This window comes from Lichenostomus cassidix, chromosome 1, assembly GCF_008360975.1.
Source record: "Lichenostomus cassidix isolate B80296 chromosome 1, HeHo_3.0, whole genome shotgun sequence".
In the NCBI taxonomy this organism is placed as follows: domain Eukaryota; kingdom Metazoa; phylum Chordata; class Aves; order Passeriformes; family Meliphagidae; genus Lichenostomus; species Lichenostomus cassidix.
Genome location: NC_139479.1, coordinates 34,529,734 through 34,601,611, shown reverse-complemented (window position 1 = coordinate 34,601,611; position 71,878 = coordinate 34,529,734). Strand labels below are relative to the sequence as shown.

General features: G+C 38.2%; 3 protein-coding genes across 11 annotated transcripts; 2 read left to right on the top strand and 1 right to left on the bottom strand.

Moving 5' to 3' along the window:
• Positions 1–34,199: 34,199 nt before the first annotated feature.
• Positions 34,200–38,433, bottom strand: LIG4 (DNA ligase 4). 2 transcript variants are annotated; one of them, XM_085056529.1, is made up of 2 exons: positions 38,285–38,433; positions 34,200–37,802 (listed from the first exon to the last, which is right to left on the bottom strand). In XM_085056529.1, the coding sequence occupies exon 2, from the start codon at positions 37,786–37,788 to the stop codon at positions 35,053–35,055; it is 2,736 nt and encodes a 911-aa protein (XP_084912655.1). In that variant the 5' UTR covers positions 37,789–37,802; positions 38,285–38,433; the 3' UTR covers positions 34,200–35,052. The 2 variants fall into 2 exon arrangements, with proteins under 2 accessions (XP_084912655.1, XP_084912665.1); XM_085056539.1 differs by lacking the exon at positions 38,285–38,433 and adding an exon at positions 37,883–38,231.
• Positions 38,434–38,449: 16 nt separating this feature from the next.
• On the top strand, positions 38,450–47,352 carry ABHD13 (abhydrolase domain containing 13). 5 transcript variants are annotated; one of them, XM_085056556.1, is made up of 4 exons: positions 38,455–38,587; positions 39,201–39,348; positions 40,956–40,988; positions 44,126–47,352. In XM_085056556.1, exon 4 carries the CDS (start codon positions 44,162–44,164, stop codon positions 45,173–45,175), a length of 1,014 nt encoding a protein of 337 aa, XP_084912682.1. In that variant the 5' UTR covers positions 38,455–38,587; positions 39,201–39,348; positions 40,956–40,988; positions 44,126–44,161; the 3' UTR covers positions 45,176–47,352. The 5 variants fall into 5 exon arrangements, with proteins under 5 accessions (XP_084912672.1, XP_084912682.1, XP_084912693.1 ...); XM_085056567.1 differs by lacking the exon at positions 39,201–39,348 and having other exon boundaries at positions 38,468–38,587; XM_085056546.1 differs by lacking the exons at positions 39,201–39,348; positions 40,956–40,988 and having other exon boundaries at positions 38,450–38,587.
• Positions 38,469–70,360, top strand: TNFSF13B (TNF superfamily member 13b). 4 transcript variants are annotated; one of them, XM_085056604.1, is made up of 7 exons: positions 38,469–38,587; positions 58,303–58,715; positions 58,799–58,904; positions 66,354–66,410; positions 66,747–66,859; positions 66,958–67,108; positions 68,785–70,360. In XM_085056604.1, the coding sequence occupies exons 2-7, from the start codon at positions 58,389–58,391 to the stop codon at positions 68,895–68,897; spliced, it is 867 nt and encodes a 288-aa protein (XP_084912730.1). In that variant the 5' UTR covers positions 38,469–38,587; positions 58,303–58,388; the 3' UTR covers positions 68,898–70,360. The 4 variants fall into 4 exon arrangements, with proteins under 4 accessions (XP_084912730.1, XP_084912746.1, XP_084912738.1 ...); XM_085056620.1 differs by lacking the exon at positions 38,469–38,587 and adding an exon at positions 51,793–51,847 and having other exon boundaries at positions 58,537–58,715; XM_085056612.1 differs by lacking the exon at positions 38,469–38,587 and adding an exon at positions 52,839–53,162.
• Positions 70,361–71,878: the final 1,518 nt, after the last annotated feature.

Genomic DNA, 71,878 nt, shown 5'->3' with positions numbered 1-71,878 from the left:
AAGCAGCTTTTTTCTTTTGAAGAACTGGAGTAGAAATTATGCCATCTACAAAAAAAGCTGATGCTTTGGTTTTCAGTCCAAGGTTAACAACAGCAATATGAGAATATTCCCACCCAAAAGGTGGTAGAGGAGTCTCCACTGATCAATGGGTACATAGTATTTCATTGGACATGAAGCCAATGTATCATTACACAAAAATATTTCTTTCCTCATTGCTCAGCCTGTACTTCTTACCTTGATTTGACTTCCCCTAATTTAAATAACATTTCATATCTTCAAAGCGCTGTACATGCATTAACTAATTTCACTCATTAAAATTTGACACTACTGTCTGATGATAAATTCCCTAATGCAGTGGATTTGAAAACTTTCTTTTAAGCTTGCCTTGATAAGCTTCTTCAATATATAGCTGTAAACTGTCTTTTGATGTCTGCTCTGTAACCCTTCATTGGTTATATGTTTCCAGCTGGTTATAAGCTACACGGTCTTTAAGGTCTCTTCCAATCCAAATCATTCTGTGATTTCATATCACTGCTGGGATCACTTCTACATTTTTCCACTTTTCAAAGGCAGATCTGAATGCTTCAGTCCAAGGGTAAATAAAACTGGTGAGTGACTGCAAGGAGGGGATATTAGGACCCTGTGTCCTGAACAGCGTGAGGCCATAGGTCAGTCTGCATGTTTCCTAAATAAATCCTGGAACATAAGAGAGCTTCCAAATATTGCAAAAAAAGGAGATTATAACCTGTTTGCAAAAGGAGATCAGTGGAGATGGCAGGCCATAGGCCTTAATACTTTTGATCTTCCCCAATTTTAAAAATACAATTTAGATAAAATCATCCACTGAAAAGATCCATGGGTGGGAAAAGGGTGCACAGTAATGACCTCAGAGTAAGTCTGCAAGGGTTCTGATAGTGTTTCAAATCTTGAAATTTCCTGTTCCAAAGAGCATTATGTGGTTCATTATATGTACAGGTCTCTTCAGTAACATCAAGGCTGTTTTGCTTTGCTTTCTGACATACCAGGCTGCAAACACTGAAAGTGTAAATCCCTCTTCTGAGCAGTAACACCCATTAAGCATTGATAATACGATCTGCACTGTAGAAACCTGACAGAGTGATAGCCTAAGTAATCATTAGTCGTAAACAATAATGTGCATAATAACAGTGAATCATCAGACAGAAAACAGAGCACTATTTAGTTCTAAAGATGAATTAGGACGATTTGCTTTGTGCATTAAATGAATTTCCCTGCAGTACTTCAGACTGCTTTGTTTTCATACCTTCAGCTGCATCTGCTCCTCCTGAGAGCTGCTGTAGTCACTTTACCGAGCTCCTGTTTTATAAACAGAGAAGTCATCTCTCTTACCCTGCCCTTACCAGCTTGTCTCAGCATATGCTGCTAGCTTTCACAGTTGACAGACACTCTGACAACTGGCAGTCTGTCTGTCAAGAAGATCCTAAAAGATGAAAGTGTTGACTAGAAAGTTCAGCTCAGGATCATCTCCATGGCTTTAGGAGAATGTTTGCCGCAGAGATATTATAGCAGAATGCTGATAAAATCATCAACTTTGCTTTCCTGTGAACATGAAATCTACTTTAAAGTGGTAATATTTACTTTATGAAATGCTTAATTACCAGAAAATTGGATATTTTAAAAACCTATCTCTCTCTTCCTTTCTCTGGGCCAAGTACAGTCCTCACAAAAAACAAATAACCACCTCTCACTGTGCTGTGAGAAGTGGGCGCTTTGCCTCAAGGTGACCCTCCTAGATTTAACTCCCTCTCCCTCCTCTCCCAGTTTGGACATTTCGCCAGGTTGCTGTCACCTTCCTCTTGCTTCTTCTCACCTTTCAGAACATTGTCTACTTTCCTTCTGCCTGGCTTATGTCAGGTGAGGAGCTGATCCAACACCATCACACCAGGCAACTGGCGCCGGGCCGAGCAATATTGTCCCTTTGCTGCTGGCAGCCGAGAGCAGGAGGAGGGGAGGTGGTGACCTGCCTTGTGGCACTGACAGCAGGGGAGGGATGCCAGTGGCAGGGCTGGGATGGTGCCAGCACCCTTGCTGGGACAGCTCTGGGTCTGCATTGCGAAGCCTCTGCAGGAATAGGGCAACTTCACTGATATCCCCGACAAGCACTTACATTTTATTCTCCCAAGTGTAGTCCTTGAGTTTAGGAGCCAATGGAGCAGCTTTGTGCTGCTGTCACTGCTTCTAATTAGCAGCTGTAATAAGGCTTCATCCTGATTCCTTCTCCCTGGCTTCTGAAATGACCTTGTGGCCTCCCAGGTGAATGGGCTTTCCTTTCTGATAAGCCAGCAGCAAGAGAAAATCTACAGCATCTGATGGAATAGGAACCAGACTGCCTTATAACAAAATAGAAGTGCAGAATATTATGCAAAATGTTAATCCCAGAAAAATTAAGAGTTAATACAAATAGATGATGGGAATACTATGCAATCCTCTCCCTAATTTGTGGTTTATTTAAGTTAATAATTTCAGGCAAATTTTGATGAAGAAGAATCAGCTTTATAATGCTGTATACTACCCTCTTTTTTCTGAATATAGATTTGCTTAAATAGACCATTTGTCTTGGATAGCTAGCTGAAGGACTTTTGATACAGTCACCTTGTAAGGCTGCAAACTGACAATGCTACACAACTTGTCCCAAGCTGCAGTGCACATATCTCCAGATGACACTCTAATTCACCCCTTGAGACTCTGTGCAGTCAGATTTTGGGAATTTTTCACAGTAGGTTTTCTTCTTTCTTTCTCAGTGTGTTGATTCACAGAGTCCTACCATTCACTTCAGTGTTTTATGTGATAAATCTCGAAGATAATTTAAATTAGCGCAAACCCTCCGAGACATGCCAATCAATTCCAAATGCCATCTGTCACAGTACACTCAAAGTGGGGGAGAGAAGAAAGCACCCACTGGTTCAGTTCCTCCACACTAACCAGCAGGTGCCTGACTGTCTGTCAGCAGCCTTGTGTCTTCCTGCTTTCTGAAGCTTAATAGGACAAGCAATTGTCCTGATTAATCCTGGAGTCCAAAGCAGACTTTGCAAAAATTACATCCAAAGCTAACATTACCCTTTCTCTTCTCAGAGCAGTCAGAGCAGCAAAAATCTCTTAATTTTCCCTACCAAATTTAGAGGGTAATTGTCTTCTTATCTCTCCTTTCTTTACAATTAAATACATAAATATATCTGCCTTGCAGTTTGTATATACACAGTTCCTTTTCAACCTGAGAGCATCAAAGCTTCTCATTTTGCTGTAAGAGTGAGATCTGCTGCCCAGAGCATCATTTACTTTTCCCCTTCAATGTTTCCAATACATAAGAGCTCAAGAAAAACAAGCAGAAAAATGGTTTGTGGTTTACTCTCTCCATGTTTATTTTAGTTTTGTTGGGACAAGTAAGAAGGGCGACTGGGTTTTTGTTTTTTTGGTGGGGAAAGTGATGCATATATATAACAATAATGGGTTAAATACTGCCACACTTTGTTTTACCTCCATTCTCTCATCTGTCAAGACATTATCTGTAACCTGGATACTTGTGCCATCACCAGCTCCAAACACATCAAGAGCACATCAGTTAGCAGAGATGGACAGTGCCTCACCTCATCCCCCCCATCTGTAAACCAGACTGCATTTAGTGGGCGACTGCACAGAACATTTTCTTCTTGTTCTTCCCTATCTGCTGTTATCCACAGCCACAGTAGGGCTAACACTGCAGCTGGTTCTTCAGCAAGAGGTGTTTTACTTAAATTTTACAAATCCTTCCCCCAGCATGTCTTTGGTCTCTTAGTGGACCCAACCAGCAAGGCATTTTTCTGTTATTTCCTGCTATTATTAAAGGACAAACAACATATGAAACTCTTTTCATTTTTATCCCCAACTCTCCCCAGCCAGCCGTCTTTATTCAGTCACTCAAATGATCTGTGAATTTATTACCTTCGTTCTCACATGGAATAGGAACTTCAAAATCTCTTCCATCTTCTCTGAAGCTTTGATGAGTGCTAATGATGAAAGAGGAATCCAGGCTGCTGGGATTTTGGCAACAGCTTAGAGCACTGAAATGTCCTCCCTGTGCCTGAGAGGGTTGTTCAGAGTGGGTGAATTGCTTGATCTCTTTTTTCTCATAGGACCTTTAATCTAGGTGCTGGGAGGTTATGTCCTCTGCCTCTGAAAGCAGGCACAGGGAATAAAACTGTCTTCTTCCAAAGTCTTACCTCTTTGCTAGAAAAAACAAAATTACCACTGCAGTGCTGTCAGCTAAAGTCAGAGCTTCACTATGCAAGCAGAAAAGGAAGAACTAGGTCTAGTCCTAAACAGTTGCACAAACAAATAAGACAAAGGAATGCTTGAGGAAAGGGTTATTAGAACCCTGAGAGTCTAACCATCCCTCCTTCTAAGTTTTTATGGATATTTTGTGCCTGTTGTCAACCAGATAGTGTTTTCAAATATAAATATAAAAGACTGTTATGCTGGAAATCAGGATAGCTACAGGTCATTAAACAACATATGTTGAAATGCACTGATGCCATGAAGCACCCACTTAGGGGATGATGTACAAGATACAAACTAATTTTGTATTTGATAAACAGAATGTATGTTGAGAGTGGGCAGGTTGAAAATAGCATATTTTTTTATAGTAGTTGTTTTTTCCTAAACAAATAATATCTACCTTCACTAGAGAAGCAAAATATACAGACTTTAAGGAATTATTTGAAGAATTTAATTGGTAGAATTTAATTAGACAATAATAAACTATCTTATTTTAACTATATTAAATGACATAGATAAGCTTTTCTGCCTTGTAAACCTGTAGCTTCACTCAATTTGAATTAAGTAGTATTAATTAATTAATATAATCTCACTTAAATTCGGTAGGTTTCAAAAAAATTTATACAGAACTTACACAGACACTTATTGCTATTATCACTTCTGGAGGATTGTTTGAGAAAAAATCCTAATGACAATAGAAGTAGTGAGGAAGTCAGGAGTACAGTTTGCAATTCCACATTAGGTATGAGTTTCATTATGGTTTTTACTCACTCCATACGCTAAATAAATTAACCTCAATTTCTTTTCTTCTCCAGATGAATCTCAGATGAAAAGATGGAATCCAAGTTGCTTGTTCTTAGCCTTTTGTTTTAATTTTCCTTACACAATCACAAAATTAAAATTAGCAATTATCTTGTGGAGTCATAATACATTTGCATTGATTTTTGTTAACAGGCACCTTCCATTTCATGGAGGTGTCCACCTCCACCCTTCCCATCTCATTTGAACTAGTCATCACATTCTTCAGCAAAGTGCTTTCTGAGGGAAGGAGCACGTATACATGTCCCCTTCCCCTGAGTCTGCAAGTTCCTGCACAACATTCATTCTCAACAAGAAAAGTGCTGGAACAATCAGATACAAACATTTGACAAACTGACAAATTTTTAGTATAGCCCTTCTTACAGAGACACTGCCTTTTCTTCAATTATTTAAAATTCATTTTCTTCATGTTCTTTTGTTGCATCATGTTGTTTGTAACATCACTTGACTTCTTCTGCAGAATTCCTTTGTAATGTCTGAGAGGTCTAAAAAGGCTAACATCTATCAGCCACATATCAGGTTGACTGATTCCTTCCCTGGTCTGCTATGAGCATCCTGCTTCCCTGCTCCTGGGCTGCACAGCAAGCTTCTCAACTCCAATCAACTCCAAAAGCTACCTGTGCCTAGTGGTGCTCAGAAACTCCACAAGCATGATGTAAAATATATTATCTGTAATCATGTAAATTTGTACAGTCAGGGAGTTGATTTTTATTTGCTTGGCAGGAGAATCCACAGGCTTGCGACACTCCAAAGCTTTTAAATTGCTAGGTACGACTGCTGTGACATTTCAATTCAGCTGTGTTCATCCCAAATGATAGAACGACCATCTCTGACCTTTCACATGCACGTATATGCATAAAGCTCGACAGTAAGTAAATGTTTGAAATCTCTCTGAGCACCAAAGGCAGCTTCTCCCTTGCATGTATATGTGCAAAGATTTAGAAAGTTTTCATTAATATTCTGCTAAAATAAGCCTGTGAAATTTTATTGTTAGCAGTAGCACTCAGCCTCAGAGAAATAATAGGTGAAAGACAATATGTGGCATGCATTCACATCAAACCTTGACAGAAAAGTAAAGCATTATCTAGGGCTGTGCTCCTCACAAAAGTTCACTCCCCTCACCTCCAAGCAGAGCTGCCAGGCTGATGTGGAGCTTTGTCATTTGTGCCCCACTCCTCAGCTGCATTATGCTGGCAAATGTCAGGCAGAGACCTGCATCCATACTGTGCCACTCCATTACTGCTTTCTTCATTCAGCCAGAGAGCCCAAAGCGCATTCCCCAGAAAAGGAAAGTGCTAGCTGTCAGAAAAAAATTTATGAAAGCATAAGGGCATATGGCATGCAGCAAATGAACTGTTTTAGTGTGGTTCCTAAGTAATCTCTTGCAAACACAGATCCTCAGAGGTTCTGCCTGTTGATCAAAGCTTGTTCCTCTACCAAACTGCAGCATGTAAATAACAACTCATTTCCTCTTTCAGGCAGAAGTTGAAGGGCACCTTTGAGAGCTTTATCTATTAATGTACATAAATTTTCTGCTCACAGCCCCTCATTGGATTTGATATAACAAAAAACTGACCAAAAATGCTGCCTTTCATGCTGCCCTCCATAACAAGAGCATCCTTTTCTTAAATGTGAGGAATTGACTTCCTAAAGGAATAAAATAAATGACATTATAACCCTTCTCTGAGAAGTGTCTGGTCCAAATCTCTTGGCAATATGTCACACTGCTAAGCTGAGCACCAAATCTGCAGCCTCCTCTCTGTGTGTGAATGGGGACATGATCTTTGAATCATGAAGAGAAGTGCCATCACAAACCCCCTTGCATCTCTCTAAAAGTCAATGAATTTCAATAAAGACTTTGTCAGCAACTACATTTTTGATTTATACCACTGTTACTTGTCCTAGAACCCAGGCTTATGCATGAAGTGCAATGCATGCCAAGGGGAATCCCAATTATTTGCTCTTTAATCACAAGAGAATAAAGCAGACAATGGCTCTCTTTGCCTGTGATATATTTTGACATAGCTTTCCAAAAATCTTTCCCATTATAGAATGACTAAAATCCTAGATTTCAAGATATTCCTACAGTATAAAGTTGACAAAAAAAACCCCATGAATGACCTCAGAACACCCAAAAGCCCAAAGTTTCAGATAAAACAGGCTTGGGAGTGATCCCTAAAGGTGTTCCACAACTGTGAAATCATTAACTTTCTGGTTAGTAAAATTGCCTCCAAATTAGATATTTTTTTCTTGTGAAAAAATAAAATATTACAGCACAACATGCATTGGCCTTGAGGAATATTCATTTTCTGACATAAAAATCCTTTTGAAAATAAATTTCAGACAATATCACCACAAGAGAGCTCCTCAGACCAGAATCAAAATAGCAAGTGAATTACAGCTCACCAGAACTTTCAGCTACAATAAAATTTGTGCACTGCAACAGTACTTTGGAAAATCAGGACATAACCATCTAGGCATATGTTTTTGTCATCTGTATTTCCTATTTAACATGAAAACACATGCATTTTCATCTAATTACCATTTGGAATTTAGGATTATTCTCTTTATTTTAGCTGTTGAATTGAAAAAGAGACTGAACATTCAGCCGTTTGTCTGCCAGAAGCAGGTACAAAAGGAACTCAAAGATCTCATTTTAAAATATGAAGGGGCCTTAGGTTGGCCCTTCAGATTGTTTTGCTAAGGTGGTGTATCTCCTCTTCCACTTCTCCTTGCCAAGGTTTCTATTCATGGCAGTGGGCTCCTAATGAAGGAGGAACCTCTTCAATAGTGACATTTCAGAACAGCTGCAAGGAACTGTAAAAGCTCTAGAGAGCATCACAAAGGCTCCCTGAAAAAGTCTAAACCCACAGAGTCCACTTTCTGTCACCATTTTTACTAAAACTAAAAACTAAAGAGAAGAAAGGATGGCTGGCTACCCTCCTGTAGCACTGAAACTCAGCAACTTCAGGCAAACGTGAAAGAAAAAAATATTGTAAGGGCATTAAGGCTGTTTTGGAACCCCAAAGGAAGAAGAAAGTGAATCCATCCTCCAAAATCTTAGAAATTATATGGTTAAACACAAACTTTAACTTTTCATTTTAACTCATCCATTTGTAGGGACTAGACTAATTAAACCATCTTGAACTGAACATATAAGAGAACTATTAAATGTAGCGTGTTTAAGGCAGTCAGACTTCTTTTAGGTAGAATAACCCTATGTAGATGAAGTTAGGATCAAATCAATTCCATTGAATTAATGGAATAAGCAAGAAACTGCTCATATCAGTCTGAAATATCATCTTCTACAGAACTAAAGAGACAGCATCAAAAAACCCACAAAGAAACAAACAAAAAACCACCAAAAAATTCCCTCCAAACCCATAAAGCACAACTTGACCCTCTCAAGACAGAAATTAAAAAAGAAATTATAAAAAGTAGCTTTAAGGGTGGATTGAAAGGAAAAAGAAAGTAACAAATTAATCACTGTTAGTATAATAATAATAATAATAAAAATAACAATAATAATTTGTATTATTTTATTTGAAAAGGGTCTTACAGTTGATGATAGCTTTGAAAAGGTGTATGCTTTTCCTATTTTTTAGACAATTTTTGTCAACATACTGTTTTTTGTGAATTCTGTCTACCTGCCGTGAGACTACTGCACCCAGGTTTGACCACACTAGGCCATACTTTTTCTACCTGGACATGAGAGCAAAAGTTCTGTTTACTTGAAGTTGCATGAAAGGTCATGGTTGCATTCTGACTATTTGTTCCCACAGTGGAAAATAAAACCTTTATAAATGTAACCAGGTAGCTAAAGCAGTTACTGGGACAGCAGGAAAGTTTGTGGGCATTTGAAGGTGGAAAGCACTAGTAACTAGCTTGGAGGTCAGCAGATTGTCATGGAAGAGCTGCTTAATTATATCTATGACCACCCCGCTAAACCATGGCCTGAACATGGTATGCTCTGAAACAAAACAGGAACATAAAGGTTTCTATAAGGAAAACATATATATAAGCCATATTTATTCCTCTGTAGCAGATTTCACACCTTAAAATATTTCGCCATGGGACTACATAAAAATTGCTGGGATAAAGGAATAAAGGGCCAGGAATAAAATTTACAGGGCTGAACTTACATGGTATAGCTGAGCTGTTTTCTTTAATGCAATAATATTACAAAATTAAATATCTGTCTACTTTTTAATTTAGTATTTTTTAATTCTGTTTTTATTTGTTTCAATATAGCTTATTATTTTTTCTCACAATTAGGGCAAATTCTAATGATGATTAATAGCCACATAATACTAACCTAAGATAAAGGTGGATTTGATTTAGTAATAAGTGTTCTTATTACTTTCACTTATATTTAGGTAGAGATATTACTAATACTAGAACATTATATATTACAATAGCTAGATGTGTAAGTAATTGTGTCATCTATTTTTCATCTGATTTTCAACTGAGGCATTTCTTTTATCTTCAGTGCTCATCTGAAGGGCATGTTGATCTTGAAAGCAGTTTATTGCATTAAGTTGAAAAACAACTGCTTTAATGGAGAGGAAACAGGGTCAGAAACTTGTAAAAAAGTGTGTGTGTGTTCCTGGTTCCTGTTCTTCAAATGTGTTGAAAACTATTATTATTCTTTAAATAAGATACCCACTAATATAAGGTAGTCTTTTACATGATGTTAAATTAATATGCTTGATTAACTGCCTCTGAAATGAAGCTAGCAAACCAACATACACCTGTACGAGTTAAACTAAATTTGACATTTTTATTTGCCTCAAATACTACTGACTAATATTGCATAAATATTAAGCCATGGTACAAGGACAACAGCTCAGCTTCTTTCCCTGTCATACAGACTTAGAACCAGATCAGTCTTTCAAGTATCCTCGATAACCTATAAACAATTCTTCTTCACAATTGTCATTGCACCCAAAGGTGAAAGATAAATTATTATTTCTACCAGGGCAGGAATGGTAGCAAGATTTTTCGAAATGATGTTATGAACATTCCTCACTTGATTGGGAATGATTGAGAGATTGGTTGATTCAAAGTGACTTCTTGTGTTGAATTTTATGCGACGGATAATTCTGTGACTGCAGTAAGACAGTGCTGACAGAATAACAACTGCAGATATTTCAATATACGTACAACAATGCGCAGTTAAGTTGTGATCAATGTATCTGTTTATTTATTGGCGAGAATACATTTTTACTAGATATGATTAGTGTCTAATCTACCTCCCCCAGTATAGTATACATAGATAAAACTTCGGGAGCAAGCTCGAGAGAAGGAAAAAAAATAGACTGATGGATGTGCATTACATTAAAATTTTTGAGAATTTCAAGATGAACCCAAAAGAAAAATATTGAATGCAAGCATGAACAAAATACCCTTGTGAAAACTCAGTTTCTTTACACTATTTCCTCGTGTTTGAATCAAAGTGCAGGCACTGCTGGTCTGGATGGCTTGGGAAGAAATTCACACCTTGTGATTAACTCAGGGAAGGCAATTTACAAAACCAGTTGATCCACTTGACTGACATTGACATTCATCTAAAACAAAGGCCACTCTCCATCCCCTTTGTGTTGAGATAAATTCAGTTTTCTTTATAACAGCTGCACTCACTCCCCATATTTTTTTTTTTTCAGTTCCATCCATATCTTGCCTTTCAACCTATGTAAACTGTCCACAACCTGTCAAAAGTAGATGAACAGCACCATCACACTTTTCTGTGTGTAAATTTGTAGTGTGTTAAGTCTGGCCAGATGCCAGGCACCCACCAAAGATGCTCACTCACTCCCCTCCATAAACTGGACAGAGGAGAGAAAATTTAACAAAGGGTTCATAAGTTGAGACAAGGACATGGAGAAATCACTTATAAAATAATGTCACAGGCAAAACAGGCTCAACTGTTTTGCACAGGTCTTTCCCATGAGAACTTTCTCCTGTGTTTTATAAACAAAGATAAAGTTTGGACGTTATTAAAAACAGTGTCTCGAGATTTGGACAGTTCAGGCCTGGCCAGTCAGGCCTAGGGGGAGGTTTCTGACTGACCAATCTGGGTGACCTCTGAAAAGTCTATATAGGTTGGATTCAAAATAATAAATCTCTCTTTTCTATGCCACACTGAGAATCTGGGTCTTCTTCTCTGCTAGTGGCTCAACAGCGACATACATTGAGTTTATTACTAACAAAATCAGAGCAGGATAATGAGAAGTAAAATAAGCCCTTAAAAACACCATCCCTCCACCCCTCCCTCTTTCCCAACTCTATCTTTTACCTCAATGGTGCAAGGAGGCAGGGAATGGGGGTTATGGTCAGTTCATCAGACTCCAGCAAGTTACTTTCCTTCAGTTTTAGAACTTTCCAGGATATTTTTATTTAGAAACATGTTTTGATCAGTGGTCACCAGAACAGGCGTACTTTGCACTTATTAGTGGGATAGAAAGAACTGATAAGAACAGGCATTTGGGACTTTACCAGGGAGTTTTGTATACTCTTCCATATTTTTTTTTCCAAGGTGAGAAGAAGCTGTTTTACATTTCTTATAAGATGCATTTGTTATTCATGTTTAGAGGACTAAAGATCAACAAATGTGCTAAAACTTTTGGAGATCAGGCCCACCCCCAGCATGTTTTTCTTGGGTTACAGTGCTATATCTTCTCCCACTTGATATCTACTGTGGGGAATGCCCTTTTGAAAATGGGTATCTATTTTGAGAGAATAGCCATGGTTACAAAAAAGGCCCTAAATTTTGCATTCAGCAAAGCAAAATGGTCTTCTTTCAAGAGGAGAGATGTGCAGTGACTTTCCTCCTGCAACACCACATAATCTTGTGGTTCAAACACTTTAAAAACATGACAGCAGGTGCTTTAATATGTGTCATACTATGGAGAGCATGTAGATCAAGTTACTCACTTGCAAATTCACATGCAACTATGCAAATTGTGCTAAAAAGGAGATTTCCTCCTCTTCTGTCTACATTTAAACAAAGGCTCAGCTTTATGAAATGGGGAAAGTTACTGTGAAGTTCTGAATCAGGGGCATAGGCTTTTGTGTAGGAAGTACTGTGTAGGAAGTACTGAACCCTTTTACAGAAATCCTTGGCTCTTTTATACAAAGAACAAGTGCCTTGCTCAGACACCTGAAAGCACTTTTCTCTCCTCCTGCTTTGAAAGCCCAGGCATCTCACCTTGACTTTGCACATTAAGGCAAAGAGCCTTGCATTCAGTACGTTGCCACATCTGTGTCACAGGCCCAAAACATGACTGTGTCTATGCAGATCCAGGTCCTGATAATTTTTCCCTCAGACAGCTTCCATGCTTCTCTCTCTGTGACATTACAATCTTCACTGCCCAACTGAACTCCTACAGTTTCTTTGACTCTCTACAGGCTATTTTTTCCTCTCCGCTTAATTCAATATCTCTAACATTTGTCTTATACTCCCTGCTTTTAATTTTGAGGCACTTGGTGCTAAGAGATAAGCCTGTGGCAGATGTAATTATCCAGCAGCACATTAGTCACTTGTTACTGCCACCTACCTGCCTCTTTCGTACTAGTGTTTCAGCTGGGAAGGGAGAGATTGGAAAGCTTTTCATCTTCCTTATTATTTCTTCATAAAAAATAGCTGTGTGGAAGCTAGACACAAAAATCAGAGGTTTAAACCTGAGATGTATCAGTCCTACAAATCAATAGATTTGGATAGCAGAACCTACCTAATGCTTTACCTCTATTGCTGGTGTCACCATGCTGACTTTTTAAACTGTAAACAACAAATATAGCCATCTAGTTTAGCCTTAGGCTTTTACTATTTACTGCAGGCCTGTGCCTTCAGCTAGACCCAGACACATCTTTCAGTAAACCAAAGTTTAAAAAAGCTTAGAAAGCTGGGGTATAACTGAAGTATAAACTTTACTGTTTAGTTTTTGTAATATTTTTGCTTCAGTTTCCTAGTTTCAATTTGCAGTCTTTGCAGCTCTTTAGCAGGCTTTTTATCACACTGCTGTACCTGAAACTCACCGTGAATTTGGACAAATAGATGATGCATCTGAGAACCACTAGCTCTCTTCCATCCAGGGTAATGAAGTGGATTAGGACAGATGGGTAAGCAAGCAGGTGAACCACCCTAGAGCATAAGGTTGTTTGGCAACACTGTACAGAGGCTACCAAACACCCCTGTGTAGAGTCTAGTTCACAATAATCACTGAATTACTGGCTGGACATGAAATTACTCTCACAGTTGCTTCCTTGCATCAAGCTTCTGATTTCAAACAGGGTTTCTGCTTCAGATACAGTACTGCATATGCGTTGGCTCCATTTTCCCCATTCTGCACCAGAAATGGAAAATTCTGTTAGCAAGACTAATGCAAAGTATTTCTGCAAAATTTTCCTCAGATATCCATGAGTTCATTCACTCTCCCTCTGAGCCAGCCATGCTGGATCTGCACTGGCTTTATGCAGCATCACTCTGGAGGCTCTGTGTCACTCTTCCCAGAGCTCTCAGTAAGGGGAATGAGGGCAGAGAGATCAGGGCAAGGTTTGCTTGCAGCAGTTCAGGAGCTTCTTCTGAATGGCACAGTTACTGAGTCAAGATCCAAACTGTGCAACTTCCAGACACTCACAGCCACATTCATATGGCACCACACTTGCGTTTAGAAGGTGAGCCCATGGAAATTGCCTCTGCACTGAGCAGGCTCACTGTCTTTGCAAGGATTAATTGAGTGATTAATCAGGAGTTGGATAAATGACCCACAGATAATTCATGGTTGATTAAAGTTTCTTTTATCTGTCTGTGCTCCTGGATTGAAATTTTGTGTGATGCACAAGCCAAGAGTGTTTCTGCTAAATTCCTAGTGGGTATTTGCAATCAAGATACCTTCACACAGCTTGGTACAAATGTTAACTTTTGCTCAAGGGAGTATGGAAATGATGAGGTTATTGTAGGTCAGTATAAAATGAAAGGATGTCAGAGTAACAGCCCTGCTTCAGCCAAAGCTGACACTAAAGTTTTTAAGATGCTGTTCATTGAAGGGAAATCTTGCTCTTTTGGGGATTGCAATTTGCAGAGGTATGGACTTGTTTGGTTTTAAAAATGAGCCTCCAAGGTGGAAAAAGACAAAAAAGCTTCTCCACTTTGCAATGGAAACACATTGTCTGAGGAAAAATATTTCAGTTGTGCAAAACCAATGGCAGGAAAAGATAGACATGGCTTATAAAGAACCAGTGCTCTCAGGTGCCCTTGCAGCTCTTTATTATTTCACTCCCGGACATTAACTCAACCAGAGATGATATGGGTCCTACCTTTGCCTTGTTTGAGCAGAACTGAGAGCCAAAAAATTATTTTGAGAACTATCAAAACCTTAATTAGAAGTTTCTGTGAGAAGAAAAATTGCTTTTCTAAATTAACTGCTGGTTTTATGTACTTGCAAATAGCTGTACAGACTCCAAGAAGACGGCTCAGTTAAAGACCATGCTGTGCTAAACTAATATCACAAGGGAAACAACCTTTAGACATATTGTATTAATGTAGTAAATGAGGGCAAAAAGGCCTTTAGAGACTGAAAAATAACCTATAAAAATTCACAAAAGAATTCAGGTTCACAGCTGTGCCTATGAGCTGCTCGACAAATATGTTTACTGCTTTATCACTCTTGTAGGCATTTGAAATACCATGGTAACTATAATTTTATGGATAAACTTGCCCTAAATATCTGCTGCAGGCTTCACCCAGAATCAGCAGCAGCCCGGAAACTGGTAGACATCTTGCTGATTCTAATTACCCATTAATTATACTGCCCCTTTTCCTACCTCTAGAATCCAATCTGAAAGATGCTGTCAAAATTCACCTACCCAAAAAGTAGCTGTGCAAGGGGAGCTGCAGCTAATCACAGCATCTCACACTCAGTATGAGAATCCATGTTCATACTCATAAAAAACTGCCTCTGACAATAGAAGCAGGCATCTCACGCCCTGTTTTTCATATGTTGTCCCCATGACAGGAATTCATGGCCTTCATGTGGGAGATTCTCTCCCAAGGGCATAGGGACAGAAGAATGCAAATCTGTCTGAAGTTGGTGTATTCTGGATGCAAAGGGAAAATGAAGACAAATGAGGAATCCATCCTGAAACACCCCAAATGGTATATTTTCTACATGAGATCTGCACAGTTTCCTTTGTAAATCACCTCATCTTACTGGCTATATGTGTCATGTATACATATATATTGGGCCAGGGGTATTGCTGTAGGAACATCTAGTCTCTAGTCCCAGTGATTCTGGGATTAGACACAACTGATCTTAGGGCATGGTTGAGGCACAACTCCACATGTACAGAAACAGCAGCCTTGGGCCTCTAGTAGACTCTGCAGTAGAGACTGGAAATTCAACTCACCCCAGTCTTAGGTAGCAACTAAAAGAGGATTATCAGAATTACAAATTTGCTTTTACCCACTTAAATTCTATTTAGATTTGTTTCAAAGTACTTCATATCTGTCTTCATATGAAAGGCTTCATATTAAAAGACTGTGGGATTTGTGCATGAAGACCACTCTGTAAGAGTTATGTGATTTGAGTTATTTTTGGTAATATGTCTATAACTTGTCCATAAATGTCCCACAAGAAGTTAGTGCTGTAGTTTTGTGGCAGAGAAACAGGAAGGTTTGAAAATAAAGAAGTAATAAATACTCAATTTTCTAATCTACAAGCTTTTAATGCATTTACAGCAGTCGATTTCTTGCCCATTCTACTCATGTTCTTATTAACTAAGCTGCACTCCCTCTTGGAAGTAAATATTTTATTTTAATAGCACATACTACCACCTGCTGTAAGCAACTGAAATTGCCTTTGCAATTTCAGAGCTTTTAAAGCTGCATAAGGCAGCCAGTCTTAGATTTAAAATGCAGTTAGATTGTTGGCATCTCTTTCTGATGCTAATTTAATTATCTCTTCATCCAAATATTTTTTAACCCTAAAAGTTTCTCAGTTATATATGATTTGTAGTATCTGGGGTTCGCCAGTCTCTAAGATGCATGGAAATTTAGGAAACAGGTCTATTGTAGATATGAAACTGATAAATTATTTCAGGAATATTTATGAAGAATAACCATTTCTAAATACAGAAAATTTAGTAAAGAAGCTAGCAATTGCTCCAAGGTGAGCAGAATTTTTATAATAAATCAAGCCATGTGGGATCAAAAATTCAGAATACAAATTATTAATTTTTTTTTTACCCAGCTGCCCATTTGACTCAAAGAAAAGCTAATAAATGTTCAGGAAATCAAGATGTCTCTTTATGACTTGCTAGAATATTTTAGGGGCAAGGGATACATTCTCTATGGCTATTTGAATGTGTCTTTCTCGGTTTCTTTTTTTCCTGGTATATTTGTCCAACTCCAAACAAAAAGCTGAATTATGTGTAAACAGTACTTTCACCAAATCATCATCAGCTATAAATCCATGTCAGTACTATCAAAGCATTGGCTTAGGCTGTTTGCCACAATCTGTAAAACGGTTTCTTATGTCCATTCAAGATTTTGGAGGAGGAAAAATAAAGAGATTGAGTCTGGGGTAAAAGAGAAAGAAGGCAGAAAGAGATTTATGTTGTATCAATAATTTACATGTCTATATGTAGTTCTTATACTACATTAGAAAGTACAAGTGCAGAAGGGGGTAATAAGAAAAGCCAAACACCTTGTCCTGTAGCAAATACAGTTTTTGTTCTAGCTTCTACAGGTTGCTTTTTGTCAAAAAGACATCCTAGTCTTCCCTACTGCCAGTCATTCCAGCACATGGCTGTCTTGCAGCCTGTAGAATTTTCTCTCAGTCCACACAGGGAGCCCAAATCCACAGCAGCTGTGGGCTGCCAGGTGGTGATGCAGAGCAGTCAGCCCCATGCTGAGATGACCTTGGCTGGACACTTGTGCTGCACTGCTGTCTGGAGCTGAGGAACACTGTTCTTCTGTTCCCACGGTGTAGGGCAGTTTTGCCTGGGATGCAGCAGGAGCCACCAGAGTCACAAGGACAGCAGGAGGCAACGGCAGCTCCCTCTAGATTCCCTCCTCCTCCCATACATGGGGGCAGCCACTTTCCAACAGTGAAACTCAGCAAGGAAAACTCTTTCCTAACAGCTGGTATGTCTGGGGAAGTAGCCACATCGGCAGACTGGTGGGAAGAGATGAGCCTGTGCAAGGTACACCCAGCTCCTGGACTTGTAGCACATCTTGCACTGAGTATGATGTAGGTTGGGCAGTGGGGAAATGGCTCTCCAGCTCCATGGATAGCGTGAGCACATGCACAGGGGAAATTTGGGGATAAGTGTAGTGCTAGAGGTGGGTACTTTTCTACCTCCTCATCTCATGACCTCCACACTGCAGGACTAGAACGCCTGTTCTCTCACCAGACCATGAATTCTCTGACGTTTTACACCTGTTAGAGTGTAACTAAGGCACAACTTTGTATCTAGTCAAAGATAGAGAAAGGATTTCCCACCCCGCTGCAGCTACCTGCTCAGGCCACTGTGTGCTTTTTCACTACCTATCCATACCAATAGGAACAACCTGTATAATTCTAAATGCTATTATTAATAACAACAACAATGAAAGTAACTAATTATTCATTTTCCTTGTTACTTATTTTGGGTTTGTGCTCACTGGTCTTGTCACTTTATGTTTTCCTGACCAATACCATTTGCTCCCACTGTTTTACCCATTAACAGCACCAAAATTACTTCTCTTTCTCTTTTCTCTCTTTGTCCACATTGACATTTAGGGCAGCCCCTGGACACATTTTCTTAGAAATTTCAGGCATAATTTCAGGCATAGCCTCTCCAAAACTGAATGCCTTCCTTTTCCCCCTAATATCACTATTCTGTTTTTCTCCTTTTTTCCCCCTACTATATTTATAGACTTCAAATCTTTCAGTCATAACCATTATCTTGCTAGACATGATTGATTTCCTCATGGTTTAGTAACTCTCAAAGCTCCCTTTTTCTAACTGCTACAATGTCAAAACATTTTGCCATATGTTCGTGCATCACTTTCAAAAGCCCCATTACCTTCCTCCTTAGAGCAGAGCCTTTTTGTACGAGTACCACCTCCAGCAGCAGTACTAGCATATGCCATCCCTGGAATGGCATTGGAACACACCTCACTTGGGATTTGTCTATCCTGAACATTGTGGGAAACTGTACATGCTGCCTGGGATCCACTGCATCAGGAAATGTAAAGGTCTCTCCTTCCATCTGTTGGGGAATGGGGGAAAGGCAAGGCTATTTCAGTTTGCTTTACTTGCATATTTCCTTCAGTGCCACACTGTGAGTCATCCTTCAGTCAGAATTAGCTTAGTAAATTGGAGTAAGGAAAGACTCAAAAAAAAATACAAGCAAAGTGTCTGCTGGGGGACTCCAGCTGATTTGTGCTTTTTGTCACCCTCTGAGATAGTTCTATCAATAAGAATTTTCCGTAAGAGAAGAAATTATGGCTGAAAATTTTAGGCTACTAAATTAACCTAAGGAAATTTCTTTGTAGGATAAGATGTAATGTAGTTGCTGGCCGTGCCTCCCTTTCCTAGCCATTAATGAAAATATCTTAACTCAACTTTCTGATCTCCTTTTGGGGTAGTCTTTCCCCATTTCATTACTCATCTGTCCCTTCCCAATTTGTTGATTCTACTGGTTCCTCCTGCAGAGGGATCTGGACAGACTGGATAGATTGGCTGAGACCAACAGCATGAAATTCGAGAAGACCAGGTGTTGGGTCCTGCATGTGGGTCACAACAATCCCATGCAGGCTACAGACTGGGGCAGAGTGGCTGGAAAGTTGCCCAGCAGAAAAGGGGGTGCTGGTGCATCTGAACATGAGCCAGTGTGTGCCCCGGTGGCCAAGAAGGCCAATGGCATCCTGGCCCTGTATCAGCAACAGTGTGGCCAGCAGGACTAGAGCAGTGATTTGGCCCTTGTACTTGGCCTCACCTTGAATCCTGTGTTCAGTTTGGGGCCACTCAACTCAGGAAGGACATTGAGGTGCTGAAGCCTCCACTTCCAGAGGACAGTGAAGCTGGTGAAGGGTCAGGAGCACAAGTCCTGTGAGGAATGGCTGATGGAGCTGGAGTTGTTTAGCCTGGAAAAGAGAAGGCTCAAGAGTGACCTAAAGGAGGTTGTAGCCAGGTGGAGGTTGTCCTCTTCTCCCAGGCAACCAGTGATGGGACAAGAGGGCATAGTCTTCAACCACAACAAGGAATGTTTAAGTTGGACAATAGGAAGAAAGGTTTCACATAAAGGGTGATTAGATATTGAAATGGGCTACCCAGGGAGGCGGAGGACTCACCCTCCCTGGTGGTGTTTATGGAAAGACTGGACCTGGCACTGAGTGCCGTTGTCTGGTTGACATGGTCATATTGGGTCATAGGTTGGACTCGATCTCAGAGGTCTTTTCCAACCTAATTGATTCTGGGTTATTCTGTCCCTAAATTAAGTTCCTTCCCTTTTTCCACTCTTTCCTCCATCTTTAAAACACATGTTTTCCAATGATTTTTCTTATCTTAAACATGAAGCCTAAAACTTCTTGGTCCCTTAACACCTGTCCCATATTTTGTCTAACTTAATCTGGGAATAAATAGCATCTTGTTCCGAGAAAAAGATAGAGCCAGAAACTGCACTGTACTAGTAACAGATGCAACAATTAATTATTCAGGGTTTTTGAGCATGAAAAATAAAGATTGAGATATCTTGGTGTGAGATTCTTCTCATCTTAAAAAAAAATTAAAAAAGAATTACTGTAAAACAATGCCCCAGAAATCCCAACATGTCCTTTCAGATATGGAAGAAAATCTCACTATTTTCCATTTTAGTTATCATCTCTCTCTTACTCTAAAAAATCCCTGCCTCTCTGGAGAGACTCCATACCTCTTTAATATAATAGGCATTTCTTGTCATCTTCTTGTCACTTAATAACTATGATTGTGGAGACATGTCTTGAAGCATTTTCCTTCTCTTTCTGCTCTTTTTACATGTGTCTTATAATTTTTGAGGCATGTTTATGTAGGTGCCTCATAAATTCAATATTTTCATATTTATGGGCACATGTGTTTGATAAGACCTCAGTGATAGCATATATACTTTTAAAGCAAGTACTCCTTTCATTTTCAGGCAAGTATATATACAAGATTAGTCAAGAGAATCTCTCTTAATGACATTCTTTCCATCCAAATGTTTTTACTTTACCTTGTATTTTGCTTTGGTTTAGTCAAAACAGAGTGCCAAATAGACTGCATTTCAATTTTATTGTTGCTGTCTCTGTTCTGCTGAACTCTCGGGTTTTCTCCTAAAATACTGTCTGACAAGAAAATTGTTTCCACACTGTTTTGTACTTTCACCCACTGAATCTCTCAACCAAATCCACCAAAAATTGAATCTGCTGGGAACTAAACAAAACAGTTTGATTGCAGCTAGCGTAAAATGGTACCTTTCAGCCAAAATCAGATTCTTTTGTACCAGATTCTTTTGTAGGTTAAAGGGTTGGCTCAAAATGTCATTTGTGTATAAAGATGCCCAGAATAATCTGTGTGCATCAAACATGAAAACTAAAATTTAAATTTTAATCCAGTCCCATATATGCTTAAATACATTCCTTTTAAAAATGAATTCAAAAATATGTGAATCAGTAGAACCACTTCCATGCTTAAAATTAACCACATTTTTAAGCAGTTGGCAGGATGAAAGCACAAAAATGCTACAAGCCAAAGTACCAAATACCTTTGCCTTTTTTGATGGCCTTTGATATTTCATCTGCTATGAGGATGACATGTGAATGAAATTGTTTGCTCTTGATGCACTAACTGACATATGGGTTTTTGCCTGTGTTGATTTGACTTAGCACAAAGAGCTAAATCATTGCATTTTCAGCAATAAAAGAGCAATTTACCTTCAGGTTTTTTAAAAAGTGGAAAATGGAAAAGGTCAATTATTACTGCAGATGCACTGCTTCTTCACTGATGATATCAGAATAAGTGATGCTCTTCTCAAAAGTCAGCACTTTGATACAAACTAACATCCTTCTAATTTCAAAGACATATTTATGCAGATGTACAAAACTATAAAAAGCATGATTACCCAGATATGTTTCTCTTACCTTTCAATTTTCTTTTCCTTAAAATGTCATTTCTATAAACACGGCCATTTGGCTTTCTGCATGATATTATGGTAAAGTTAAAATTTAACCCTTGATTTATATTTCAAATGTTCTGTAACTCTTTCCACACATTAGTAATAGTCAGATGCGACTTCTCACTGAATATCTCTTGAAAGCTCTGAAAATCTGTAATCCCTCCCTTAGTATTCCTACAGACATAAGGAAACAAAATTATACACAGGTGCATACAGAAAAGGACTGCTTTTTCTATTTTGACTGTGAAGGAGGCATGACGCAGTAAGCAAGGACGTGAGTGTGCCTGAGAGGTCACCTACCTCCAGGGCTTAGGCACAAGACTCTAGGCTACCCAGAGGCATTTCCATCTAGTTAAAATCTACAGTTTTTTTGCAGGAGAACACCAGTTTAATATATGTGTACCTATATATACATATATACAAAGCCAATATGTATACACAAGGCATATATGTGTGTGTGTATATATACATAAATATGTACAGTGACAAATTAATCCATTAGCTTTGTGTTGTTTTAAGATCCAGAAGCTCTAAACTTGAATCTACATGTGAAGTATTGTTTTTGAATTCTGCATTAAGCTGGATGAAATCTATAACCAGCTCTTGAAGCAGAGCTGGCAATGCAGTGCTCCTGCACAGCTTCCACAGGTAGGGCAAGGAATGCCCATAATATATCAAGGTGTCCAGCCTCCTCACCTAGGTTTCCTCTGGAAAGCTGGCACAAGTGAGCCTGTAGCCTCTCACCCACAGGATATTTAACACAGGTCAGCCACATCCTGCATGTTGACATTTGTTATAACAACAACCAGCATCAGTTTAAAGAAGCAGTGGTTTTCATTGCATGCCAGGCTGAACCACAGCAGCAGGTTTGTTGTGAAGCGATAACTGAGTTGACTCCTTGTGGAGCAGTAGATGGAATATTATTAGCCTTCATCACCAACAATGCTCGGTGCTATGAAAAATGACATGCTGCTCTTCATATTCAGTAGCAGGAGACAAAATATTCTTTTAAGATAAATATTATTTAGATATAAATAAGATATAAATATTATCTTATTTAGATATAAAATATTAATAAAATATTCTTTTAAGATAAGGTACCAAGGAGCTTAAAATCACAGAATCACAAAACATTTTTGGCTGGAAGTTGTCTAGTCCAACCCCCTTGCAATGAGCAGGAATGTCTTCAACTAGATCAGGTTGCTCAGAGCTGAGTCCACCCTGACCTTGAATATTACCAGGGATAACTTATAAAGCTTTAGTAGCTTTTGGTAGTAATTAGAGAGGTCTTGCAGATGCTAATTGGATGTCCGAACTCTGTCTAAGGTGAGTTTGTAACAGCTAAATCCTATTTTTGCAACTTCAAAAAATGAAGATAACAAAAGGCTTTTATGACAAAGGACTTAGAAAACAAGACTGATACAAAGGTGAAAATTCTTACATCATTGGAACTACTACAAATTAGAAGGTAAAGGCCAGCCTATGCAAGCTGATATCTTTCAAACATGCATTTTCTCATTAAATGTTTCACTCCAGAGGTGCTGTAGTTCATACTCTGGTCTTGTTCAGTTCTGCACTTGGGAATGCTGACTGATGACTCAAGAACTGTGGATTGAACACTTCATTTATTTAACCTTTAGAGAGCCTAGGTAATTTCAAAAACAGAGTAATATCTTTGCTTTATTTTTGTGTTCAGGAAGTTAAAGTTATGTCGCTTCAGCAGATTTTTTCAGTTTTATGTCAGCTGAGTTTTCATGTACAAATGTATTCCCTAAGTTGAGTGATCATAAGACTTCAAATGTCAACTCAGTATTCATAAGGAATCTTTTGTCTGCATTAAGAGCCAGCTGCTGTCAGTGATATTGGGTTACAGAGCACAAGAACAGCCAGCCAAAAAAAAAAAAAAAAAAGAAATCCAAAGTCATTGCTTGATTTGATTGTTATTCACTTTTAAGTACTTTCATTCAACTCTGATTGCTGTAGAATTTGTCTGCTTTATGAGTGTCTTTAAAAGGAGACATTGATGTTTTATGCTGTCTTAAGTGCTAACAATCATCACTGCTAATGAACATGGACTCATTAATGTCTAAATCATTCACAGCACAAGGGTGTTTCTTTCCCTCTTGAGTTTGCTTTTCCTGGGACAATTAATTTTTATATTAGCTACTGCATCTGTTTCCAATACCATCCATGAATTTTAGTTTATCCTTTGGATGACAACACTAAATTTTTCACAATAAAGGTGGAATATTTTATTCAGGACAAGAATTTTTAGAACTGCCCTCTATCCATAGATATATGCATTTTTGTTTTTAATTTTTTGTTTAATTCTTTAATCTATGACTTACAGCACCTTTAACTATTCCCTAAATGAAAACTGATATTATTTTAGTGTAAAAAACATTATACTGTGAACCATGAAGACAACAGATATACCTCTTGAGCACAGGACTATTAAAACTGACTGAATAACACAATGACATTATCAAATCATGTGGGAACAAGTTAAAGAAGAAGTTATATCATCATACCTGTTTTTATATTTTGATGTTATATTTTTGATCCTGAAGAACACAGCTTTCTTTAAAAAATTCTTTTCAGTGACATATTATTGTGACCACTTCAGGAACAGCACAGCACTGGCAAAGACTTGGACTGAACCATTGCCCTAACATTTGAAAGAAAGAAACTGCAGTGTCCTGAGAAGAATGAGTACTCTGAAATTGCATTACCAACAAAAAGATAAAATTAATAGTTTTTGTGTAGGGCTGGACAGTGCATCAACTCATCATCCTGCACACTCTCTAGTAACTCTGATGAAGCACTGAAATACCACCTAAACCAGACCACAATCGAATCCGATGATTTGGGTGAGGATGCCGTTGGTGATCAAGTCACTCTCCTTGTGTTGTGGTCTTGGCAATTATGTAGTTTATGGAATTAAAAGGAACAATCTGTGGAGCAGTTTTTTGTCAGTTTCTTTACTTCTTCGTTGGCTCTTTCTGTCCAGGTAGAAATTGCCTTCTCATATGAGTACTCTCCTTTTATTTCTATTCAATTTAGATTCACTGAATATTCATAAAAAGGACGTGATAGCATTGCATTTTTAGTATCTTTCTTACTAAATCAAAATGACAAACAGCACCAGATTACAGCAGACAGTAACATAGCAGAAGTGTGCTAGGTTCTGAGAGTCTGAACAAACAACGCAAATAAAAATGATGGCATTTGCAAGAGTGTACACATCAGGATACACATCACACACTGCAGCAATGTTAAACACAGAGTTCTCCAAGTGACAGAACCAGATGAGAGTGGTTTCAAAGAGTTTTGCAGACTAGTGATTAGATACTTTAATGCCTGATAAAGTATGAGATTTTCATGTGACCAATTATTCATAGTTCCATCTTCATGTGAGCACTAAGCAGCAGGCAGGAGAGCCAGTGTCACAACCACAGAAACTTGTGTTCCCGTTGTTGTGCCTTGGGTGGCTTGACTTCAGGAGAAGATGAGAAAACTGGGTGGAGTTCTTTTGGCACCTGAAATATTTTCTTTCCAGGACAGGCACACAGACCCTTTCCCTCACAGAGGCCATTATTGCCTTTTCAGGCACCTCCCATACTGAAGCTTGGGCAGGGGAGTGGGCAGAGAGAGGGATACCATTGTTTCTTCGTGAAATTTCGATAGAACTGGCTCATTGGTTCACAAGTTATTATATATGAATAGACACATACACAGGCATTCACACTTTGATTGCTCAATGTTCATTCTTCTCAGGCACATTGATTGAAAATGTGAAAGGAGAGAGAGGGAACAAGTAAATAACCTGCTTTCTGTATAAAGAGGTCTGACTCCTAACAAGCTGCAGTTCCCTTCATTTTGCCTCTGATTTCTCACTTTATGGTTAACATAAATTCTCCTGTGGAGGAAAGAAAAGAAAGAAGCAAGTCTCTGAAAAGATAATTTTACTGCTCACAGCACTTAATGCATGCAGCTTCTCTCTGAATTCAAAATGGGGTTGTCTTGCGAGTTCCATTAAATATATATATGTTTTATGAATTTATCTCCTTCATACAATTTTTCCTCCCTCACAGGATTTCAGCTGATTGTGTTTCAAGGATCCAAAACTTACCTCTGGTAGAGAAACCTGGCTTAGACTTCTGAGGAAATTGTTAAGTTGGAAGAAAGAGCTGTGACAACATCTGCAGAGTGGAACCATTTGAGATAAGAAAGGTAAAATTGACAGTGGAGGTAGGATTATTGAAACTGGGTCTGTGAGTGGTTCAAAGATTCTGGAGTAAAAAACACCAAGGTGGAAAAGAAAAACATGTGAAGGAAGAAGAAGAAAGTCGGGGAGAGCTCAGGATGAGATGAAATCCAGACAGCAGCAAGAGCCAACCTTTGTGCTTTTACCTGACATAGGATCTTTCTTACCTGACCTCATTATTGATCCCTGGCTACCAAGGAGTCTCTGAGTGTCACATGGGAAGCAGCGAAGGCTGATCACACTAATGTTTAGCCTAGCTGTTTGTTAGGTAGCCAACACTTGTACGTGCCAAGCAATGAATAATTGCTATATACTATATAGCTGTATGTATTATGCTGTCATAGTCTCTTTGCAAATAGCTACAGGTGTCCAAAGTGTTACAAAGAGTTACATCAGCTGGGTACATCAAACAGGTAATGACTCAGCCATGCTGAGTTTCTGTGGATGCTACCAAAACCCAAACAGACCAAGAGCAATTGGTGGCAGAGCTAGGACAGGGAGAGAATTTTGAGGTATAAGTGTTCTGCACTCCCCACTGCCTGGTACAGTCTTTGAAATCTGGCTGTTGAAGGGGAAGGTCTAATTGCAACCAGTAAGATGGTAATTTGCAGCCAATTAATGATTTGGAATGGAGGGCAAGGAGGCCTAACTGCAAGAAAGGGTCAACTTGTCTGGAAGCACTATATAAATCCGGTTTTCAGACTGCACCCCTGTATCTTTTAACATTTCCTAATCAATCAGGAGCAATTTGGAAGCTGACAGGTAAGCTCTTGCCCCAAACTGAAACTGTGACCTGATATTTTGGAAATTTATCAGTGTTTTCAACCAGCAGAAGAACTGTGGTATCTGATGTCTCTCTCTATAACTGGGGACTTCATTGGAAACACAGAATTTGTACAGCCCTGGACTTCTCACTACATCCCGTGGGCCAATGGTTGGGGAATTTATATGGATTGCTGTATCAGTTCCTATCATGACTTCTCTATTATGTCAAACAAATAAACAACTTTGAGAGCCGAGACTGAAACTTCCCATGGCAAAAACTTCATTCGGGAATCAAGGTTACAAAGCCATTCTAAAATCTGGATGCTTACCAGTCCTTTTCAAAGAATAGTTTACGTTCCTCCAACTTGAGGAAGAATTCAAGCTGTGTGCCAGTCTTTCCTTAGATAACTAAATTTGGAGGAAAAAAGAAAGAAGTAAATTTCTTTCAGTTAATGAGATTTTTCTTTGCCCTTAACAGTGTGTTAAGATGTAATTATTAAAATTATTAGAGAGATGCAACTGCCTGAAGTGAGGCGCAAATGAGACCATATGCTGAAGCCAATAATATAGACTTTTATTTAACAATAATTATGAGGTAGAGAGATAGAAAGAAATAGGAAAAAGAGAAAGAATAAGAGTAAAAAGGTGCATTGTCACGCCCTGTTGGATTCTGCCACAAGACTTGATTGTTGCAATTTTGAAGTCTGTTGGTCAAAGTGATGGTCACTGTCTTGATCCATCAGGGGTGGGGGAAAGCCACAAAACAGCATCCACTGGGTTTATATGTGCTCAGGTGGGAACATCCAAATACCTTCCCTGGCACATGAAGGTATGATTACTGGAGTTTCACACTGAAGCATGTAATGTTGCGGATCATGGGATACTTCAGAAGTCTTTGATGTTTTAAGATCTTACAGCTGCCTCTCAGGTCAGGACAGCGGAGTCAACAACAAATCACCAGAAGGGGAGAATACCTTCAGGCTACTTGTGAATGTCCAGATACTTTCCCAGAGGGGAGTTTTTATACCTGAACTATCATGTAAGGGAGGACACTGGCATGATAGAAAGCACTATCCTGCCTCTTGGGATTTGCCTCTTACCATCTTTCTCCCCTATCCTGTTCAACTCCCAGCCGTAGTCTCCTGTGATGGGTGTGCACTGCCCTCTGCACCTGGGCAGTTAAGAGGTCAGTTGTTTGAGTCATTAACCAGTCTCTCACACAGTGTTTTACCCAGTTTGTGGGGTTTCTAGAGGCCCCTTTTTGTATAATGGTCCATTAGTCAGAGAACCAGGCAGTCGGATGTTCAGTCATTCAGTTTGGTACTTCACTTTTACGGACATCTCTGGGACACATTAGGACAAGTATTCTACCTCTGAATTTCTGGGGTATGAGGATGTGTTGACCACTTTACAAAGAAGAACTTCTGGGAAGAGGACCCATTTTATCTTAGAAAGTCTTCACAGAGCACTAAGCTTACAGCTGCAGTGAACAGGCTGGACACCTAAATCAATGAACTGCATGATACCATGGAAGCGAGGGAAGTTTTTGCACAAGTAATTGGACACAGGCAGACCTGATTTCTCTCTGCAGATCTCCAGAGGCTGTTTAGCAAATTTAAGCAGTTCTGCTTTGAAGCTAGATGCACATAATACTCATGGGTCACATTTAAGTTAGAAGGATATATCAGCAAAACTTATTTCTTCCTTTTGATCATCTCGAACCTGCTCACAGTACATTCATGTATGTAACACAGTCTGTTTGCCTTGTACACAGAAATTATTTCACACCATTTTCAGCACATACTGCTTAATGCTGGTGCATAAACTTTATTTGCATTTAACTAACTTCCAGGTCATCCTGAAAAACATATTAATTGAAATAACTTGTCATCCTCTTTCAGCAGCATTTAAAACCAGACCTAGCACAGCAGGGTGCAACCCCACCCAAAAAGAAGCAAGTAGTGGAAAAAAGAGAGGCAGGGGCTGGAGGTGGTGGTTGTGTGGAGGGGGAAATTAGGCTGACTAACAATGCAAAGGCTGTTCCTCCTCGAATACTGATGAGCCAAGTTATCTACACTGGCCACCTGCCTAACTATTTATTTCCTGCCAATGTTTGATTGCTTGTGCTGATCTTTGGGGAACTGTTATTGTGTGAATGCTGCTAAACGATTTTAATCTTTATTTTAATTCCTGTAAGCTTTTAATATAATTGTAAAAGATAATATGTGATTTGTGTGTTGGCTGATTGCTGAAACCTTTGTGTAATAATAAATGGGTATTGAAATTCCCTATGGAAATTCTGGAATTTAGCCAAAGGGCAGATAACTGTGGATGAAAGCTTAACTGAAGAGCAGCAAAGTGTTGCCACTGCCCTTGCTGGACATGCACCCAGAACACTTTGCTTATGTCAACATAGAACTCTTTATCTCTCCTCAGCCTGTGTAAGAGGCAGCTGGGGTGTATTTTCTTGGTCTCTGTGAACTCTTTCTGTTTTGATGTTACCTATAACTGCATGGCCAATCATCAACTTCCCATGAGCTCCAATTCCCACAATGGAGCTCAGCCCATGTCCAGCCACCTCCCCATGCTTCTTCTCTGATCCTGATCATAATCCAAGGCATAGCATGTATTTTCCATGGTCTCAAGGCTTTCTCCATGCCAGATGCTGAACTCGGGCTCAATCCTTCATCCTGACTAGGCAGATCAATGGCACAGGCCTTCCACTGCCAGCCACACTGTTGTCCATAATGCTGCTTGGTCTAAACCACATAGCATTCTCCAAAATAGTGATGAAGCACCAGCTAGAAGGGCCTGACCAGGGCTAAAGGTGCAGCTTTTACATGACCAGATTGATTTAAGAAATGAGAATTTTTGCTGTATGAATGAGAAATAGTTGCTGGTGGTTGACAATACAGTTTAAATAATGGGAACTGGGAACCACTTCTGTGGTGGGCAGCAAAATGCAAGAAATGTCCTGAGTCCTGGGAACTTCTTGTTTCTACTGACCAAGTAGAACTTTCACAGCCCATTTTCTGGGTGGGGAGGCAGAGGTCTGTGTGCAAGGCACAGTCATGCCAGTGACTGTGTGTAGGTGTGCTAGCCTGGGGCTTCTGTATGTACCAATACTGCAACACTGTCACAAATTCTTGCCTAGCTTTCCCATCCTCTTCTGGGATCTCTAAAAATATTCCTCAGCATTGCTATAGATGAAGGAATAATAAGAGGTGAGGGCAGAAGACAGCCATCATAAGCCACATCAATCTCTCTCTCAATATTTATATATATATTTGTATATATGTGTGCACACATATATATAAATATATGTAAATATATATACACTCATATAAACACACTCTATATGCGTGTGCACATTTGCACATGCTCTAGCAGGTTTTGGATACTCTGATTTACAAATCCCCCCCCCCTCCATGCAATTTCTGGAGCTCACTCGCAAGAGCTGGACAGAAAATCATGGAGTTGCAGAAGTCCAGAGCAGGGTCATGACTGACCCACAGTCTATCCCTGAGCAGCAGCCAAAACATGGGCCAAGGGTTCAGCACCCTGAAATAACCACAGAATTGTGTAAGTCAGACCAGAATTCCTCAATAAATACAACCCAGCACAAAGCATGTAGGCAAATACCATGTAATTCTAAAAGCATTTTACACTGAGAGCAAATGTAAGCATGATTTTGGAAAGGCTGAATTGGCCGTGTCTTCCAAAATACAGGTCAGGAAGGCAGGTTCTCCAAAACACATATAGCAGAATATTTCTCCTGTACCATTACTTATTAAGATGTAATAAGGTCTTATTCCTCAAGTCTCTTCCTAGAGATAAAATGTTTCTTTATATCTCCCAGTCACTAAAAAATAGTTAAATATTTCAGTCTTGAAGTTTAAATATTATCTGTACTGCACCTTAGATGCCTTTACTGAGTGTCTGCCAGGAATCTGTAGGAGATCAGTACGGAGCAGTTGTTCTGTTTATACAGATCTTCATCATCAAGCATAAGAATTTAGACATATCAATATAGAAATAAAATATTTTAGTTACCTCATAATTCAGAGAGGAAAAAAAAAAAGAGTAAAATTATGTTTTTCCTTATCGGTTTCCTTTCATTTATTAAATTTTTTAATGTTGTTAATGCATGTGACCTCACTGTCCTGGTAGCTGCTCTAGCAGTGTGTAAGGCAGTCTGCTCCAAGCACCTGCTGTGTTTCAGTTACAGAGAGATGTAATCAGCAAAACTGGCTATCCTGTTTATTTCTCCTTTCTTCATACCACCATGTTTGGAGACCTGAACAATGTGATACCTATCATCTTCATACTTACTTTTGCCTTGAATAATCTTAAATTTTTTATTACTGTAATAGCACTCAGACATTTTCTGTAAAATAAAAACTTTTAAAAAACCCAAAAAACAAAACAACAAATCAAAACCAAACAAACAACAAAACCCCCAAACCCGAGACGTATGTAACTGTGGTATAATTATATGTGAACCTGGGCAGACTGAAGCATAACAGAGAGGGATGAAAACTAACTTTAAACTGTATGCATAAAATCATTCCACTTTGGCAGCACACAGGTCTGTCATATAAAATCTACAATACACTAGGCAAAAGAGGCCAGCTCTAGGAAGAAGCTGTGGGAGACCAAGAAGAAAAAAGCAACCACAAAAACTAAGCTGAGACTAGCTGTGTTACACATCTATTGCTGTCTTTTACTTGAATACATGTATCTATGCACCGACAGGAACCCCTATCCAACTGCCTCTGACCAGACAGTTATTGCATTAACTGCAGGTGTAAGATGTGGAAGCTAAAAACATAGATTTCCGAGAACACTTTGCCTCTGGTTGCTGTTGTTCCTGCCGTAGCAAAGCCTGCTGAGGCTGTAGCATATTAGCTGCAGGAGGAATCATCCATGTGCAAGAATGCAGAGAAATCCTACCTCCTCCTTGGATGCATAGCATTTATGTTTGAAAAGTCTACCATCACAAGAAAGAGGCTGTTACTTTAGCACTCCCAAATGAAGACTGGCAATCAGATGAAAGTGGTTAAGTTACTGGAACCTGTTTTTGCTTTCACCATTGGTATAGCTACGTATCACCTCAAATTGAAAACCAGCTCTTCTGTTCTCTCAGATATGGCTAGTATTTAAACATCTATACACAGCAGAGAGTTCTTTCCACTGCTCAGGAGACTTTGAACAACCTTGATGTTCATGCTCATTGTAACTCAATTTGATTTATGCTTTGTATTTTCTTGGTTTGCTTTTTTTCCTCCAGTTTAGTGGGTAGCTTTAAAAGTCAAGCTGATAAAGAGAGCTAGCTATATTAATACATGTTGTCCTGCAAATGAAAGAAAAATTCCATTAAATTTGTAATGTATATGTCATCACTTGAAACTTTGACCATTCACAAGACAGAGTGGGAAATTCAGTTCAGACCTGATTCACAGAACAGTTGAGGCTGGATGGCACCTCTAGAGATCATCTAGTCGAATGCTACACAGTTGAAGGGTCAGGTAGAGCAAGATACATCTAATCTGATACATACAGAATATCACCAAGGATGGAGATTCCACAGCCCCTCTGAGCAACTTGTTCTGGTGTTTCAACACCCTCACAGTAAGAGTTTTCGTAATTTTAAGCAAAAGCTCCTGTTTCATTTTGTGCCCACTGCCTCTTGTCTTGTACCCCAGTTGCTGATGATAACTCTTCAAGCCTGGCATTTCAATCAGCTTTCAGTCCACTTCCCTGTCCATGCATCTAGCCCCTACATCATTAGCTATCTATGAAAATATTATAGGACAGTGTCAGAAGGCTTCCTAAAGCTGAGAAAACCATCTAGTGTTCTACTTTTGTCTATCAAGCTGGTCTTGTACTATAATAAAACACAAAATGCTAGATAAGCTATAAAAATTGAAATTAGAAACAGGACTTCTATAAAAAAAAGCAAATAACCTTCTACTTGAATCTATTTCAAAAGGCTAATTTTAACTTCATAAAAAGTGATGGTAATACCATAGTTAACTTATTCTAACTAGTACAACTCTATACAGAACCAGACTACATGAATTCATTCTATCCTGGGAAAGATTGAGAGAATGGAATGCACAATTCCTCACACCATACCCACTCATTTTATGTGTAACAATCCTCTTTTTAACTCCCGGTATCTTATTTCTGGCAACTTTAGTCCTGAAAACTGTATTTTACTTTATGTATGATACATGACACAGGAGAAAAGTGAACTCTGGTTTCATAGGTTTACATAGTTGCTCTACCTGTAACATTAACAGACGAATTAATTTAAATATATTTTGTCACTAACCCAGTGACAATTATACATGCTGAAACATTCTTATTATGTCAGTTTTCAAATACAATCACATGCTGTGAACATTAATGCTTGCAGTTTGAATTTAAATTATCCCTTATATGTTCTCTGAAGATAATCTTCCCCAAAATTACAAAGAATAAAAAGCTACATCTGTTAAAAACATCCAAAAATAATGCTAAACATATTTTTTCTAAAAGAAAGTAATTTTGAGGTTGATGCCTTTAAATTTCCTTGCTTCTAGAAAGCAACATGGAGACACATTTTACTTACACCTACAAGCTCCACCTTCGTTGTTAGGATTGTAAAATAAGTCAAACTTACAGAGAGTTCTCTCATTCCTACCCCTCACAGCAAAAAACAGTACCATAAAATGTTATAGGCCCATCTACTGTTTTGTGGTACAACAGCTGTTACCAGCTGGAGATACTTTATGCTCAGTTGAACTATGTTAAAAGGCATTTCCCTAGTCACCTTCAAATGAACACTTTTTAATCATTTTCACAACATTTTAAAACTTCAAGTCCCTCTTTTGAAAGAATTCAAACTGTGATTACATATAGATTGGAATGATTAAGTGGCTTTTGATTGTATTTTAACAGAAAGAGTGACACCAAATATTCCAAAAACCCCACAAACAAACCACAGAGCTTTTAAAAATCTCTCACCAGATTAAACTGAGAAGCCATAAACTGAATAGTACATCTTACCTCTCATTTACACTAGCTGACAGATTTTGACTGATTTCACCTGAAAAAATGGATCTTCTGCTTTTCAAGGATATTAATACAGACTTTTAAAACATAGAGATGTACTCATTCAGGAAAGAGTAACTGGAAACTGAGCAACAGGAACCACACAGTTTTTACGTGTTTACCAAACAGATGTACTACAGTAAAAAGATGACAAGCTTTCCACCATTTTTTAATTTGGTTCTGGAAAGGATTTTGCAGCCAAAATACCAGATGAATATCAAGGGGACAAAGAAGGTGAGGATTTCCATAAGAGAGAAGCAAGGCAGACAGCTTTCCTTCATTCATTCAAATCCCTGTTGTGTCAAGGGATGCAAGTGGGCTGCTCCATGAGGGGAAGCATGCTGGGGGAAAAGCAATACAGGCAGTATCCTCACCAAGAAACAGCACAGTCTCACCATACCACTCGAGAATATGGGCAAAGCAGGCCGGGTGACAGTAAATTTGCAGACAGTGGCTATTTCATTTTACCTATTGAGTACATTTCAAATAATAAGGGAGGTCCTAATACACAAAGAGGTATCAATACATTCCTTCCAATTAAGCTTGCATATGACATTTCCCAATTCTTTTTACCGGAACTTTTGTCTTGAAGAAAGAGGTTAGCTAGAAACTGGCTCTGTGTGGTCTGCCCAACTCCATTTCTGTTTGATACCAATGCTGACATAACAAGAAATGAGGCCTCTCCCCTCAAAGTTAATGCATCATTATCTAACAGCAAAATAAGAAACTAAGTTTTGTGGTTTTTAAAAGTTATTGCTTACTAAAAATAAATACCAGGCAGACTTCAAAAATAGTTTATTTAGTAATTTAAAAAATATACATTGAACTGGGTATTTGGGAATTAATGCTACATAACATAAGAAGCATTTTTAAAAGATAAACTGCTGGTTAATTTTAAAAGCCTAGTCCTGTCACACTTCACAGTAAAACTATAATGAGCACAGGAAGTTATTAAAATTTTTAAGTGATTGATTTGTATTTCATACATATATAGGTCATTATTAATTCATTGACACCTCAATAAAAAGTTTAAGTTCTATTTTACAAAAGGCATTTACACAAAGAAACATGGGATCTACACAATATCCTAAAATCAAAGTGCTTCCGAGGATGTGTGGTGCTCAATGCCAAAACCAATGTAAACAAATCAAAGCAGTCCAGATGAAGTTTATAAATTACTGAATTCTCTAGCATATGGAATACATACGAAACAAGTCCACAAAAATATGAATGTGATTGCAAATTGGTAACTAAACAATAGATAAATAGCAGAATCTCCATAAAATTGTAAATTATTGTCTCCATTTTGAACAATGGAGGCAAGCATTATTAAAGCTAAAACAAACTAGCCAGTTTCAAGCACATTTTATTTATGTAAAATATTAAATCTCTCCTGAGACCTGTTTGTGGATTAAAAGGCCTACATTATTTATCTTGTGGTGTTTTTTTTCTCCAACATAGCTTAGCATCCTCTTGCTTCCGCAACAGTAAAATTAAAAGCCTTCCCCTGATTTCAGCAATGCAGTGTTATTCTTTAACCAGAGCCAGCTTTAAACAGACATGAAAAACACACGAAGATTTAGGGCAACCTCACAAAAACCATGTCCAATCATGCCTTTGCTCCAATCTTAAAAACTGCTTTAAACTAAGTACTGATTTTCATTCTTTGCGACTCCTTCCTCCACTGAGTGTGTTACCCACAGCTCGGATACGATTTTAAACTTTTTCCCAAATGTTCTCCTGAGTGCTTTCATCTCTTCAACCCGTAAATGATCTTCTCCTACAACAACATGGGAGACACCCTCTTCAAGGCAAGAAACTACTTTTGCACCATGAAACCGGAGTTCCAAAGCTCTAATTGTTAGTGTCGTTCCAGGGATTTTGCTTTTGGGCTCATTAACAACAGCGTAACAGTCCACATAAACAATGCTTCCTCTGAATATACTGAGCTGACAACTGTTCCATGAATAACGTTCTTCTAGCTCTGCAATCAAGTCCAAAGCCATTGTCTTATTGTCTTTCATTCTTGAGAACACTTCCTTGAGCTGTGCAACATCTGTGTTTGCTGTGTAACTGTCTCCATAACAATCATACTCACGAGCAAAATGTTCTTTTGTGTCAGGAGACATATGAATCATAAAGGCTGGTTGCCAAGGCACCAGCATTTTGGTTTGAAAACATTGAAGGAGCCACTCTGCCTTCACCACATCATATTTGTTGGAAGCAATGATGTTTTTCACTCTGACATTCTCAGCTCCTACAATGACACAATAAGTGTCTGGACCCGGGTTCTGTACCACACTGCCACCACATTGGGCTATTCTGCTTTCCAGCTCAGACTTTGAGTATTTTCCTGTTCCTGTCATAACACAAAACTCAGCATCTTCAAACAAATTTGAAACCTTGTTTACACTAGAAAGATCAGGAGCTTTAAATTGCTCAGCTATTCCAATTATCTTCCTCACCTTTGGAACAGTTTTCCTTTTTTTCTCATGTGGCTCATCATACTCATCTATATGAAGGTGCTTAGATGCCAGCTTTCCTTGTGCTTTACTTCTGAGGTCTTCTAACATGTCTGAAGTCATGCACTCGTACCATTCTTTGTCCTCCCTTATCTTCTCAATTCGGGGGAATCTCAAAGTACAGTCAGTTTTGTACATATCACTGTCAACAATCTCAGCTGCCTTGATCTGAACTATGACAGAGTTGCAAGGTTCAATGTACATTTCAGGTTTCTCAGTTCCACACAAAATATTACCAGGAGGGTCCTTCCTATGGTAAGGTTTCCAATGTTTAGCCAATTTCGAGCCTAGATCATACAACTCTTTCATAGTATAGCCAGAGCCAACACGACAAATGGAGTGGAAAATGGTTGGTTTTTCATTTGGAGGGGGCGTCTCTGCAATAGCACACAGAAAATGAGACATCATTCCACCACGTGATCCCTTCCCCCAGTAACCACCAACAATTAAAAGGTCCAGTTCATCCATCAGTCCATTGACATACTCTGGCTTGATTTTTAACCATCCTTCCCCGCGTTTGTCAGGCTTGTAGGTGGACATGGGATCTTTCACCATAATCCCTTCCTCTCTGTTATCTATTGCTTCATTTAAAGCATCAATTACTTCTTTTCTTGTTCTGGCATTTCTCTTTTGGACAACGTGTATCCTGCCCTTTACTGGGGTAAATACACTACTTAAGATTTCGTATCTTTTGCTTAGTACTTCATGCCCCAACTTCTGATCATTAACCATCAAAACATCAAATACACAGAAGCAAGTCTGCAGATCAGAGTCCTCAACCATTCTTTTTATGTCAAATTTGTTTCCTTTTTGCATAAAGGTTTGTGTCGCAGGATTGTAAGCCATCATCTCACCATCAAGAATGCAATTTTGTATATTGCTCTTAAATACATTATGAATAAATGGTGTTAATGAACCTTCAAGGGGCGAAGCACCAAACTGCTGAGTATAGTCAAACCCATTTCTGGAAAAATACTTGTACACATCCCCATCTTTGTGCAACTGCATACGTTCACCATCCAGCTTAGTTTCTATGTAGAATGTCTGGTTACTCATTTGTTTCTCAATGTGCTGAATGTCTGCAATAGCAGCAAGCATTGGTTTAAAGGCAGAAAACAACATGATAGAAACATCACTAAGTGAGACAGACGGATCATGCAGTTGTCTGCAAACTTTTTCCAAATCAGTAGTAACATTGTGCAATTCAGCAGCATCAGGATGAAAAATGGAAAATATAGTTTGTTGACTAAGACCAAGCTTTAGATCCTTTACAATCATTCGGATAAGCCATTTTTGTTCCAGTGCTGTGCTCTGGGTAATTAACTGAAGAAGGCTTTTCTTTAACTGACCCTTGTTTTTAGCAGCATTATTATTGGCTATCGCATCTAAGTGTTCATTGACTTGTTCTACTGTCAGTCTGCCTTGCTTTGGGCTCCTAGGTTTTAGCACAAAGTATGCGATCATTGCAAAATCTCCAGCATCTCCACGAGAGCCCATGGGTGTTCTGTAATTCAAAAGCTTTGCAGCATCTTTTCCATCTTTTGGTAAATGAAGCAGTTCAATATAGAGCTTCGCAAGCATAATTTCTTTAATTCCATATGCCATCCTTTCTCTTTCCAACTGTGGAAGAATAAGTCGCATAGCTGGGTAAAAGGAATCTGTGACATCCTTCTCATTTTGATGAAGTGCATCATGGAATTTCCTCCAGGAATCCAGAAAATCCTTGAAATACTTGCTTTTCTCCGGACGAGATTTACACTTCTGTATTCGCTCCAGAGTAGAACACAGATCTGCAAAAGGCACGTGAGAGGCCACCGTTTTTTTAGAAGGCTGTGAAACAGTTGCAGAAGCCATGAGTCTGTTTTCCGCTGGGAAAGAAACAAAATCATATATTTATAAAAACAACACCAGCACGCTATTCTGTCTACAAAAAAAAACAAAACCACACCTCTAATTAGGATTTACGTTTTTTCTCGTTTTTCTAACTAAGATTTAACCACTATTTTAAAGATTGCCAGCTGGCACCACTGCCCTTAGTAAAGGGTCAACCTCAGCAGCGAGGCTGCGACACAGAAACGCTGTCATCACTTAGGCAGAGGACTTCAAGGCAGGAGAAAGGCACCGCGCTCCCCTCCCGCTGCTGCTGCCCAGGCGGGAGCTTTCACTGCTCGGAGCCCGATCTCCTCCTCCGCCTTCCGGGAGAACGCAGCCTGCCCCCGACACGGCCCGTCCTGCGGGCCCACTGCCGGTGCTCGTCCCGCGGAGAGGCACCGCGCCGCGCTCCCCGCAGCCCCGCACGGGACGGGACAGCCGCGACGATGGACGAACGGCCACCCCACGGGAGACTCACGGGGAGCCGGGAGTATCTCCGGAGCCGGGCTGACACCGGCCTCGGCCCGCCCCGGAAAAGCAAGGCCGGCTTGGTGACGCCGCGCTCCGCGCTCCTCCCCCGGGCCGGGGCGGAGAACGCTGGCGGAGCCCGGGGCGGGGAAAGGCGGGGAGAGAAGGGAGAACAGCGGGGCTGTGCCCTGGAAGCGGAACCGCGGCTGGGGTGACTTCCTGCTTCGGGAGGAAAAAGCGGTGGTTGAAGTTGCGCGTCGGGGTGTGCGCTGGCCCGAGGCCCCGGCGGCGGCCGCCCGGGAGGATGCGGCGGGTGGGTCTGGCGGCGCCTCGGGCCGGGCGCGGCCGCGGCACGGGAGGGGAGCGGGGCTGGCGCCGTGAGGCCGCGCCGGGGCGGGCGGGGGCGGCCGGCGGGCTTCGGGCTCGCTCTGGGGCTCGGGCTCGCTCTGGGCTTCGCGGTCTCTCCGGGGCCGAACGCGGCGCTTCCCCGGAGCGGCGGCAGGCGGGACGCTCTCCCGGGCGGTGTGCGGCTCCCGTGCCCTCGCAGCGGGACGTTGCTGCCGAGGAGCTGCTCCCTTGACAGCGCTGCTAAAAGTTCCTGCAGGTGTCTTCCTGTGAAGCCCCGGGAGATCTTTAGCTTCTTGGCAGCAATGTCTTGCTCCAGTGTTTCGTTTGTCTCTACTGCCGTATAGAACAATTCCCGCGAATGAGTGCTTGTAGAAGGTGGGGCTGGTGGTAACTGCAATGTGCTTAATGGGCCAAGTGACTGTTTTGAAAAGGCTGAACTGAGTGTTTCTCTTTAGTCAAAAAGGGAATAATTTAACAAGCTTGAAAAGCATTATGGTTTAAGAGCCTATGGTCCCTAGAAAGCTAGGGTTCGAATATAGCCAGCCTTGGTTTGTTGTTTGGGTTTTTTTTTTACGCAGTATAATCGTAATTCAAGACATTGAGCTGTGATGATAGTTTGTAACATTTGTCAGTTGGGAGGAGAAGTACCACGCGAAATAAGGGAAAACATTTTCAGTTGTGAATATGAACAACTTGATGCACAGCTGTGGATGTTGGCTGCTTGAAGTAAGTAGGACAAGTGACTCTTTGATTTTAAAACCAGAGCCCTTAAATGTGTGACTCTTCAGTTATTTTTACTGTGCTTTTTCCTTCATTAGGAGTTGCTAGTTTGCTGTTGTTTTTATTTTTTTTTTAATGAGTGTCTCTAAGATTTTACTACTAAGAAAGTGTATTTTTCTTGTCCTTCCTAGGCTTGTAGGTTTTCTTCCGGATCACTTCCCTCTCTGAAACTAACTTTTTACAGTTGAGGACTTAACAGTACTACTTACAGAAGTTTTCTGAATAAGTATGAGTAAATGCAATGCTTGTGCAACTCTTGTGTGTATCTGCAGGAGGTAGAGTCTAAGAAAAGGAAGTGAAGTAGAAACAAACAGATGTCTTTAGGTATTTCTTAATGCTTAATAAAATATCTGATTTTGTTTGTTTTGAAATCCAAAGGACTGCAGTTAAGACTTCATTTTTTCAAAGCTCTTAATAAGAAAGTAGCCATTAAACACCTGATTGTACTTCTTAGCACTAATTTAAAGTTTCTTATGCAGTAAAAGTTAGTTTTAAAGAGGTAATGTAAATCTGGTATAACTTTGTTTTTATGCACGATATATATGTTGTATTATTAAATTATTATAATTGTGTGTTTACATTGTTATAGTCTAGGACATTTTGTTGTGATTCTTGAACTTCATTATAAGACATTTTCAAGATTATCAGATGTTTCAAATATGCATTCAGCTTGATAGGAGGAGCATGAGATGTGCAGTCTCATTAGTGAAGCAGTTGTAACTTCTAGGGAGTTTGGCTCTTATCACTTCGTTTTCTTTCAAAAGCTAAGTGTATCTTTCAAGTAACAAGATAAACAGTAAATTACATATGTAATTCAAAAGCAATTTTACTCAAGATTCGTAAATGGAATTGTCTTTTGGGCAGAGATGAATCCTGGGAAATCATTACATCTAAAAGTAAATGTTTTATTATATGATTAGTGTGTGAAAAGAGTACATTTTAATATTAAAAATGTAGGCAAAGACAAAGCAACAGAACTTGTGGCAGATACAAGAGTAATTTCAGCTGCCACTCAAAATGAACAAAACATTGTTCCCCAGCACTTTAAATACACACTTGAATTTTTGTGATTTTTTTTCAGTCAATAATAACATTAACCATTTAAAAATTGTGTTAGGGCAAAGGAAAATATTGTTAAAATGCCTTGATCATAAAGAGTTTATTTTTTTCTCAAAGTTTTTGTTGTTGTGAGTTCTATCTTCAGTAGTTACCTAACTTTGGGACTTGTAGCTCATCTGATCTCAAGCTCATATGATCATCATCATAGAGGTCTGCAGTAGTTCCTAGGCTGTGGATTCAGCAATGGAGATGTATAGTTACAGGGGGGTGTGTGTGTGTATCAACATATGTGTATATCCTGATATGAAGTTGAAACTTACTTACCTAGCCTTTAACTTAGTTTAAATAATCAGTGATTATAAAATACTGTGAATGCTGTAAAAAGGCATGTGACTCCTTGTTGTAGGAAAACCTGGCTGTTTGCAAAGTTACAAGTACTTGAAATAGTGCTGCAATACAATGTTTCTTAAAAAAAAGTTTTGATTTTTTTTTAGTGAAGTGAGAATGCCCTCCAAGAACTTAAAGGGGTGAATGCTTCTTGCCGTAACTGGGACATGAGACAATTATGGGGCAAGTCCATGAGTGGCTCTTGTAGCCTAGGAACAGAAGGGGTCTTATCTAGAGAGAGGATCACGTTTGTCAAGGTGGTGAGTTTGCTCTGTTTCTCAGGTTGACCACGTCAGACATCAAAGTCTAAATACACTGTTCTCCCTTTCCTTTCCTATCCCACACTCACACTTTTTCCCTGATTATTCTGGCACCCTATTAGTCACAAAATTAGATACAGGAGAATTGCAACACATGCTCTTCATAATTCAAGACAGAGTATTTGCATCATAAGGTGTTACATTGTAAACTGTTTGAAAGGTTTATAACTTCCCATCCAGTACACCAGGAGTGGGAAATAAGGACCAAGATAATTTTGTGTGTTGTGTGCGTTGTCTTGCAGTATGTTGAGTCTCAAATCTCATACACTTCAAAGAGTGCTGACCTGATCACTCACTGAAAATTACTGTGTTAACTTACCGTTTTCTTTTTCTGTCCTTCAAGTAGAAGTTTGGTTGTGTTTGTATCCTCTCCTACTGTTCAATATAAGGTTTGGAAGGTCTATTGCTTTTTACGCTCCATAGAAAACGTGGATTGTAGCTTTATTGAGAATGAGCTTGTATTGATTTGGCTCAGAGTGTCTTCTAGGCCTGTGTGCTTGGGAAGCTGTCCTTCTCTGCTCTAGTGATTTTTTTTAATCTGTATTGGAAGGTGGGGAAGAACCTAGTAGAAACTTATATGTTAGTTCTCAAACTAACAAATCTTTCAATAGGATATGAAGGCCTGGAAATGAAAGGAACTAATGAAATTTCATGTAGCTGGAAAGAAACTAAAAGTAATGTAATTGTTTGGTATTACAAAGTAGTCAGCTTTATTTATATATGCAGCCAGTGTTAAACGTTTGTGGCTGTGTAGTTTTTGCCCTTCTTGCTGACTACTTACTGCATGTTGGGCTTTAGTTGTAGGATGTACTGGCTTTGCAACTCCAATAGCAAAGTATTTATATATATATACATACACATATATACACATACATATACATATGTATATATATCAGAAGTAATCTCACAGCAGCAGCATCTCAGTAGTATAGCATTTTGATAATATTAGCCTGCTGAAATAAAAATAGAAGTGGTGCACAAATGAAACTAACATGGCTTATAAGATCAGCTGTTGGTATCAGTCTCCAAATAATTATCCTTAGTGTATGTGGGATAGCCATTTGCAAAATGGTTAAATCATCACTGTGAGATTTTTATTGGTTTTTTGTCTCTTAGTAGTTGTGTTTAACACTAGGTCTCTAACTATTGTGAATCTCTTGTTGGGAAAGGATTTTTGGAGTTTCTTTCATTTTGTAAGAAAGTCAGCAAAATGTTGAATTGCGTATGCAAGGAGAACAGTTTACTGTCTCATTATTAATGTTCTTCTAGTCTTCAAATGGAATGCAGGAAATGTTTATTAACTTCTTTAGGAAGTTCTCTTGGAAATTGAAGTGCTACTTTATATGTCTCCTAATCACTGTGAGTTCTTTTCTAGATAAAAGGATCACAAGAATTAAATTTTCATATAGACAGTATTTGTGCATACTTGGATGTGGATAATAAACATGAAGTTATAAATAATGGAAGAGATTTAAGTTAGGATAACTGCTCTTTTAGACTACTTTATATTTTACCAGTTTTAGGTATTTGGAGTAGATGCACCGTATAAAAGCGTAATATCACATTGGTTTTGATTAATACATGAATCATAAGATGTAACAGATTTATTTTTGTTTCTGATTTATTTCTAATTTTTGCATAACATTGTTAGAGATGCAGCTTTTCCTGGTCAGATTGGATGTTCCTATCTGTGGAATGCAAAGGCTGTAGCTGCAGATGTCACCTTTTCTCACTTGAGCCTACCAGGATGGCTGGTGTAAAATACGTGGATGCATTTTTACCTGTCAAATTCCTTTGGAGTTAATTCACATTATTGCTGCAGTATATAATTTAAAGAGATTTTTATAACTTTGTGTCTAAAGTGTAACTGCTACCTGCAAGTAATAAACGAAGAACTCAGTGTTCTTAAGCAAGTGAGTTTGTGTTGTCCCAGGCAGTGTGATTATTCAATTCTGTGGAGACTGAATGGCTACTGTAGTTCCTGTGTAGTTTGGTAGTTTTTTTCCTGTTTGCATATGAACCAGGAGTGAATACTGTGGGAGCTTATATGGATGCTGGGAGACGTAACTCTCTCTTTTGCTTGGAAAGAAGGTTTAATCCATTGTCATTAACACCACTCTCCTCATTTTATGCTGTGGGTATGTTTTTATTAAGAGTCTGTGTGTTCATGTTTGGTCTCTCAGCAGTGCTTTTCATTGACCAGAGAGTAATGTAGTTAGCTGACTGTTTTCAGTGGTCTTGCATGATGTTACAATCTTCCATTTAGCTAAAGACTTAATGCAGATTACTGCTCTGATAGTGGAAAATGATCATTATAAATCAGAAGGAACCAAAATATAGCAGAAATAGCTATCACAAATGTAAATACTATGCAGTGTCTTAGTATAGAGGAGTCTCTTCTGAGCAGCTCAGGTATTGCTCTGTAATCACAGTTGACTGAGGTGCCGAAAGACAGCCACTAACCCACAGCAGTGCTGGGTTGTGTGGTGAGCTGGCTGGAGAGTGATGTGGACAGGCTTACTGAATGCTTCATAGCAACTTAGAAATAAAGACTTTTTTTTTGTGTTCTGGATTCTAGAATTACTTATATGAGAAGCTTTGACAAACTGCTGATACAGTCTGTATGGCTGTTCTCCTGGTTAGTAGGAAAGTCTGAGAGAAAGCAGAAGTTACTGTGGTCTCAGTCAACCAATCCTCTAGTGCTGTTAATGGACTTTGCCTGCTGAAATACTGTAAATGGGATTTTGAAGAGTTCTAAAGCTTTTCCTTATGATTGCTTTTCTGCTTGTTTTGCAGAGTCAAATGGTTTTCAAAATTTCAAAGGGAGTTTGCCACCAAATTTGGTGTTAATGCTCCAACACATTGACTTACAAATAATCCTCTGCAAGTACAAATGCTTAAATTGCTTCCTTTTTCTTTTCCCTATATTTATATGTATACATTTGGGTTTTTTGCAGGATTTACTTGGAGTAAAAGATCATTGACTTTCTACAATGGAAAAATCATGGATGCTTTGGACCTTTTTTAAAAGATGGCTACTAGCTTTGGCTTCCTGGTCTTGGAGTCTCTGCCGTATTTGTCTTTTGCCCTTGATAGTGACTTTTCACTTGTATGGAGGCATTATACTACTTATATTAATATTTGTATCAATAGCAGGTATATTATATAAATTCCAGGATGTTCTGCTTTACTTTCCTGAACAGCCCTCTTCATCACGCCTTTATGTTCCTATGCCTACTGGTATACCACATGAAAACATCTTCATCAAAACCAAAGATGGAGTTCTTCTCAATCTTATTCTGCTGAGATACACAGGAGACAATGCAGCGTATTCTCCAACCATCATTTACTTTCACGGGAATGCAGGCAACATTGGCCACAGGTTGCCAAATGCTTTATTGATGCTGGTAAACCTGAAAGTAAACTTAATTCTGGTCGATTATAGAGGGTATGGAAAAAGCGAAGGAGAAGCAAGCGAAGAAGGCTTGTACTTAGATTCTGAAGCTGTGTTAGACTATGTGATGACTCGGTCTGATCTTGATAAAACAAAAATTTTTCTTTTTGGCCGTTCCTTGGGGGGAGCAGTAGCTATTCATTTAGCTTCTGAAAATGCCCATAGGATTTCTGCCATTGTGGTGGAGAACACCTTTCTTAGCATCCCATACATGGCCAGCACTTTGTTCTCTTTTTTCCCGATGAGATATCTTCCATTATGGTGCTACAAAAATAAATTTCTGTCCTACAGAAAAATCTCTCAGTGCAGAATGCCTTCTCTCTTCATCTCTGGGTTGTCTGACCAGTTAATTCCACCAGTTATGATGAAGCAACTTTATGAATTATCCCCAGCTCGGACTAAGAGATTGGCGATATTTCCTGATGGAACTCATAATGACACTTGGCAGTGCCAGGGTTATTTCACTGCACTTGAACAGTTCATCAAAGAAGTAATAAAGAGTCACTCCCCTGAAGAAATGGCGAAAACATCATCTAACGTAACAATAATATAATTGATATTCTTCTTTAGGGTGGGGCAAGTACCTGCACTGTACCTTGATTTGTGATAAGTGGTAAAAGAATGTCCATTTTTAAATGTATGTCATGTCTGTACTTGCCTAAAGAGTAAAATTAAACTTTGAAAGGTCTGATATTTTACTAAGGTGTTCCAGATAACTTTTACATTTGCAGCATTGTAAATGAACCATTTTATGTCTTTCTCATACTTTTTTGGTATCTCTGTCCATATATTCCATTTGTTTGATATGTACAACAGATGCTATTAAAGGAACTTGCTACAAAAGTAGTACAGAATGTATTTAGAACAATGGGAGGCTCTTCAGTATTCACTGCTGTACGTGTGAGCTTTTTGGACAGCCATGGTTAGCACAACGATTTGTTGCTTCTCTTAAAGTTTATTTAAAGTGTGCCATGCATGAGATTAGTGTTTTATTTCTTAAAATTTTATATTATGCAAAGTGGGAAGTCTTTAATGTGCTAAATAATATAAAAGACCATAAATGGTAGAGTATACTTGCAGGTATACTATCCTGGGTTATTACTGGTTTTTATGGTTATGCAAACTTACATGTGTCAAACTGCAGCTGAAGATGAAAAGATACTATCTTTGTTCTTATTTATTATTTGTATTATAATAGTGCACAGAAGGTTGTATGTGCCTAACATCGTTACTTCAGAATTTTACCCAGGCAATTTTTCCATCGAAAATAGAAGTAACTTTCAGAAAGAGAGCAGTGCAATCTAAGCTCCTTTCTGCCTCAAGCTCTCCTCGCTAATGTACAGGCAAACTATTTGTTAGTATTAGTCTGCTTGAGCATTTGAGGTGGTATTTCTCAAGGCAAAATGTGTGGTCATACAAGGTAAAAGTAGGTTTTTGTGTTCAGGCTCTTAGGCTGGTATAGTTAAATGTTTTTGCCCTTTATTTATACCTCCAGAAGAAACAAACTCAAATAGTTACCAGTGATCACATTATTCAAGATTAATATATACAGTTGTTATGGTAAAGATAATAAAAATTAGCAGATATGACCACCTAGAACTATCTTTGAGGGCAGGAGGGCTCTGCAGATACTGATTGACTGGAGCAGTGAACCAAGGCCAGCTGCACAAGGCTCAACAAGGCTGAGGGCTGCGCTCTGCTCTTGGTTCACAGCAACCCCAGGCTGCACCAAAGGCTAGGAGAGGAGTGGTTTGAGAGCTGCTCAGTAGAAAAGGGACTTGAAAGTGGTCAGCAGCCAGAGGGCTCTAAACCAGCAGTGTGTCAAAGTGGTCAAGAAGGCAAATGGCATCTTGCATCTTGGCCTGTATCAAATGTTGTCTGGCCAGCAGGACTAGAGAAGTGATTTTTTTTTTTCTGTGCTGGGCATGGGTGATGCCACACCTCAAATCCTGTGCTCAGTTTTTGGCCCCTTGAGGTGCTGGAGTGAGTCCAGGAAGGGCAACAAAGCTGGTGAAGGTTTTGGAGCACAAGTCCGGTGAGGAACAGCTGAGGGAGCTGGAGTTGGTTGCTCAGGGGAGACCTTATCATTCCCTACAGCCACCTGAAAGGAGGCTGTAGCCAGGTGGGGGTTGGCCTTTTCTGCCATGTCTCAAGTGCAAGGACAAAAGGAAATGGCCTTACATCAAGGAAGGTTGAAACCAGATATTATAAAAAAAACACATTCACTGTTGGAGGGGTTAAGCATTGGACTGAATTGCTCAGGGAGGTGTTAGAGTCACCATCTCTGAAATCATTCAAGAGCCATCTGGACATGGCACTTGGGGATATGGTTTAGGGGTGTTCATGGTGGTGTTAGGTTGATTACTGTACTCGATGACTTTGAAGATCTCTTCTAACCTCAATGACTGTGATCAAAGACATATGTTGTTAGCTCAGTCCCTATTGGAGCGTGAGAGCTGTTTAAATGTCTTCTGCAGGTTTAATTTCTCATCTGCTGCAGCTGAGTTTGCCTCTGCAATTTTTTTTTTTAATGGAAAGAACAAATTGGAAAATCTTCCACACAATCTGTACAATTGCCCTTTGGATTCAAATTTTTAAATAAACTTTTCTGCCATGTTGTCCTGATTCAGAAAAGCATCTCAGCACACACTTAAAGTCTGTTTTCTGAGGGACAGTAATATTTTAAGCTTGTGCTTAATTTGTCTGGTTGAATAAAACTGCATTCCTGGACTGGTGCCTTAATGGTTACGCCTCCTAATGGAATTATATTTCTCATGTACACATGGGTAATAGTTGTCAGTAATTTGTAGATAGAATGATACATCTTTTCCTAAACGTGATTTTTTAATTTTTTTTTTTAATTTTTAAAAAAAAACATATACATACCAGAAGTTGCTGCTTTCTCCAGTAAGTATCTTTTGGGATACTAGTATTAAGGTTTTCTTAGAGTTGATTGAGAAAACCATACACCTTTGTAAATCTGTAGACCTAGAAATAGACAGCATAGTTTTAAATCTGAGTGAAACCAAAACTATTTTTTCAGCCTTAGGGTGGTGGTATTTTCTTTTGGGGAAGGGGGCACAGGGGCAAGGTATATTGGAGAAGTTTGGCTGGAGGGCTGGGAGATGCGGCGGTATTTGTCTAGCAGAAAAGACTTGATGCACATAGCATTGCCTTTCCCTGATGTATTCTACAGTGAGATGTGAGCTGCTTGCATAGATTGTTTCATCTATTTCACATTGCATTAAAATAGAGGTGAAGGGAGAAAAGGAAGATTAGCAGTCAAATACTGCTTTTCTAAAAATCAGTTGATAAAGCCAAAAGAATAGATTAATTGTTGAAGACAGAATGAAGACAAAGTAATTGTTTCAGAAGTTGTCATATCTTGCCATGAAATACCATTGGGGGGTTTCACAAAATGTCAATTTCTAAAGTAACATGGCATATAACCCCACTTCCCACTGATCAAGACAAAACCCTCAACCCAAAATACCCCTAGTAGTATGTGGCACTTGTATACAAATGAAGTATTCCTATTTGAGCACACTGTTACTTAGGCAAAGTCAAATGTATGGTGTTAGATTATGGCAATCTGAAACTCTTCCAAGTGGGCTGTGTCTCAACATTACTTTTTATTATCAAGCCATATTTTCACTCTTTTGTCTGCAGGGCATAAATATGAAACTTTAATTTTGCAGGTATTAGATATGAGTTGACACAATTGTCATATATGCATCCTTTACACTTAATGTGGTTTCTTCCACCTTCCACATATTTTTCTTCTCCCTTAGTAGGTTAGCCACATGCACTTGTGAATTACTGTTATCATGCTATTTTGCATTGCATTGGTTATGAAATCCACTGAAAAAAAAATGGAAGGGAAGTGATGTTTTTTATGCAAATATTCTACTGCTCTGCATACAATTCTTTAAGGGAGGGAGGAAGGAGGGGGAGGAAACTTGTTCTGACAAGTCAAGACTTGTTCTTATTTTATGGACTGTGTGATGGAAACCACAGTTATCTGCTGCTAAAAACTGAACTGCAAACAACGTAGTAATAATAACCTTAAATTGCCAAAAGGTATGTTATAATACTGTTGCATTTATTTTATTTAATACTGTTACATGTTTTCCCATAACAGTATCCATTTGTGTATAGGTGTTTCCCAAATATTGGTCCTGTACATATAAATTTCTAGTTTTGGAAGAGGTCGAGTTCTTTTCACAGGTTTGTAAGAAAGCCTTAGTTTAAATATGCTCATTAAAGGAATTTTCTGTTTTGTAAGAGGAAATTTAAGTTAAAAAAACAAATGAAAACAAAGTTGTGGCGGGGGCAGGAGTTGAACAGCTGTAGCAGTAGAGTTCCTTGTAAGGAAGCATAAGACCTTGTGTGTGCACACATGTGTGTGGTTTTAATTAGTGGAAATACTTGAGGCTTCCTACTAACCCAAGTTTACATTCCCAGGATTTGTTTCTGAACTGTGAAATGCAGAGAGATAAGCTGTGCTTTCTTCTGGAGAAACATTAACTGGTTTAGCTGCCCTCATGTCCATTTCTCAGGTAAAATTAGAAATAGAGCACAAATGCATTTGGTAGGCTACGGACAATCTCTCAGCTGAAGGGTAGAAGGATTAACTATTTATACAAAATATGCATATCAGCATCTCTAAGCTAATAATTTGGGTCACATTGGATGTTCACAGTAAAGAATGCAAAGCTGAATTGAGAGTCCAGGGTATGGTCTCTTCTGTTAGCAAAAAGATGCAGACGTACCTCCATTTGTATTTCATAATTCAATTCTTGAAAAGTACATTTTTATTTTTAGTAATGACAGGTGATTTTGCTAGGGGCACTTCTGCCAAATATAAAATCAGTGCCTCTTGCATGTAGTTGGATCAGCCTGATGTATCCCATTAGGTATAATTTGCAATGCCATCCTGCTAGTATAATTTAAAGTAGAACCCCGCAGAAGTGTAAATAGAGATAGCATATGGAAGTTCTAAATAACACTTGTATTTTGAATTCAGAAACAGTTACTGATTATGAGATGCAAGCTTTTTATTTGATTTTTCTTTAACATATAGTTAAGGCAAAATTGTCTTATAAAGTATTCTTAAGTTTTGTAGACAAAGCTTAAATGTTATTGTATATGTGCTAATTGTGGCAAAGTTTTACATTCTCATTCTAGTTGGTTTTTACAATAAAGTTAATTTTACAAAAAACACTTTTCTATTTTTATGTACTGACATATGCAATAAATTGATACATTAAAAGTGCTGTTAATGTCTTGTTCTAGTTTGTGGCCTGTCTTCAGTGTGTGTGAAGGAGTAGTTTTGTCTGCATGGTAACATCAACCCCAAGGTACAATTTTTAGTCACTTACTAAAGCCAGAGCACATGAACTAGACATCTTCATTGCTAGATGTGGCCTTTGTGGAAAACTATTACAGCAGGGGAAAAATATATTACAAGTATGCTTCTAAGCTTTGTCATGTATCCTCACTTTCAGGAAGTGTTAATAAGCAAAACTGGTATATGGTAGGTCTCCATCACTTCCGAACAGATTCTGCATTTCAAAAGTTCTCTATTGTCTGGGGGTCTGAGAAATGGTCTATATTTTATGTCCTTTAGGAAGTTTTTTGAAGTATTTCTGACTAGTTTTGCCACCTAAGCTGGAAATATTTTAAATGTAGATTTTAAATCCTGCAGTGGATTTAAAACTCAGATTTATAGTTAATTCATGTAGCTGCAGTGGGACACTCAGTCCCAAGCAATTTCTACTCTCTTATAGAGAAAGCTTGTATCACCTCTGCTCTGATTCAGCATGGTTTATATGAAATACCCAGAAAATAAGGGCTTACTGCTGTCTTTTCTAAAACTGCAAAATGTGTGTCCTCTCCTGAATTACTGCAAGGCTTATAGTTCATTTTTATCCCAGTACCTAGGAAACAGGGCAGTGGGTGTGGGGTGTAGGTGTGGTACATTTGGACACTCTGTTCAAGATACCTATTAATTCTAAAGGGGAAAAAAAAAAGATATTTGTCATTTTTATAAAGAAAGAAATGACAGTGCAGGAACAAGTCCAGATTTGGGTACTTCATGTGAATACTGCCCTGAATGAGAAGCAGGTTGCTGTCTTGTGAACTATGTCACTAAAACTTACTGTGTAGTGCTATTCTGGAGAACACAAGTCTTGCATTTGCTTTTTCTTACTTGAAAGTTGATAAGCAGCTGGGCTACAAAGTGCAACATAAACTGTGTCCTGGAATGTCTCATGATGTTATATTCATTTTCTTAGCAGTTAGGTATAGGCCTTCATATCAGGCAAAACACCATATTTGAATTTTTCTCAGAATTCGCAAGTACTGATTAAATCCTAGAAAACATTCTTGAGGGCATATGAACATCTCAACCAAAATTGGAGCAGCCCTGCCAAGAAGGACTTGGGGATGGATGAGGGGCTGGATATGACCCAGCAAGGTACACTCACAGCCTAGAAACAAGCATGTCCAGGGCTGCATCAAAAGCAGTGTGGCCAGCAGGGCGAGGAAGGGGATTCTGCCCCTCTGCTCCTCTCTGGTGAGACCCCAGCTGGAGTGCTGCATCCAGCTCTGGATTCCTCAGCACAGGAAGGGCACTGAGCTTTTGGAGGGAGTCCAAAGGAAAGACACCAAGTTGACTAGAGGGATGGATCACCTCTTCTATGAGAAAAAGCTAAGGGACTTGGGATTTTCCAGCCTGGAAAAGAAAAGGCTTTGGGGTGACCTAATAGCAGCCTTCCAGTATCTGAATGGAGGCTACAAGATAGATGGTGAGGCTTTTAACAAGGTCACGTAGTGACATTGATGCCTAAAGATTCTTGCTTTTTTATGTAATTTTAATATATTCATAGCTTTGTAGAATACTCTTATGTAATTATGTAGCTCCTAGTGTTCTTCCTACCCTTTCTCTTAGATTTTAGAACAATAAGATAACCTTCTAGCACATTCCTAAAATACTGTTTAGTCTTATTTTCAAGAAGAAGACACAACAAGAAAATGGGACAAATAAGCCCTGGACCAACTCCAATGGGGCAGCACCTGGGGAAAAATTACCTAACCAACTGCTCTTCTAATTGGACAACATTTGTTAAATATGCTAATTTGTTAAACTTATAAAATTGTAGAAATCTAGTTCTTGGTGTGCCCATGAACACCAGGACACCTGTGGACAAGCTTCCAGATAAAGGTCTGCTTTTTATTTTACTATTTTAATAGTGTTGCAAGAGTTTTTCTCTTTTGATGTTAGGCAACAACAGGACAAGAGGGAAAGGCTTAAAATTGAAAGAGGGTAGGTTTAAATTAGACATTCAGAGGGAGTTCTTTGCTGTGAAGGTGGTGAGGCACTGGAACATGTTGCCCAAAGAAGGTGTGGATGCCCTATCCCTGGCAGCGTTCAAGGCCAGGCTGGATGAAGCTCTTAACGACTTGATCTAGTGGAAGATGTCCCTGCTCCACAGCAGGCATGTTGGAACAAGATAGTCTTTAAGGTCCCTTCCAACCCAGGTCATTCCATGACTATGAAATGAAACCTAGACCAAAGTCTTGCTGTCTGTTAAAAAGTTCAAATATAGGTAGATAAGGTTTCGAGAAAATACTGAGCCATTGATTTAGAAAAAAATTATTTGCTCCAGAGGTATTGAACGTGCTTCAGCTTTAAATTTCTTGTTGGACCCTATTCAGGATCATAATTTTAGACTTTGTACCAAGTTCTGTCTCTGTAAGTAGATAAAGAAGATACACTGATTATTTTCTGGATTTGTTTTGAAAACATTGATGTGATTAATTTGTTATGCTTCAGCTTGGATGGGGGCAGAATAACTCTTGTATGTCTTGGAAAAACAGCATTTTTTCTTTCTCTGAAAGGCAATGCAGCTTAAGAGCAGAGTTGGTTTTACTGTATTACAGAACATGGTTTTACTCCTGATCAGAGATACATATTTAATAATCTGAAGCAATGAGCTGAATAATGCAAAGCTGCAAGGTGGCTTACAGAAATATAAGTACATTCACATACCAAGTTCAGAGAGATGTTGCTGCTAGTTTTGACAAGTAACTGAGGAATGGATTTTGCTGCTTGAAGACCGAAGGAAAGGAAGTTCTACAGCTGGTTTGAATTACACTTACCGTCTGGTGTGGGCTAATTATTTACAAAAATTCAAAGGGAAAGGTCAAGCAGAGCACTCTTTCCTTTCTGTCCTCTAGGACTCAGGGACAGTGTAGCAATTACATGCAGCTATAAAGAAATAACATTATGATTTGAAAATACTGGAATCCTTGTCCTGTGCCCTCTATTGAAGGTCTCCAGACTGCAGCAGTAGCAGTGGCCACTCCCACATGAAGAGCCATGGCTCTGTGTTTATTTCATTACCACACAAATGCATTTTCAGCCCATCTGTGCAAAATTTTTTAAGTTGCACAGTGTCAAAGAGGTGGAGGAATGCAGTACTCCATGTTGCTGGATAGCAAAGCCAGTGAGACTCTAAGAGAAGTGGGCTTCAGCTGTATGACAGAGCTCCTTTTACCCTGGGCAGTAAGAGGCAATTGCTATAAAATCATGGGGATGGAGGGGGGGAAGGGAAGGAGGCTGGCGTTAAGCTGCTGTATTATATAAATCCTGGGTTGTCTTTTCATATTTTATATGTTTTAAAAATTGTTTTCTGTTTCTTGCTGGCTCTGCTGCATACTTTGAAAGACACCTATAATAACTGCTTTTCCTGTCACTTCCTTTTCTCTTTGAAAGCACTGTAATAACCATGTAAAAGTGACAACGGCTGCAAGTCAGCTGCAGATTTACTTTGTGTAGTATGCATTTGGACCCACATTGTCTAGAAATCTAGAGAAATAAAATACTGTAAGGAACAAATCAAGGATGGCATATCTAAGATGTGTAGAGACATTTGTGTTATCCTCAGCAATTTTGAAATTTTGAGGCAAAGAGAAAAGACTACCCTTTTCGCTTTAGAAAAATCTCATAGGAATTTTTGTTTTCATTTTAACAAGGTAATTTATTTAATAGGGCTTTAACTGTTTGTATTACACATCCTTTACTTGCAAGGTATTCAACAGCATCCTTGGAGTTAAAATAAGAGGGAAGATACACAGCCACGGGAGTGGAGTATCCAGAAATAGAGTGCTTTTTGGATTCATTTGTGAGGCAGAACTTGCCTGGATTTGCTACTGTGTAAATTGTTGTAAATTGTAGTTAATGGCTGAAAGAACTAATTAAGTGTTCTTGAAGGGAATGTGTACTGTTTGAGAGGGGTATCTGTGAATACTCTTCATACAGATCTCTTTAATAGCAGAAAACTATAGTACAGGGTTTATTCTAATCTCCTCCAAAATCATCCTCCTTTTTTGTCCATCTTCAGAAAGGATTTGAAATTAAATGGAAAATTTCAGATGGAATATTTGCTAATTCTGTGCTCCTCTATCTGTTCTGCACTGTCTTGTATGGTAAGGCAAGATACCGTGGTCTCTGTCTCATAATAACCTCAGGGACCATTTTGTGGCTGCTTCAGAAGTATGTGAAGCTGGACCCTTGCCACTGGAGGCATACTTTTAGCTGGCCTTTGACACACTTGCTTGGGTCTCTAGGTTGCAGCATCTGCACAACCTCCTCTTTAAAAACAGAGTATTTGTTTTTAAGTGAACTTTCATGTTTCTTCAGTAAATTGGGTTTTTACCCAAGCCTTGATAATCATATCAGCTGCTTCTCTTTTGTTCATTAAACTTCATTATGGGTTTTTTCCTCCCCCACAAAGAAGATGCTCTTGTGGTTAAAGTACATTACTGGATTTCAGGAAATCAAGAATTCAGTTTCTGGTCCAACCACAAATTTCCTGTGTGATTGGTTGCTATCTCTGCCTTGGTTCCCCAGAGATGTAATGCTGATCTTTTAGAAGTTTGCAGGTTAGCAGGACACATCTTGATCATTTAATCTGATACTCTGGATAATGGAAATGAAAAAATTAATTACCTGTATAAAATTACTGGGCTTGTTTCTGCTGTAACATCTTGGATGGTTTAACCAACATTAATTTTGTTCAGGAACCCATTTTGTTGTGTTGTAGTGAGACATTCTCATCTTTAAGAATCTTCAGTGGTAATGTCTTGGGTTTTGGTTTTCATTTATTTATTATTTTTAATATTACCTAAAAGTTTGCTGTTTTTTCTGGAAATAAAAGACTTGGTTAAGTAGAATTCTTAGACTAGCCAAGGCATTTCTTAATAGTTTTCCTTGCCAAAATTAAAGAGGTTTTTTTAATCAGTTAATCTGAATGTTCAACATAGCTCATCCTTTGGGTTAAGGAGATGATATGGTGTATGCACAGATCATGTACTATGCATTCAAATTAGGACCATGTTTTCAGAATACCTTTATTGTTTATTGTTTGTTCTTATTTGCTTGCGGATTTAGATGGCCAGGTTTCTGCAGTTTAATGCAGTGACATTTTCTTTTCTAGAAATAATTTGGAAAATGCTGCTTTGAACTGGTCTGGAGGCAGCCCCCAAGGTTTTTCTGCCTGCATGTGTGTCTTGAGTCAAAAATTGTTGATGTGGTACAAATGTTTGTACATCCATAAAATATATGTATATCCATAAAAGAATTTTCAGGGAAGCTTCCCAGTAGAAGCAGGCTGTTAACCAAAAACTGAGTACCCTTTCCAAGATGAGTTCTTTAGGTCTCTTATATTCATTCTGGATTTTTCACGTTTTCTATAGTTCAGTTTTGTCAGTATTAGCTATATGCAAACAAATTTGTCAATATAAAAGCATGATGCTCTTTTCCCTCAGCATATATATCCAAATAGTACACCTCTATTTCAACAAGAATATTCCCCTGAGAGCTTGTGTTCTGCTGAAACCATCACCTTCCCATGTCTCCTAATGGGAAGCTGATCTGAGCACTCCTTAGTCCTCTTTAGTCACACCTTAGTTTAAAACAGAGTAGAAACAGCACGTGCTAACCTTACTGACTTTGCTTTAAGCAGGCTAAGGACCACTTTGCAGCTCTGCCAACAAGAGGAATCATAAGCAGAGTGTGTTATGACAAGACACAGTGGCAGGCATTGAGGCACCAACTCCTGGTTGTAAACTCTGCAGCTAGCATGGGGGTTTGGTTTGGTTTGGGTTTGTTTTGGGGTTTTTGTGGGGTTTTTTTTTTTGTGATTTACTTTAATCCAATTAGCGATCTGCAATTAATGAAAGCTCCCTTTGATTATATTAAAACAGAAGTTGTTCAACTAAGTATATTTGTAGGTAATCCATATTGGTTTTCACAACTGGTCTCTTACTGTCACTACTCTTTGTTCCACCATTTTTGTCATCACAGAAGATGTCTGAAGTTACATTTTGTTTCAAACCACATAACTGCTTATAAATCTACAGAACAACACAAGTGTGCCAACAGAGTAATCACTTTGATACTCAACTACAAATGCTTATTGAATTGAACACTTTTCCATGTGTGGGCTGTTGTGATTTTCCTTATCTCCCCTTTGAAATTCTCATTGATCAGAATAATAAGCAAGACAGAGCCAGATGTCTTACAGAAGTCCTCTGTGTCACCACAGTTATTTTGTCAGCCCAGATAATGACCCCATTTACAGAAGGTGTGGAGGCTGGGAACAGCCTATTTTCTCTAGAAGTGGCTACAGCACTGCTATTTATATACCTGCCTGTTATTTTCTGATACATTAATGAGTGCAGTGACCTCACTGGCCAATAGTTTCTTGGTATTCCTGAATAGCTAGTTATAACTTTTATTCTCTCACTCAGTTTCATTTTCTAAAATAGCAGTTCTTTTCCAACTGTCACATTATTTTTTATTTTTGGAACAGTCAGTACTAGGCTGGTAATGTTCTTATGTCTAGGGATACTTGAAGGCATGTCTGCTTAGTTCTAATAATTGCTTATTCTGTTGAAAAAACCCTACATTAGTTCATGTTAAGTTTTATTAAATTTCCTTCAAAAATACTTTATTAAATTTGCTTCAAAATGTAGCCCCCCATTTACAGCTTGACTTAGTCTTGAAAATAGGAACAGAAATGGTATGGTGTTCTATTTTTTCCACTCCATACCAATTCCTGTATGATTTCTCACAGTGTATTTGTGGCTTCTAGGGGCAAGCTAAGATACATGGTATATTTTTTCCTTTGCATTTAGGAACAGATTTACTTGTCTGTGTAGGATGTGTGTGATTGTTAGAGGTGACAAAATAAGGGAAAGAGTGCCTTGCATCACAACAGAAGATGATAAAACTTATAATCTTACTAAATTACTTGTTGTCTTAAGAAACAGAAGAGGAAGGAGCTACGGAAGTTGTTACTCTATTGTTCTTCCTTCTTCCTTCTCCTTCCCAACAGAATTAACTTGATCTGAACTTGATCTAAACTACTCTGATTGGTGCTGTAGTCAGGATTTCTTACACAGTATTTGGACTGACCTGTAAAAGTTTTCTCGTTTGCAAAGATAAAGTTAACTGACATAGTAGGACGGGTTGACCTGCTGATTTTAGCCATAATTGTGATGCTGTTTATCTTTTTTCTTCTGTCCAAGACTGCTGGAACTTTTAACAAAGCAGCAAAAGTTGAATTTTTTGTGAGAAGATAATACAGAAAGCATATGAACATGTGTGGGATAACTAGGCAGCCTTGCTTTTGCAGAGGAGAAAGGAATTCCTGATATAGGGTTTTAAGATGAAAGAACATGTAAAATCTTAAAACATGAACTTAACTCAGACACTCAATATTCACCTGAGTGTTGTCAGCACACGTTTAAATTTTGGGTTGTGTTTATTTTTAATTTCTCTAAGTAATTATTTTCCCTTTCCTCCTGTTATTATTTCTCTTCTCTTATTGTTTTCTATCCTCTAGTTTTTACCTCTCCTAGTTTCCCCCTGCAAAATTTCCTCTCGCTGCTCCTGTGTTCCCTTTTTCATTAATCCATGTTCTTGAATTCTGTAGAGAAACTGTATTTATTAGAAAAGTTTAATAAAATGTCATCTCTTTTCAAGTTAGTTTGATGAACTGAACTGCAGAATCTGCAACTTCATACAGTTGAGAAACCAGTAATTTGTGACTCATACCTGGGAGTATTCTTCACTGCTGTTTTTAGGAAAGGACAAAAATTTTATATTGAATAATTTGTCTCCTCTGTAGGCGTATTGGCACTTCGGCACTTTGGATATTAATATAGATACGTTCATATAGATGGTATGATGCATATACACAGTACATCTGTATACCTTCACACGCAGAGGCACAGGCCTATCATACGTGTATGTCTTTTAAGTAGAACTGGATGAAATGCTGCCAGGAAACTTTACATGGTTTCTGCACTTCTAGATAAGGCTCAAAATTACCGGTGGTTCTGGCTGTGCCTAAATTTGAAGATTATGGGAAATGGCTATAGCAAGCTGCCACATAAATAACCAGTGGAAAGTGAAAGGAGGAAGGTAGATTGACCAAGCAGCTTGTGAGAAAGTATTCATTTCCAAAATGCAGCACAGAGAGGTGAAAACAAAGCAAAGACAGAATCCTAGACGTTCACTGTGTACATTAAGTTTAATGGTGCTATCTACGGCTTCATATGACAGGAAATGATCTGGGCGTTTTGTTCACTTATTCTGGATGCCCTTAGTTTCAGAGAGCAACTGCTAACATGGATTGCACCTCGGAAGGAGACAGCTGAACTCTCCCTCTGGCTTTAGTAAGGAAAGAGCAGCGATGAAATCCGTGGACTGTGTGCACGTCATCCAACAGAAGGATACCGCCTCCTCTCCCTCTGCCCTCCCTGGTGCTGTTTCAGGCACCACGGGACCTTTTTCTGTCCCATTCCTGTGGCTTGCAATGCTCCTGTCCTCTTGTCTTGCAGCAGTGTCTCTTTACCATGTTATCATCCTGAAAACAGAACTAGAAGCTCTGCGCAGCGAGCTGATCTACAGCGCTCAGGCAAGGTCTCCGCGAGACCAGCCGCTCGTGTCCCCTGATGAAAACAAAGCAGGTACCCCTGTTTCTTCCTTCCTGCAAGTGTCTGCAGCTGCTGCCAGGCAGGTAAGCTCGAGGGGTGGCTTTTGACTTGCAGGGCATAAACCAATGTGGGGCTGCTTTCACTGAGTGTTGCTTCTGGTTGTTAGGAGAGCAGGCTTCCTGGTACTGGCCCTGCTGAGAGCATCCAAAAGGAAATCTGGAACGGGAGTAGAAACAGGGGCAGACGGTCTGTTGTCAACGCAGAAGAAAAAGGTAAATGCGAGCTGATGGAGTGGGTTGGGAGGCCACAGTTGGATACCTTCTAGAGAAAAGCAGGAATGTTTGATTCATGTTTTCTTTCTCCTATCAGTTGATTCATGCTTCCAGAGCCCATTCTGGTTTTGAAAATTATTGCTGGAGGAATGGTGTTACCCATGGGCATATTCTCTCAATGGATAGAATACTGAATCACAGAATGTTTTGGGTTTGAACGGATCTTTAAAGACCATGTAGTCCAACACTCCTGCAATGACTGGGGACATACTGTTTAAGGCATCAGATATTTATGCTATCTGCAGGTTGAACTTCGAATGTTAGATCCCACATCTGCATGATGTGTTAGAGTTGAGAAAGGCAACTTCAAATCTTTCAGATTTTCTGTTGTTCAGTTCTCTCTGATCAATAGTAGAGAGGGAAATCTATTAATAAAAATGCCAATTCACTTTTCTGGGAAACATGCTCACACTAAAAGAGAGAAGTAATGAGAACTTTAGGGAAGTAGGATATTTCAAGGAGAAAGGCTGGCTTGTACCTGCCAAAAGAGGCAGACTCCAAAGAATTTAGAGTTTAGCATAATTTCTACATTAAAACAACATATTACTAGATAGAAAATTAATAAAGGAATACCTATCCAGTAAGATTTTTTTATACATGGCTCTCCTTTTTAAAACATTCTGCAAAGAATACTGAAAACTGTGCTCCATAAAAGACCTCTGATGTGTATTATTGGGTTAAAATATTAATGGGATATATTTGTTTCCTTTGGGGATAAAATGCATTTCTTTCTTTTTTTTAAACACAATGAGACCTTGTAAGATGAAATGCAGAATTTTATCATAATGGTTTGCACACATACTCCAATTGCACTGAGTAACTAAAAATATTCCTGAGTTGCTAAATCAGTTCACTCCTCTTATGTATACTTTTATGTTGTTTTAACTGATGACAACCGATATCTTTATTAACTATTTAGAGAAGTTGAAATGGAGTAAATTGTAGGTAAAGACTAAATGAAGCTTTGCTTAAGATGTGTTTCTCAGTGAGCAACTAACATGAAATGTGTTTCACTTAAGCATCAGTAAGCTAAATGAAATTGAAATTCTAGAGTATAATCACACTACTTCAAATAGTCTCAAAAAACCCATTAATTTAGGATATCACCTAAAATCCACAGGTTTATATGAGATTTATTCTATTTCATTAGTAATCTTTGATTCAGGATCTTGGCTAAGAAAGATTTCGCAAACAGGGCTGGGGACATGATTGCTTAAAGTGTATTTCTTGTAGCCTGTTTCCTATCACAGGAACCACAGAGCTTCCCTGCCCTCCCCACCCTAGCAACTCCAAAATAAAAACTAGTGAACTAAATTTCAAATATAATAAAAAATAAAGATAAGCGTTTTTTTAAATGAATGTTAGAGCATTAATACTCTGCAAGTGATCCAGTTTCCTTCACAATAGCTTTAATCTTTAGTCTTATTGCTATTTGAGGTAAGCAGAGTTTGGGGCTCCTCTGTGCTTCTGAGTAGATTAAAGATTTTTCTCATCATATAGCCACCTCTGATTATACCTATTTACCTCCAACACATAAAATTTCATTTAAGCCACTTGTTTCTGTAAACTTTTTTAAGGTACGGATGACTTTAAGAATGTTTAGGATGGATGACAGAATATGAACATCCATTTTAAAGGGGAAAGCCACATAAGTTGACCTATTACAGAAATGTTTTCTAGCATGAGTCTCATATTTTTGTATATAAAAAAGAAAAGTAAATTGCCAATCTTGCATTTATATCAAAGGTTGTTTTAGCAGAGTGAGTTAAACATGGTGTTGTTCATGGTGCTGAATCCAGCCTACTACTTGGTCATGCACACAGAATTATAAGCCGTGCATTTTCATCTTTTGACATCCATATCTGGGTATATAGAATCCCATCAGTCTCCAAATTGTCCTGCAGGTGTGTGGCACCCGTTCTGTTATAATGGCAAATAAATTAGGGTATTGAGTGAAGTGCCTGTTGTTGTCCTATTTCTGTTGGCTTCAGCAAGGTCTCAAAGTAGAGTCTGATTTCATAATTAATTGTTGACCCAGCATTTTACTTTTATATGGATCAGTTCCTTAGAAAGTTAATACTTGAAAACATCACTGATGCATAATTACTTCTCTTGTGCTTCAAGAGAGCAGAAGTAAAATATAGAACTATTATTTTGTTTCTAAATAATTATCATTCCGTTCTGGAATTTTTAGAATATAATCATTAAATTCCAGGAATGGATGCCCCATCATTCTCTTTTTAGACCCAGCACAGCCCTTCTTGAAAAAACAGAATTTCCATTTTAATACATACGAGTGGCCACAAATTAGCATTTTAATTAAAAGGACAATTGAATGGAAGTGGATTTAACACAATGTTGTTTCTTATTCTATGGGGTATGCATTTGTCTCTGCTAACACATCAAACTATTAGTCATCAGTAGTTGCACGTTTTGTGACTTGGGAAAATTTCCTGCTTGAGTAGGTTGAAGAGAAGTGTTTCAAGCATCAATTCCAAATAAAGCTGCACAGTTAGCAGTCAGAACCAGAGTTCTTGATACAATGAGTAGGAGGTAATTGGTGATTTTGAAACGTGCACTCCTGACAAATGTCATATCAGGACACCTAACAAAAGATATACTTTTTCTTTTTATCTTTCTCTTCATAAGTTTCATCTGTGGAAGAAGATCAGGGCACAACAAAAACCTCTCCTGAATTTTATACTCTATTCACAATTATTGATTGCATTGCCTCTGTGTTTCTCTCTAAGCTGCATGTTCACCTGAACAAGATTTAGGACCTGTTGCCTAAGTCAATGTATGAAAGTCAAGTTTCATTTTCACACTCCCTCAGTGCCTCATTCTGATCGTTATTGTGGGATTCTGATTCCCGTGGTCTAGGAGGTGAGAATCAGGTCTTCTGTAAACTCAAATTCAAGTGACCTGCTGGGCTCAGATTGGAGCCCCCATGGGCTACATGTACTTTGGTGTATTGAGGTTGCCCATGTCACCCAGTCTGATTGCAAGTATGTAGGAGCTGAGGAGCAATTCCATGTAATTCTGCAAATCAATGAGGCAGGGTAACCTGGCATGTGGCTTGGCAATTTTTTTTTTTTTTTGCTAGCAATTCTCAGTTTCTACTCCAATATCAGTTGTGTCAATGGGAAATAACTATTGTCTTGCAAGCATGGTGTGAGAATTTTGCCATTGCTCTTGATGAAACTGCTGTACTGAAAAATTGATACATTTTTTGCTTAGAACTGTTTTGACTCTGTATGTTTTTGCTTTAGATATCTGTGACAGAGGGATAGCAATAAGTTTTACAAATGGTATTTGACTTTGGTGATCTTTGCATTGAGATGTAAGCTTTTGTTACTAGCTTAAACAAATGCCACAGATAAAATTGCCTTACCAAATATTCACAATACTTCGCATTTTATTGTTTGAACAGGTCAAATATAAAATTAAAATTAAAAAAGGTCTACTTCTTGAAAATATATATTATCCTTATTTGTTTCTGCTGACAACAGTCTAATTCAAAAGGAAATGGACCCTTCTATGCAAAAGGATAGAAAATTACTTGATGCAAATTATTTTGGCATTTACAGAATTGCCAATAACAAGTTACAATCAAAAATACACCAAATGGGCTCTAATTTTTACAAGCAATGTACTGCATTATACTGTATAATAGAAGTCTTAATTCCTAGTAATAAATCCCATTGTTTTTTCTGATTGTAACATGTTACTGCAATTCTGTAAATGCCAAAATAATGCTAGCAGTACTTTGAAGATATTTGTTAGATCTGAGTCATACGTGCAATTATTATCAAGGCATTTTAATGCAGGAACTGATTGAATCCAAAATTAATGACATATAAAGACATCTCTAGTAAAAAGCACCAAACTAACCAGTCCTGGTTTCTGCTGGAATAGAGTTCATGAATAGCAGTTTATAAAAATGCACAAGCAAAACCTAGATTAAGATCTCTTGTGATGAGAAATCAAGAAGGGAAGAAGAACTTCAAATGGTTTAAGAACATGCTTGTCATTTGTAAATTAAATTGTCTAGTGTTTAAATGTGCTTTGGGAAGCCTACAGAGAACAGATCTAGACCAAAAAGGAACCTAAATAAGCAGGTCTGGGTTTTTTTTTCAAGGTCAGGGGTTTTCCTAGGTTTTATTTCAGCAAAAATTGGCACAGATGTCTCAGGCCTCAGATATCAAAAGTTTAAATAGTATACATGAACTCACAAATAGTAAACTTGAAATTTTGTTTGGATGGATCATTAAGTGAGATTGCAAAATATTAAAATTATGCAATTTAAATAATTTCAATATTTGCATGTGAGGGATTTTTTTTTTTTTTACCCATATAAGGTCTTAAATCATGGAGATATGCAGAAAGCTCTGTTGCTGTCCTGCAGAAAAAGCTAGTTGTTTATTTTTAAATTGTGGCTATATTGCTCAACGAGTAGAGAATATATAATTTCATGTGCTGACTGTAGTTTTTAAAGGCATGTGGACAGACTAACTTCTTTAGAGTGTGGTCCTCTGTTCATGAAATAAGACAGACTCCAAAATTAACTTCTGACAACTAACAGCCTACAGAGCAATTAAAATCAGCAGAAAAAGAAAATGTTCATCAAAGCAAAGCTATTATACAAAGTCACAAGAAGATGGGGCGTGCTTTATCATTCTAGATACACTTTCATACAAGTAGATCTCATGGTGTTACTCAGTCTAGATATTTTCACACTTTTTAAAGATGTCTTTTATTCATCCTGTTTTCTGCTTTCATTATTAATTATTCAAAAACCATTTAGACTACAAAGGTGGTGCTCAGGTTTGATTTACACTGGGCTGAAAGACATTCAGGTAGAGCTTTTGATTTATGCTGCTCAGTACCAATAGCAACTATTCAATATGTATTTTTTAATACATATATTCTTCATATTGTACTTAAGGTAAGATTAGGGTACTTCTTGAAATAGAATTGCTAGCATTTCTTAACAACCTTAACTTTCTACTGAAAATTCTTGTTAATTTACCCATAAAATATACTTTGTATATCCATATCTTCTCCTTAGTATTGTTGTAGTAGTAGTGTTTTTTACTTGGAATTTATTTCAATGAATTACTTAACTTTGATTATGTAAGTAGTTCCACAGAAGTCAAAGGGAAGTACTTGTATATATTCGAAATAGTTATGTGTCAATCTTGGCTTCTGCTATTGTTCAATCCCTCAAGCACTTTTTTTAGATATTATTTGTCTTTTGTATCTTTAGGTAAAATGACCACTGCTAGTTTCTCTTTCCTTACTGTTGTGAATGACACTATTGCATCCATTTTCTCCAAAAACAAGCTTACTACATTCTGTCGAGGCTTATTCCTATCTGTATGTATTAAAAGAAAAGACACAGATTTTTTTTTTAAGAGATTAAGTGTAAACTGATGTCTGTGGAATAAAGTAGAGCTGGTATGTATTTTAAAAATATGGAGATGATCTGAAACTGTGCAGATCTTGCAGGTTTTAATTACTGTGGAGCAGTTCTCAGCAATGCTGACTAGAATTTCAGTGCTGCAACCTGCTGAAACAGAAATCCAGACTTGCAAAGTGAGAATTAGGATAGTTTCAAGAATGCCAACCAAGTTTGCAGAGTAGGTTTAACAAGAGTTACTAAAGTAGCCATAACTTTTACTGCGTGTAGACACTACTCACTGGTATCCAACTGGATAGAAGCTGGTTAGTGGGAATAATCACAAATCCTCTCGTTTGGTTAGTGGAAAATCCAGTGGCCACACTAGTGAGCTCTTTTAAAAGCCAAAATTAAATTTTTGATTTAGCTTCTGAAATACTAGGGAAATCAGCAAATTCCATTCACTAGGAAGGCATTTTGTTCCAAAGAAGAGTTAATACCTTGTGAAATTAATTGCCTGATGTGCTGTGTTGTGGGTGTCCATAAAACCTCATTTTGATTTTATTTGGAAGTTTATTTTTCAGGAAACTCTTTTGCTCACAAGCGCGATAGAAAAATGCCCGAAATATAATACCTTTTATAGTTTTGTGTTGGCGTGGGATTGTTTATTCCTTACCAGAAGGTAGATAATTCAAATGCCTTTAAATTCTTGGCTCAAAATCTATAGATTGCAGCACATTATTGATGTTTATTGGTAGGACTCAAGGACCATTTCAGTGTAGGAGACAGGAGTTTGGAGGATAGCATTCCTATGAACATAAATAGGGCTTGCAGGCTGTGTGATCATTCTGACATTGGAGCATTCCCAGATGTGCACTTGAATCTTTGTGTGCTGCCAGCTGACACTGCTGTACCATTGACAGATGTAGAAACATGTTTCCACAGATCCATGGTATTGCCCATTATAGCCAAATCTGTGTAGCCAAATCTGACCCACAGCCTTCTTATTGGAAAAGTGGTAAACAAAATGGAGCAATCCATGGCAGAGTTTTCTTCTCTTTACCCTTAATAAATTCATTTGGTCACTGTCAAGTGCAGTAAATGTTAGTACTCAGTTTTCCATCCTTCAAAGTAGCATGAGAAGCAGATGTTTTGATTAAAATCTGCTCCAAGCAGATGCAGCTATTTTTTTTTCCTTTTATTCTGTTGCATGGCGTTTATGCTTAGTAGGTTTTTTTTCAAGATTTTTGTTTCACTTGCAAATCTATATGTTAACATTCTGCAGTCTTTTTCTCTGAACAAACTCCTCATTTCTCATTAGTGTCACCAGTCTCTACAGTTTTGAGCAACACATTTTGACAGATACTAAGCTATTTGTTATGTGTGCATTTATTTGCTAACAGTCATTTCTCTATTTTCCCCCTTGATTAAGTGTATCTGAAAACATACTGAAAGTACATATATGTGAATTTTGAGAATTTTTTTATGAAAGTACCATACAACCCATTTATATGACTAATAATTTACAGCAAATACAACTGGAAAGTAACTTCTCTAAATAACGCAGTAAACAGTTAGAAAATCTGTTCTCTATCATAGCTGGCGGGATTGGGGCTTTTTTCAAGCTTTTGCTTGGAAAATTAACAAGGCTGATTGACCTGATGGTTTCTAGATCATTTGACTTACAGCTACATAATTATATTAGGATCAGATATTAAAACAAGCAAGTATTTCTTGCGCTGCTGCCTGAGACCTCCTGCTTAGCTGCATGACCTCTGGAAGTCATCTAGTATGTGTTGTGACAGGAATTCTGGGTTTGCACACTTGAGTAAGATCTGTGTTAAAAACAATATGTTCTGTTTTAAAGCAATTGGTGAGACTGAGAGATTTCTTTCATGTTCTTTTTTTTCCCCTTAAAGTAGTTTCATAAGCTTACTCTATTCTATTACTGACTTCTGTTTCTTTGATTTCAAAATGCTTTCACTTTTCAGTGTTGCAGGCCTGCTTGCAACTGATTGCTGACAGCAAAAGTGATATCCAACAGAAAGGTAAGAATATGTGCCGTGATTTATAGCTAACTATTCCATGGCATAACTGTTTCAACAATTGTTATCTAACTTCAAAGCAGTAATTGAGTTTTGCCAAAAAATTTAAAAAGTAAAAAAAACCTCCAACAACAACAAAACAATCAAAAGCCAGCAAGGAGGTCCCTGCATCTAGAAGATGCCTGTATCTGGACAGCTCTTGCAAATATCATCTTTTCAGTGGGGAAATCCAGATAGTGACGCTGGAAATCTTATGTACATGTCAGCTTTGTCAATTTTTGGCAGGCGAAAATGAAGAAAATAGCCTTTCTGATTACCCAAAATTATTTTTTCTTTCAGATGATTCAAGCATTGTCCCTTGGCTCCTGAGTTTTAAACGTGGAACAGCTCTGGAAGAACAAGGAAATAAAATAGTGATCAAAGAAACCGGTTATTTTTTCATATATGGCCAGGTGAGAAAGCTCAATTCATTTCAGCATTTGACTTTTGTAAGGATTTTTTAAATGCTTTTATACAATAAGTTTGAAGTTTTCACCTCTTCTTTCCATAGGTTTTATATACAGATACAACATTTGCTATGGGACACCTAATACAGAGGAAGAAGGCTCATGTGTTTGGTGATGATCTCAGCTTGGTGACATTGTTTCGCTGCATCCAAAACATGCCACAGTCTTATCCCAATAATTCCTGCTATACTGCTGGTAAATATCTGCATTTTCCTTTTCTTTGTTTGCAAATAAGCTGTATCAAATACAATCTGCGGTGCTGGGCAAGTATATTGTATCATTCATAAAGACCAGGGACTGCATTCATAGATTGGCTAACTACAAAATTACAGCATACTTTCAAAAAATACATTTTTATATAAAGTATCAGCAATTGGAGATTGTGCATCTAACTTGGTGATCTGGACAATTTCGCTCTGTCCATTTACTCTGTAATGGGATTGGACATTTTGGTCCTTTCATTTAGATGCCTGAGGCAGACAAGAGGAGTACCTACTGTCCTTATTGAAGAGCTCAGTTCAGCTTAGAAGTGGAATTGCACGTTTAGTTATGCCAAGAAAATATTAAAGAGCTATGTTCTCTTTTGAAATATCATATATGAATTTAGCCATCCAATACTTGCATACCTTACTGTGATATTTCTACTCCTTATAACAGCCAATGCATTTTTAGTCTTTGGTTAGATGAAAAACAGTTAATTCCTACAAGGTGCTCTTTATGACTGCACAAATTAGAAACAGCACAAGAAAGACCAATTAAAATATTTAATGCAAGTCCAGCAGGCTCAATGATCAATATATGTGTGTATTCCTGTCATAGTGTTGAAGGAACTAATGTCAATTAAGGCCTATAAAATCTCATTTATTATCTCTTATTTGTCTGTCTTTCCACCTTTATGGTGGATTTGAAGGTTTTCACTTTGATTGTTTTCCAGCAAGATTTTTTTTCAATACATTATGAAAAAGTGGGTGACACTGAGTGATGGAGTTGACTGTCGGCAAGTACTGGCATTAAATAAAAGCAATGTGGCAGGAAGCTAATTTTTTTCAAATAAAAATAAATTCCAAATAAATAAATAAATACATACTTTGTCCTGGAAACTGGGGCTGTCCAAAAATTTCCTTTAATTTTCTGCCCCTTCAGCCACACATTCTGGTAACCTAAGCACCTTCAATTTCACTTATGCTGTGATTTTACCCTTGCATTACTGCTTCACTTTCTTAACTAGGATCTTTATCTTGCCACTTCATGGTTCCTGCTTCCCAAATTCCTGCTGTTCTTTTTTCACCCAGAAAAACAGTTCTGGCTGCTCTCCCTCATGCTGTTGAGCATGTGTCACAGCAGATGTTAGACATGTTCTCGGCTCAGTGGCTGCAACTTGAAGGCGAGATGCTCTTGGTTATCATATCAGCTGATGTGAGGCTGGCAGGAAGCAGAATTTTGTGCTCTGAATTTTGTTGCAGTGAATCAGGTGATGTCTGGTAACTTCATTAGGTTGGTAAAGCTCATAAGACCTCCAGAAGTGTGGGAACAGAGTGGTCTAGGACTAGTAGTACTCATTGCTGACCTTGACTGTCTCACCATCATAACATGAGGAACTTGGGTACACCACTGTTAAAATTTTTTTGCAGTGTTTGCTTAAGTGAACTCTGAATGCAGAGTGGAAATTAAGTCCAGTTTCATAGAGGATGTTAAGTGTCTGCTTTGGATAGGCTGTAAACTCTTAAGATTGTGCCTAAAGATAAAAGCACTCATTAAAAGAAAGAAGCCATACCTACATTTGCAAGATAACACATAATGAATTTTGAATACCATTTATAAAACAGTGTGTTTGAAATATTAACTTAAAAATATTCCAAATCTTTTGCCAGGCATTGCAAAATTAGAAGAAGGGGATGAACTTCAACTTACAATACCACGGAGAAGGGCTAAAATATCCTTGGATGGAGATGGTACTTTTTTTGGTGCAGTAAGACTCCTCTGAAGCCCTTCATTTCTGCTATTATGCTTAATGCTATTTTCTTCTTTACCTATGCCTTTGTCAGAAAAAAATATTGAATTGTAATAAAGCTGTTGATTCAGCCTCTCCCAGTCTACCACAGGCTTCTAAGAACTTTTCTTCTAATAACTTTTATAAAAAAACCCAAAACAGGAAACATACCAGATATGCTTGTGGTATAACCACCATGTGATTACCAGAAAGCCAGTCTATTTTAAACAATGGGAGACTCTAGATAACAACTATAAAGCAATGAGGTTTTGGCTTTGAAACAATCTGTTGTCCATATGGTAAATCAAAGAAGGAGTTGACAGAAAATAACAGCATGACCAGGACCAGAGACTATCAAATTTTTATCCATGATTGAAAAGGAAATCTAAAATAAAAGTGTATCTTAGATTTCATTATTTCATAAATAAAGTATTTTGTATATAAAGTGTGGGGAAGAAATATCGAACAGTAGATTCCTCACAACAAAATGAAATTGTAATGTGGGTTCTGAGTTTTGGGGGTTTTTTCTTTCCCCAAAGATACTGGGGAAGGAAAAATTCTAAATGTCTGGGGTAATGAAAACAAATATACAGAATAGTAGCCACTGTCTTGCTTCTTGCCTGTGAACAAAAAGTGAATAAATTACTAAATACTATTAGCATTTACTAATTAGAATTAGTTTTACTGGAAAAAAGATGTAAAATGCTTCAATAGGTCAATCTTCAAAGCATTGCTACTTGTTACGGAATATGTGTACACTTCTATGTAAACAAGGCTAGCATGGGAAGAAACAGTGAAATTAGACCCAATACAGTGGATGGAATTGGCTTTCTGGCTCCATAATTTCTGCATTCATATATAGATGTGTATATATATACATTATATAGATGTATCTGTATATATTTGAAAGTATGTATGCATACATACATCTTGGGCATTTGCACATAGAATTTTATCTTCTTTTGAACAATATATCTAATGGAAATATTACTTTATACCTATTTTTTGTATTTCCCTTGCTTCGTGTTATGACCCATTCTATGCAATACAGTAAAAAGAAAAATCCAGTAGATCTGGAACCAGCCATGCAACTAAGAAAATACACTTGTATCTCAGAAATCTGAGCTAACTATAGGCATTTTCTGCAGTTTTTAATAGGTTGCTTAACTCTGTTTTACAAAACTATTCAGATCTGTAGAAAGACTAAACAGATGTCCTTTTCTTTTGCCTGGCTGCTTTGATCAATAGACAGTATTTATGATTTTTTTTACCCCAAATATTGTATGGTCAAAGGAGTTATTGTACTTCTCCCCTGATCTTAAAGAAGCATTGAAGTGCTATTGGAATAGATGAAAAGTAAAACCTCAAGTAATGAATTGTACTTCATTTGAAAATTTTTTTTAGGACCTGAGAATTGTGTTATATAAGCTCACTTAGTAAAGAAAAGAAGCTCTGTATATTTCAGTCTCCTTGTCTGTTTTTATGAATCGTGATTTGATTGATTTCTCATGGTGATAGACAATAAATAAAAGGGATTTGGAGCTCAGAATTATAAAGCATGGTAAAGTAATGTAACAATTAATTCATCTTCTCTGGGCTTCAAGAAGACATTTCAGCAATAAGCATATGTGTATTGGATTTCTACACTGGAATTTTTATAAGGCTTAACTACAGTTGCAAAATGTCTGCAAGTCCTCCTTTTTTAAAATGTCTTTATTTTTGGGCTGTGGAGCTGAAGCTGCAGCCGCTTGGTTTTTTCCTTTTTTCTTTTATCTTTTTTTTTCCTTTTTTAATTATTATTATTAAAAATTTGATGTGCTGAGTTTTCCAAAAAGGCATTTTAAATCCTCTACAGGAGCCCTCAGTTTAACAAAGGTTGTGTGATGCTGCATGTAGGTAAAACAACTGTTAGCATGCAGAAAGTTGTCTTATTGCTGACATACATTAATGATGCCCAGAATCTCTAATCAGAAGTTTGCTGATTTTAGTGTTGTCTGATGGTAGAAAAAAAAGTTGTTACTGTTGCTTTTCCAGAGACTTGGTGGCTAAACTTGCAAATTTAACTTTTGATGTGCAAGCTTCCCCAGTGGTTTCAGTGGGCTTGTGTGTGTTTAGCTTAAGCCATTTCCCTGGCTGCATTTCTTCCTTCTGCTGCTGACAAATCTGCAAAGTGCAGAAGTTAGGAAAGTTTGGAAAGTTTGGAAAGTCTGGGGCATGACTTGGCTAGGAGGAAAACTTTTGTCTTCTGAAAGGAAAAAATTTCAAAGGTGTTTCCTTCCTTAGAAGGATGAAACTGAACATCAAGTTTCTTCACAAAAATCGTGAACCATGTTTCTGTGAACCATGAGAACTCCCACATGTGTGCAGAATGCAATTTGACAGATTGTTCAGATATTTCTACTGACAAATCTGGCAATTTTGTTGCTGTCAGATTAGCTTTTTACTGACTTCATGAAAAAACTTGCTTTCTCAAAATTAACTTGCTTCTGCACAAAGTTGAGTTTTAACAGATCAGCGTTTTCTAATTGAAGCATGAAGGAGAATACTTCATCCCTGATCATTCTGCTAACAAGCTGATGATACAGAACATAACAAAGTGCATCCAGACCACCATCACACTTATGCTTCAGTGAGGGGGGGTTGGTGAAGCATTCTGTATTTGAGAGATTTTATTTAAATACCTGTGATGGGTAATAATTTAGTATCTAGCTGGTTTATACAATATTCTACATTTCTAGCAAAGATATCTAGCATTTAAGACAGGTTTCCACAAATACAGCATTGTGGATACTCTGGATCTTTTTCATGTGGTGTTAAGCAGCAGCATGGCAAACATAAGGGACTTTTTCTTTCCAGTACATTTTAACAGAAAGTGTGAAGTTGTATCACTCTTTCCTTTTTAATAATGTGCAGTTGGCAGATATGTAGCTACTTTGAATGTAATGTATTTAATGTGAATTGTATCTTCTCTCTTT

Bases quoted from the DNA above. Each gene is read 5' to 3' on its own strand.
- LIG4 (XM_085056529.1), bottom strand. From the start codon at position 37,788: ATGGCTTCTGCAACTGTTTCACAGCCTTCTAAAAAAACGGTGGCCTCT.
- ABHD13 (XM_085056546.1), top strand. From the start codon at position 44,162: ATGGAAAAATCATGGATGCTTTGGACCTTTTTTAAAAGATGGCTACTA.
- TNFSF13B (XM_085056604.1), top strand. From the start codon at position 58,389: ATGAAATCCGTGGACTGTGTGCACGTCATCCAACAGAAGGATACCGCC. The intron at 58,716-58,798 runs GTAAGCTCGAGG...TCTGGTTGTTAG, and splicing joins CTGCAGCTGCTGCCAGGCAG to GAGAGCAGGCTTCCTGGTAC. The intron at 58,905-66,353 runs GTAAATGCGAGC...TTCACTTTTCAG, and splicing joins TGTCAACGCAGAAGAAAAAG to TGTTGCAGGCCTGCTTGCAA.